At 51.2% G+C, this 60,948-nt stretch overlaps 2 protein-coding genes across 6 annotated transcripts; both read left to right on the top strand.

Moving 5' to 3' along the window:
- Window positions 1-11,946: 11,946 nt before the first annotated feature.
- TFAP4 (transcription factor AP-4) lies at window positions 11,947-23,435 on the top strand. 3 transcript variants are annotated; one of them, XM_035130876.3, is made up of 7 exons: window positions 11,951-12,271; window positions 14,842-15,007; window positions 17,240-17,338; window positions 17,638-17,808; window positions 18,439-18,582; window positions 20,709-20,870; window positions 22,079-23,435. In XM_035130876.3, the coding sequence occupies exons 1-7, from the start codon at window positions 12,183-12,185 to the stop codon at window positions 22,265-22,267; spliced, it is 1,020 nt and encodes a 339-aa protein (XP_034986767.1). In that variant the 5' UTR covers window positions 11,951-12,182; the 3' UTR covers window positions 22,268-23,435. The 3 variants fall into 3 exon arrangements, with proteins under 3 accessions (XP_034986769.1, XP_034986767.1, XP_034986768.1); XM_035130877.3 differs by having other exon boundaries at window positions 11,959-12,271; window positions 18,439-18,528; XM_035130878.3 differs by lacking the exon at window positions 18,439-18,582 and having other exon boundaries at window positions 11,947-12,271.
- Window positions 23,436-27,703: 4,268 nt separating this feature from the next.
- Window positions 27,704-56,723, top strand: SRL (sarcalumenin). 3 transcript variants are annotated; one of them, XM_035130874.2, is made up of 8 exons: window positions 27,704-27,888; window positions 39,901-41,352; window positions 45,577-45,675; window positions 47,487-47,582; window positions 48,676-48,711; window positions 49,998-50,114; window positions 51,602-51,835; window positions 53,032-56,723. In XM_035130874.2, exons 1-8 carry the CDS (start codon window positions 27,825-27,827, stop codon window positions 53,841-53,843), a joined length of 2,910 nt encoding a protein of 969 aa, XP_034986765.1. In that variant the 5' UTR covers window positions 27,704-27,824; the 3' UTR covers window positions 53,844-56,723. The 3 variants fall into 3 exon arrangements, with proteins under 3 accessions (XP_034986765.1, XP_034986766.1, XP_088513455.1); XM_035130875.2 differs by lacking the exon at window positions 48,676-48,711; XM_088657329.1 differs by lacking the exons at window positions 39,901-41,352; window positions 48,676-48,711.
- The last annotated feature ends 4,225 nt before the right edge of the window (window positions 56,724-60,948 follow it).

Here is a 60,948-nt window from a genome sequence, read left to right on the forward strand (position 1 = left end):
AATTGCAGATGCATGCAGAAGCTCCAGGTGGGAAAGGTTAATTTTATAGTTGCCCCTCCCATCTCTTCTCTTCTCTTCTCTTCCACCAGCCAATTTTTTATGTTTCCTTATCTCCCATAATTTATTCTCCTTTCGCAGGTCAGTCAAACTTTCTCTTCTCCCCACCCTACAGTTGCCTCTATTTCCCACCCCTCCTCCCTTTGCATTCACATCCTATCCTCCTCCAGCTGCTTCCTTCTCTTACTCTCCTTCCTTTCTTATTGAAAATGTGAAATCTCTCCAGTTGCCTCCAACACCACAGGCCTCAAAGGAAGGACACTCCACCCGCCACCCCTTCACCCGCCACCTTCAATCCACGCATGGGAGTTCCTGGCTTGAAACCCATCTAAATGAACAACAACAACAACAACAATAAATGAAGTCCAGAAGCATTTATCGTTTAGGGCTTCTTATGCCATAGCCAGAACCACCTCTATGAGCAGTGGCGTAGCTTGGGCAGGGGCAGTTGCCCTGGGCACAAAATTAAGGGGTGCAAAATTGCAAAAGAAAACATAAAAGACAGTAGTACATAGTGCATCCTCCCCCTCCTCACACAGAAATCTCCCAATGTTTGTGGGGGGGGGGCTGAGGGGCAGATTTGGGTGACGCCTTGTTGCTAAGGCTTTAGAAAGATTCTCACTCCCAACCAATTCCCCGTCCTGCTCTCCGCTATGCTTAACGCTCACAGGGCACCATGGCTGCCACTCGGGTAGGTGGCTGAGCTACTGCCCCTTCGTTCCAGCCTACCAGTGGGTGGTGTCCTGGGCCCTGGCAACCCATGCTATGCCACTATGTATGGGAGAGGTTGCTGGGGGCATACCACCCACTAGGGGATACACAGAGCTTTCCACAGCTCCTTGGAGGCTAAGGAGGAAACACGGTTGTGTGCTTTCCTGCCAGCTTTCTCCCTGATGTTTCAGTGCTCCTTAGGGAGCCCCGGGGCAGGGGTGTCTGACCTTGCCACCCACCATCTTCACGGCGAGGAGTCTTATCTCCCTTGCAGATGCAGGAAATGCCCTGTGCGCGTGATAAGACCCTCCAAATATGCCCCCTGGAGGTCACCCTCTGTGTGTGGGCACAGGAACTAATAATAACTGCCCGCTGCAACCGCCTCTGTGCCATCGTGAGGGGTTGAAAGAGGACCCCTCCATCTGCAAGGGGGCTTCATTGGTGGCCCTTAAAAGATGGCGCCTGAGTACAGCTCCCTCACCCCAGCAGCTGCAGGGGGAGATTGTTCAGCATGAAGCTCCTCAGATCACCCTCCAGAGACTGAGCGCTCCCGGCCCCAAGCCTGGCTTTTTGGTCCAAAGACCTCTGGGATGGTAAATGGCCTATCATTGAAAAATAAAGTGCAATGAATCAATCAAAGCAAAAGTCCCCAAATACCCACCAATCGATCCATGCAGTTCCCCAGCCTTCCCTGGGCAGGAAGCCGGGGGGCCGACTGACCCCTTCCCCAGTCTCTCGCTTAGGAACAAGCCCTTCCACAATCAATCGCCCATGCAGAAGAAAGGGTAGGTGGATTCCACGGGCCGTTTTACATATACTTTTTTAAAAAGAGTTCATTAGCGTTTAAAAAACAAAACAAATAATAAAATGGTCCCCTCTCTTCTCAGCGGCTTCCCTCTCTGCTTGCTCCTTTTTTGCAAGAGTATTCTCATTTCTTCTGTGCAGCCCTGACACCCTTGCTTTATTGCTTGTTGTTCTTATATTTGTACCATCATCGTTAGCTGCCTGCAGCACCATTTGGGTAGAAAGGGAGGGTGCAAATCTGACAGCAGCAAAAATAGGGCGGACATCCATGCAGTAAACGGCTTCCTAACCTGCCTGCCTCATCTCATGTGTACTTGGGCCTTTCTGCCAGGCAGGCTCAGGCTACCCTCTTTAATCCCTGCGACAGCCCTGTGAGGTTGGGCCAGGCTGGCCCTGAATCGCCCAGTGAGCTTCAGGCTTGAGTCAGCGGGATCTGGAGTGGGAGGGAGATGGGTGGCCGTCCTCATCCTCTGTGCATTACCCTGGATGATGATGACGACGATACTTTATTTGTGACTCGGTTGCCCTGCCACTCTGGGCGGCTTCCAACAGATATAAAAACATAATAAAACATCAGCCCTTCAAAAACAAAACTGCCTTATACTGTACAGTATCTGGAATTACCCTTGCCTGCTCTCCCTTGCCTGCTTTGGGAGGCTGCAGTGCACATTTCGGACCACAAGGGGGCAGCCAAGCTCCTGCTCACCTCCCTTGGCAAGGCGCTCTCCCGTTGCCCAGTTTTTCGCAATTGGTCAGTTCATTAACTATTTCTATTTCTTTGCTCACATCCTGGCCGATGTGGGAGATCGAGAGGCAAATGAAGACCGGAAGACCGAGCCGGAAAGTGGCAGGTGGAGAACGTGGTCCTCTTTTGCCCTAGGCACGGCACGGCACCATCCCTCGTGCCTCCTCCGGGCGAGAGGGGCGGACGCGCTGCTCCCTCTTCCCCCAGCCAAGGGGGTTGCATGGGGCCAGGCAGTTGGCTCCCCCGACCCCCGCAGCCCCCAACTGGAGGGTTTGCCTGCGCCTCTCTCGGCAACCCTCCATCCTTTGGCCACAATTCCACCTGCAGGCCGTCATTCTGGTCGTGAAGAGGCCAAGAAACCGAGTGCGCCGTGAAGGAGAGCCGCTCGAGAAGGGTCCCTCGTTCTGTGGGTCGTGCAAGAGCCACGCGTTTCACGGAGCTGACGCCCCACGAAGCCGCCCCGCCCCTCGGGAACTCAGCCCCCGAAAACCAAGCTGCCTATCTGCATAGCCCCGCCCCTTCATCTACATAGCCTCGCCCACGCCGTTCCTGGGTCACATTGGAGTGTGACGGAATGTTTGGGGAACGGGTCCCTCCATCTGTATTCAATGACAGGCGCCTTGAGAACTTTTCTGAAGTGGAAGCAAAATAGAAAAATTCCTTCAGTAGCACCTTAAAGACCAACTAAGTTTTTACTTTGGTATGAGCTTTCGTGTGCATGCACACTTCTTCAGATACCTGAAGTGGTTTAAGCTTTTCTGAAGTGGGTTAAGCTTGTCCTAACTGCAGAGGCAGCGTTGTCCGAGTTACGAACCAAGATGGGGAGAACATCTGGCCATCTTAGGATCAGAGAATTGTAAAGCTGGAAGGGACCCCTAAGGGTCATCTAGTCCCACCCCCTGCAATGCAGCAATCTCCACTAAAGCATCAATGGTAGATGACCATACAACCTCTGCTTAAAAACCTCCAAGGAAGGAGAGTCCCCCACCTCTTGTGGGAGTCTGTTCCACTGTTGAACATCTTTTACCGCCAGAAAGTTCTTCCTGATGCTGAGTCGGATTCTCCATTCTTGTAACTTGAAGCCATGGGTTCGAGTCCTGCCCTCCAGAGAAGAAGAAAACAAGCTTGCTCCCTCTTGCATGTGACAGGTGGCTCTCGTCTTGCAGCGGGAGGCTAAAAGGGCAGTGCGGCAAGCTCCTTTCTGTGCCACTTTGTGGGCAACTGAGCAGGCTCTTGCACTGATCCAGCCCTTATCGGCAGGCGTGCAGCTTCCTCCAGCACCTTGGGCTCTCACTGCAGCAGCTGTGAGATCTGCAAGGGCAGCCGAGGGACCAGCCCCCTCGTGGCAGTTGCACCAGTGCCTCCGCGAGAGTTGGGCTGGCTCGCCCAGGCCTTGGCAGAGGGCAGAAGGAACCCTGCGGGCCTGTCCCTTTCTTCCCCCTTCGGTGCTGACCCCTACCCCCTGCCAAGCAGGAAACACCATCAAAGCATTCTTGACATATGCCTGGTTACAGGTAGGTAGCCGTGTTGGTCTGGATCGAAGTAAAATAAAAAAAATTCCTTCAGTAGCACCTTAAAGACCAACTAAGTTTTTATTTTGGTATGAGCTTTTGTGTGCATGCACACTTCTTCAGATACAGTGAAATGGAAGTTTCCAGGCACTTATGTAGAGAAGGGGTGGGGAGGGGTGGGGATGGGGGATCACTCAGAAGGGTGGTGGAAATGGGTGATTGACTGACTGATAGCTGTTGATGACCGCAAACGACTGCAAATGGTTTTGCATGAAAAAGCAAGGGTTGAGATGGCTGAAGATCGCTTATCATGTATAATGAGATAAGAATCCGATATCTCTGTTCAAACCAGGTCCCTCCATGGTTTTGAGCTTGGTGATAAGTTGCAATTCAGCAACTTCTCTTTCCAGTCTATTTCTGAAATTCTTTTGTAGTAAGACAGCTACTTTGAGATCTTGTATAGAATGTCCTGGGAGATTGAAGTGTTCTCCTACTGGTTTTTCTGTCTTCTGGTTCCTGATGTCAGATTTATGTCCATTTATCCTTTGGCGTAGGGTTTGGCCTGTTTGTCCAATATAGAGAGCTGAAGGGCACTGTTGGCATTTGATGGCATACACAATGTTAGAAGATGAGCAATTAAATAGTCCTGAGATGGTATGTTGGATGTTGTTGGGGCCAGTAATGATGTTGTCCGGGTGTATGTGGCAGCAAAGTTGGCATCTGGGTTTATTGCAGGCTCTGGTACCAGTGTCCATGTTAAGTCTGGTGGTTGTATTATTGTGGGTGAGGAGTTGTTTAAGATTGGGTGGCTGTCTGTAGGCAATAAAAGGTCTTCCTCCCAGAGCTTGAGAAAGGGAGCTGTCATTGTCCAGGAGAGGCTGTAGATCTCTGATGATGCGTTGTACTGTTTTAGCTTGGGAGCTGTATGTGATGACTAGTGGTGTTCTGTTATTTTCTTTTTTGGGTCTGTCTTGCAGCAGGTTCTCTCTAGGTATCTGTCTGGCTCTGTTGATCTGTTGTTTAACTTCATCAGGTGGATATTTTAGTTCTAAAAAGGTTTGCTGTAGACAGAGAATCTCTCACCTAAGAGATCTACAGCAAACCTTTTTAGAACTAAAATATCCACCTGATGAAGTTAAACAACAGATCAACAGAGCCAGACAGATACCTAGAGAGAACCTGCTGCAAGACAGACCCAAAAAAGAAAATAACAGAACACCACTAGTCATCACATACAGCTCCCAAGCTAAAACAGTACAACGCATCATCAGAGATCTACAGCCTCTCCTGGACAATGACAGCTCCCTTTCTCAAGCTCTGGGAGGAAGACCTTTTATTGCCTACAGACAGCCACCCAATCTTAAACAACTCCTCACCCACAATAATACAACCACCAGACTTAACATGGACACTGGTACCAGAGCCTGCAATAAACCCAGATGCCAACTTTGCTGCCACATACACCCGGACAACATCATTACTGGCCCCAACAACATCCAACATACCATCTCAGGACTATTTAATTGCTCATCTTCTAACATTGTGTATGCCATCAAATGCCAACAGTGCCCTTCAGCTCTCTATATTGGACAAACAGGCCAAACCCTACGCCAAAGGATAAATGGACATAAATCTGACATCAGGAACCAGAAGACAGAAAAACCAGTAGGAGAACACTTCAATCTCCCAGGACATTCTATACAAGATCTCAAAGTAGCTGTCTTACTACAAAAGAATTTCAGAAATAGACTGGAAAGAGAAGTTGCTGAATTGCAACTTATCACCAAGCTCAAAACCATGGAGGGACCTGGTTTGAACAGAGATATCGGATTCTTATCTCATTATACATGATAAGCGATCTTCAGCCATCTCAACCCTTGCTTTTTCATGCAAAACCATTTGCAGTCGTTTGCGGTCATCAACAGCTATCAGTCAGTCAATCACCCATTTCCACCACCCTTCTGAGTGATCCCCCCTCCCCATCCCCACCCCTCCCCACCCCTTCTCTACATAAGTGCCTGGAAACTTCCATTTCACTGTATCTGAAGAAGTGTGCATGCACACGAAAGCTCATACCAAAATAAAAACTTAGTTGGTCTTTAAGGTGCTACTGAAGGAATTTTTTTATTTGACATATGCCTGTCAAGCCTCTGCTTAAAGACCTCCAAAAAAGGAGACTCCACCACACTCCTTGGTAGCAAATTCCACTGCCAAATAGCTCTTACTGTCAGGAAGTTCTTCCTAATGTTTAGGTGGAATCTTCTTTCTTGTAGTTTGAATCCATTGCTCCGTGTCCGCTTCTCTGGAGCAGCAGAAAACAACCTTTCTCCCTCCTCTATATGACATCCTTTTATATATTTGAACATGGCTATCATATGACCCCTTAACCTTCTCTTCTCCAGGCTAAACATACCCAGCTCCCTAAGCCGTTCCTCACAAGGCATCGTTTCCAGGCCTTTGACCATTTTGGTTGCCCTCTTCTGGACACGTTCCAGCTTGTCAGTATCCTTCTTGAACTGTGGTGCCCAGAACTGGACACAGTACTCCAGGTGAGGTCTGACCAGAGCAGAATACAGTGGTACTATTACTTCCCTTGATCTAGATGCTATACTCCTTTTGATGCAGCCCAGAATTGCATTGGCTTTTTTAGCTGCTGCATCACACTGCTGACTCATGTCAAGTCTGTGGTCTACCAAGACTCCTAGATCCTTTTCACATGTACTGCTCTCAAGCCAGGTGTCTCCCATGTCCCATCCTGTATTTGTGTATTCCTGTACACAAAAGCATCCCTGGCAGCGGGCGCAGCCGAGGGCAGGGGCTCCGTGGCGGTGGCTCCCCACGCAGGGAACTCTAACGAGGCAGCCAAGCAGGATTTTGTTGATGGCAGCAAGAGAGCCGCTGGGATCATCTCCTCCCAGGAAAACTGAACCGCAGCTAAGTCGGAAAGCCAGTCGGAAAGACTCAGAGCACAGAGACTGGGATGGGGGGAGAGAACAATCAAACCCCCCCCCAAACCAGGAGTTCTTATTTTATTGAGCACCAGATCCTGGCGCCTAGTGGGTGGAGGGCGCTGCTTGGAGGGTGCTGCCGCCGCTGCCTCTTTGCATAAAGCGGGGCTGCAGGGTGGAGGCAAGCAAGCCTGACTAGACAATTCCCCTCGGCTCTCTCTCTTCCTTGCAGCTGGGGTCAGGCAGCTCCTCCTCGTCAGCTGCAGAGCAGGAAACTGAAACCAACAAGACGAGAGTGCAAACAAGGCAGCGCCTGGCGTGGCAGCCGCGTTCTGCCCGCCTGGTTGGGAGAGTTTGGGCTGAAGCCTCGCCAGCCACAGAAGGGACAGCGCCCCGTGGCACCTTCGAGGCCACAAATGGGGTTAGCTTCCAGGTGCCACAAAACCCTGCGCAGAAAGAGCCGCAGCTGGAGCTCAAAAGAACCGTTCATGGGGCTCTGCTCGGCCTGCGCGCACCCCCCTCCCCTCCAGCGGCCTCCCGTGCCCTTCTTGCGACACAGACTGTCATCCACATCCGATTTCTTTGGTGGCTTTTGGAAACCGCCTCCCCCTCCTCCTCCAACGGCTCTGGAGGACGGCAAGTGAAGAAACGGAAGGGGGGGGCTCGAGAAGGCAAGCAAGTCAAGTCACAGCAAGAAGAAGCAGGGACGGAGGGGCCCCAGTCTCTCTAGGGTGCCAGCTTTCTTTCTCTTAAATATTTGGACGCTGCCTCTCTAGACCAGGCGCACCCAAGGGGGTAAAGTGTTGAAAAGACACACACAAGACACACTACACTACAGTATCATGACAAGACAGAAGTACTGTTTGGGGGGGGACAGGGGGTGGGCAGGTGTGGAGGACTCCCTGGTCCTGAATGGGGTAACTGTGTCCCTGAAGGTCCAGGTGTGCAGCCTGGGAGTCATTTTGGACTCACAGCTGTCTATGGAGGTGCAGGTCAATTCTGTGTCCAGGGAGCTGTCTACCAGCTCCATCTGGTACGCAGGCTGAGACCCTACCTGGCCGTGGACTGTCTCGCCAGAGTGGTGCATCATATGCTCTGGTTATCTCTCGCTTGGATTACTGCAATGCGCTCTATGTTGGGCTACCTTTGAAGGTGACCCAGAAACTACAACTGGGAGCAGCTGCCAGGACCATAGCACAATTCAAAGTATTGGTACTAACCTTAAAAGCCCTAAATGGCCTCGGCCCTGTATACCTGAAGGAGCGTCTCCACCCCATCGTTCTGCCCGCACACTGAGGTCCAGCTCTGAGGGCCTTCTGGCGGTTGCCTCACTGTGAGAAGTGAGGTTACAGGGAACCAGGCAGAGGGCCTTCTTAGTAGTGGCGCCCGCCCTGTGGAACGCCCTCCCATCAGATGTCAAGGAAATAAACAACTATCCGACTTTTAGAAGACATCTAAAGGCAGCTCTGTTTTGGGAAGTTTTTAATGTTTGAAGTTTTATTGTGTTTTTAATGTTCTGTTGAAAGCCGCCCAGAGTGATGATGATGTTGATGGTGATGAAATATTCACATTCAAAAGATATGCAAAAGCAGCAGCACATTAAAGTGCAATAATTCAACCAGTGAAATCGACAAAATTGCAGCATGACTAACTAGAACCAATAAAATCCATTTGAAACTGGCGAGTTATGGATGCTGCTTTAAATACTTGAGCTGAGTGGGCTTCCCTAGGGAGGGAGTTCCATAAGGTAGGTGCTGCTGGTGAGAAGGCCCTGCCCTCCTGCCCATCTACCAAACTAACCTTAAAGACAGCCAATGAGCAACCTTCAAGTGGTCCTTCAAGTGACGTAGTCACAAGCTGGTTAAAGGGCAAAACCAGCCCATTGAACTGGAAACACGTACGTCCCCAGCACAGAACTGGTTCAGAACTGGTGTTATCTGCTCTGATCATCTGACACACACACACACACACACACACACACACACACACACACACACACACACCGGTCAGCACAGAAACAGCAACATTCCACACCACTGGCATTTCCAGGTCATTTATATTTTGTTTTTATTTTATTTATTAGACGGACATGCCACCCTTCATCCTAAGATCTAAGGGCAAGTCACAAGATAAAAATGCAAAGTAAAAGCATAAATAGTTAAAACAAAAGCAACAAAGCAATCCCCCCCTCCACAAACACATTTAAAAGCCTGTAGAATATCAATCAGCCAGAGGCCTGAAGGGGAATGTCTTTGCCTGTCACCTAAATGAAGGCACCAGGCGAGCCTTCCTGGGGAGAGAATTCCACAAAAGGGGAGCCACTGCAGAAAAGGCCCTGTTCTCGTGTTGCTGCTGCCTCTGGCCACTGGCCAGAGCATGGGTAGAGTCTCTCCCTCTTCCTTCACCCTGCGCCAGGGCCTTGGGCCTGGACCAAGAGGGGTGGCGGAATGCCGGGCCTTGAGCATTCCCTGGCAGTTGGCGCCACGTCCGTTGCGGAACAGGAGGACGGGGTACCCCAAGTGCCCACCCTTCCTCTTGCCGATGCTCCTGCTGCCCTGGGGTCAGCTGCCAGCAGAGAGTGGCTGCAGCAGTAGAAGTGAACAAGTCTCTCTCCAGGCTTGGTGGAAGCTGGCTCTTCCTTGGCACTGGCTTGTTTTGGGGACGGGGCGTTGGCAGACAAGCTCAGTTAGACCCTCAGAGCTGGCTGGGAAAGTCCCTTGCCAAGGTGAGTGAGTGGCCAGGGCGGAGTTGAGCATGGCCACCTGCCAGCTGGGAGAGAGGGCAGGAGTAGCTCACAGCCCCCCCCCACTGCAGAGTTCTCTTGCCAGTAGGGTTAAAAGGGTGCAGGAAGGAGCTCTAGACCAGACCAGCCAGAGGCAAAGGATGTGCTTGTTGTCTGGGGAGCAGAAATTTGTCACCCCATCCCCAAAGGCCCCCAAAAGTCATTTCCTGCTCTGGGTTGCTGCTGCTGCTGCTGCTCCGTTGAACCCCCCCCCCCCAAAAAAAGCAAGAGGATGTAAGGCAGAAAATGCCACTTCTCCAAAATCTGCTGCTCAGAACCAGGTTTCCCTGGCACTGCCCCTCCAGTGGGTGACTTCCTGTCTGCCTCTCCCCCAGGCAGGATAGTGTGTGCCTGTGCATTTATGGTGGCAGGGAGGAGAGGGTCACTGCTCAGAACCACCTCCCCCCCACCTGATGCCGAAGGGAATTCTGGGCCAGAACATCAGAGGAGCACCAAGCTGGGGGAGGCCAAGTTAGAAAGATGAGGTTGTCCTCCCATAAGACAAGTTGTTGGTCAGATAAAGGATGCTCTGGCAGCCAGGTGCTAAAGGACAATAGTCTAAGTGCATCGGAGCCAACCCTCTCCCCAATAACATCTCTGCCTTGCAGACCCAGCCTGGCTGCAGGATGTCACCAAAACTCTTCTGCTCAGGCCCTGCACAGACCAAAGGAGACTTGAGCCAGGCCTCTGGCCTGCCTAGCCCATTCTGACCTGCCCTACCAGTGCCCCCCCCCGGGCCTCAGTGGGTAGAGGGGCCTTGACCAGCACCTGCTGCCTGGGGGGGGGGAAGGGGAGAGAAATGGCACATACACCTGCACAGCACAAGCTCCTCCCCACCCTCTTGAAAGTAGAAGGGGCAGCAGCTGCAAAGGGGCAGGGAACCCGTCAGCTAAGATGAGGAGGCAGCTAGAGAAGAGCTGGTGAGGAAAGAGCCGGCCCAACCATTAGGGAGAGGGAAAAGTCCATCTCAGGATGCGGGCTTTGCGTGTCCTGAAGGGGCCGCAAGTTGCTGTGGACTCCTAATGTATTATTATGGTATTTTTACCCCACTTGTGGGATTTTCTGCCTTCTTGGGGTACTGGGCCCCTTGGCTCTTCAGGGCAAAGGTCACTTTCTGCTCTGCCTTGGGCAGCAAATGTCTTAAATTGGGCATCCCGGTCCCACAGCAGGCGATAAAGAAGTGGAGGAAGAGGAAGGGCTCTCTATCTGGGGGATACAGCTACAAAGTTGGGGATCAGGACAGGCCTGAGGAAAGAGACCCAAGTTCCCCCTTCAACTGTGATGTTATAGAATCACAGAGTTGGAAAGGTCCCCGAGGGTCATCTACTACAACCCCCTGCAAGGAAGGATTCTCAGCACAGGTTTCCCATCCAATTTGAAAGCATCCTGGACTCTGCTTAGTTTTGCTGGCAGTCTTATTGCTGCACCAGTAGTTACAGTAATCTGGAGCCACCCCCTGTGTCACTCACAGGAGAAATTCTCTCAGTTGCCTAATTTTAAGGCATTTATTGCCAGCATGGATGTAGGGCCTTTGTAAATTTAGGCAGCCTCAGAATGGGCATGATGTTAATAACAGAATAAATAAATAGCCCTGCATTCCAACTGCAGTAGGCATGAAAGCCACAATTAAATGCCCCAGGTCCCGGCTGGGCAAAGGGTGCCTGTCCTTGCTGGCCCCGATCCAGGACGCTTTGCCTGCCGTGCGCGCTGTGCGGATTCTGGTCCAGCAGGCGAGGCCAGAGGTTCCCCAGAAGAGCCTCTGACAGTGCGAGGATCTTCCTGTGGGAAAGGCTGGGCTTCTGCGGGCGTTAACTGGCGAGCAACGAAACCGTTTATCCCCAGGAAAGGCTGCTGCGATGGAGCCTCGCGGCGCGCCTCTCCCACTCGCTCCGTTCCCTTTGCAACCAGCGCGCAGATTGGAAGCTCTTCGGGGCAGAGCTCGCGCTTGGCGGGTGTGTGTGTGTGTGTGTGTGTGTGTCCGGGCACGCGGCGACTGCCACCCGAAGGCCAAGCGGGTGGCTTCCCCTCGGAAGTTCGGGGGTGGCCCCTCGGGGGCCGCCGTCCCCGGCGCCTCTCCGCCCGCCCGTGCGCTCCTGCTGGGCTGCTCCGTGCCAAGCCGTCAGCTGATGGGCCGCATCACTCCGTAGTGGCGCAGGCAGCCGCGGGCCGGGCGGGCGGCAGGGCGGGCGGGCTCGGGGCCAGGCAAGGCGCGGGGGCTGCGGGGGCCGCGGGCGGGGCGCGCGCGGTCCGGGGTGCCCGGGGGGGCGGCGGCGGGGCGCGGGGGCCGCGGCAAATAGTCCTTTGTTTACATGGGTCGGTGGCTGGCGGAGGCGGCGCCGGCGGGGAGGGAGCGCTGCGCTCGCACCAGCTGTTTCCCGCCTTGAGGAGACGCGCACAGAGGAGCCGGAGCCGCACGGAGGAGCGAGCGAGCCGAGAAGGAGCGGCGCCGCCGGGCGGGGGACGGACACGCACGCGCCGCCGCGCACCCACACGCGCCCGCGCACCCACGCACACGCGGAGCCCCCTCGCCGCCTGCCCGCCCGCTCGCTCCCGGCCCCGATCCCCGCGGGCGCCGCTCCCCTCCCTCCCTCCCTCCCTCCGCCTCCCGCGCGCCCCGGCCGGGCATGGAGTACTTCATGGTCCCCGCGCAGAAGGTGCCGTCGCTGCAGCACTTCAGGAAATCCGAGAAGGAGGTGATCGGCGGGCTGTGCAGGTGGGTGTGCGCCCCGCCGAGCCCGGGAAACGGGCAGCCGCGCAGGGCCCATGGGGGGGGGGAGAGCGGCACCGAGCGACGGGCCGGTCGAGCGAGGGAGCCTCCGCTGCCCGGGACCCCCGTGCCAAGGGGCCGGCCGAGGCTGTGCGGGGAGGGCGGCGGGGTCTCCCTCTTCTCTCCCTCGGGACGCGCCCGGTCGCCCCCCGGAGCGGCGGGAGGGCCGCTGGCGGGAGCACGTGGGTCTGTTTGCAGGCAGAGCGGGTGCCCCGGCCATGCTGCCGCCGCCGACCTACTGCGCTCGCTGCGCCTGCCTGGCTGCCTGGCTGCGCGCCCAGCCCGAGCCCGGCGGAGGGAGCGCGGCGGCGAGGGGCTGCCGGACCGGGAGGGCGAGCGAGCGGGCGCGGCGAGGGCGAAGGCGTGCAGCTGGGCGGGCGGACGGGCGGACTAGGGAGGGAGGAGGGCACAAGGCAGCCATGCCGCCGCGGCTCCCTCGCCTTCCCCTCGGCGCGCCGCCCGCCCAGGCTGCCCGGGCGCCCTCCCCCTCGGGCGGGGGGCTTTCGGGGCTGGGCGGCCGCCCCATCGGGGCTCCCCGGGGCTCCCGTGCCGCCGCCCGGCCGCGTGGGGACTCCGGCGGCGGCGGCCGGGCCTAGCCTGGCGGTGACTGTGCAGCCTCCGAAGGGGCGGGCCTTTCCGCCGCGGGCTGCCGGGACATGTAGTGCTGCGCTCGGCCGGGCCACGCTGCCGCCGCCGCCGCTACCGCTCCGCACAAAGGCGCCCGGGCGCTCCCGGCCAGCCGCGCACGTGGCTCGGGACGCGGAGGCCGCGCGGGGAAGGCCTCGCCAGCCTGCGGTTTGCAGGGCCGCGTCTTCCGCGTGGGGCCGCCGCGCTCCTCGCCCGGCCGGCCGCCTTTGTGCCCGACGGAGCCCTGAAGCCGCCCGGGGCAGCGGGAAGGGAAGGGAGCCGAGCGGCTGCAGCCAGACAAAGGGAGCCCGGGACCCTTCGCCACGCTCTTGCCGCTCGGCTCCCGGGGCGCCCAGGGACGGGAGGGCTCCGGCGGGGACGCGGGACCCCCTGCCCCTGCTCAGTGGGGCAGCCCCGCTTCCCGCTGGTACCCCGGCGAGCTCTGCTGAGCTGCGGCCAGAGCGCGCGGCAGGGCGGGCTGGTCCGGGAAGAGAGTCCCGCGTTGCCGTGGGGGGATGATTCCGCTCCAAATTTTGGCCCTGGTCGCTGCCCATCTGCCCCCCCCTTGACTCTCTTCTCGCCACACACACCTGGCTTACCTGCCTCTTCTGCCCCCACCTGCCTTTTATTCATTGGCAAACGGTGGCTTTCAGGTGCCAACTGGAGCCCAGGAACCGTGGGATTTGAACCCACCACAAAGGGTGGTGGTGGGATTCCTCTGCACGTCCAGGTGGCCTCCCGCGACCCCTCCCTCTTGCTCCCAGGAAGCGGCCAGTTGCACATTCCTCCTTTGGGTTCTCAGCGCCAGCAAAGAGCATTTCTGGCTGGTCCAAGATCTCAGTCCCGACACAGCGGGGAGTTTTTCTAAAGAGTTGGAGGAGGTTTGAAAGAGCAGCACCTTGTGGGATGGACTTAAGTCAAACAGATTGTGCAGGCTCTTGACCCTGTGCTGGGAACCTGCTTGACCAAAGGCCCCTTGAAGGTTGGCTGTTAAATAGATATCTGCAGTCTACACACAACGCACAAAGAAAGTAATAAAGGCATGGTGTAAAAAGCGGCCCCAATTTGTCTAGCCTATCTCTCCTCCTCAGTCGTATCTTCCCGCCTGCCAAACCAGGAGGGCACCCCCTACCCCCACCCCTTACCTGGCGAGGGTCTTGTGCTGGGAGACAGTCCTGCAGCTGTGAGTTGACTTTGCATTGAATAGTTGGGCATATTTAAAAACTTTTCTGTCTTAACTCTTTGGTATGCCCCAAAGTGATTTTTATTTTATTTTAAAAAAGTCATTGCTGCATATTAGTTGGCCTGAGGCCCAGCACATCCCTGGACCAGCTCCCCATCCGGTGGGGATGATCCTGCACCGCTTGTTGGCTGCAGCCAGACAGGTTTCATCCTTTCCCTCATCCCAGCTACTTGCAGGTCCCTAGGCAATGGTCCTGAGGCTTTGGGGCATTTTGTGCCATTCAGGGCGGAGTTAGCCTGCCAGCCTGAGCTCTCTAGGGTGAGGACCTGCCTGGGACAGGATGGGTCCCCATCTCTCTGTGGGAGCACTCGAGTTCCCAGGCGGCAGGGATCTGCTTTAGAAACCAACACGGTGTTGACGCTTCATTTAAAGGCATTAAAAGAAAACTACCCCTGCTCATTTCGCAGGGGGATCTCACTCTGTGCCAAATCAGACCCTTTGTCCTCCTTGCAATGGTGTGTTCTGACTCCCCCCATCCCTGGCTGTTGGCTGTGCTGACCAGAGCAGGCGGGAACTCTAGCCCAATACCCTCTGGGCAGCCACGGCATCCCCCAGCCCTGGGGCCCACTGGCGGGCAGCCGTTCTCCAGGGGTGCAGGGCCACAGAGGGACTGAGCCTCCCTTAAAGCTGCTCGTCTCCCCCGCAGCCTGGCCAACATCCCACTGACCCCAGAGACGCAGAGGGACCAAGAGCGGCGGATACGCAGGGAGATCGCCAACAGCAATGAGCGGCGCCGCATGCAAAGCATCAATGCAGGGTTCCAGTCGCTGAAGACCCTCATCCCACACACGGATGGGGAGAAGCTCAGCAAGGTAAGGGTCAGGGGCACAAAGCCCTCTCCTCTCTGGGGTTGCCTGCTAGTCCTTGCTGGAGACTTCTGTGCTGTGCCAAGTATGACCCCCCCCCAAAAAACCCACAATTGCTGGTGATTGCGGCAGCAGATGGGCTGGGATGGGGGGCAGCTGGGCTTGGCATTTTCTATGTACCAGATGCAAGGAGCTTGGTTGGAGACTCCTCTCTCCTCGGAGTCCACTGGAGTTTAACCTTAGTAACTAAGTCTAGCTGCCGGGCGATAAGAGGAGAGGTCCTCTTGTGGAGCAGGAGGTTGGTTAGAAACTGGAAGCAGAGAGGAGGAATCCAATTGGCAGTTCTCCCAATGAAGAGTGGTAGAAAGTGGAGTCCCCCAAGGATCAGTATGGGGACTTTTTAATTTGTTCAGAAACAATCTAGTGCTCGATGTGAGCATTGAGGTGGCCAAGTCTGCCAATGGCACTAAATTGTTGAGGGTGGTTGCATAGCTGCCAAGTTATCCCTTTTTTACAGGGATTTTCCCTTATGCTGAATAGGCTTCCTCGTGAGAAAAGTGAAAACTTGGCAGCTATGGGTGGTTGAACCAGGAAGAGAAGAGCTTTGAAAGGAGCAAATGGGTGGTAAAATCGCAGATGCAGTTTAGCGTATAAACAAATGCAAAGTGATGCATGTTTGGGCAAAAAAATATATATCTTAATTTCAGATAGATTCTCCTGGGGTCTGAACTGATGGTTGTGGCAGCTGGCCCAAAGATGGTGTTGACCCAGTGTTCTGCCACTGTGAAAAAGGCAAATTCCATGCTAGGGATCTTTAGGAAAGGAATAGAAAACAAAACTGCCACTACCATAATGCCATCATTCAAATGATGAGGCTGCATTTGGAATTCTTTGTACAGTTCAGGTCAGCTCTCCTCAAAAGGGGTATTGTAGAGTTGGAAAAGGTTCAAAAAAGGGCCACCAAAATCATCAAGGGAATGGAGAGTTCCGTATGCAGAAAGGTCCAAACATTGCCTTTTTTAAAGCCCATCTCCAGGTTGGCCAAACACCAACTCTCAGCCTGAGCTTCCTCATGGAGCTGTTATGAGGATAAAATTGGGGTGGGGGGGAGAAGAGACCCTCTGTGCTGCCTTTTCTGCTCCCTAAAGCAACGGCAGGAGGAGAACGCCCTCATCTAGAGACACTCGGAAGTCTCCCCAGGAAGCCCAAGGCTGGGACACTCAGTACAGGCAAAAGGAAGGAGGACTTTTCCACGCAGCACAGAGTGAAACTGTGGAACTCGCTGTAGCGCTTAATATATTAAAATCATATCGTTAAGCAGTGTACCAAAAACTGAAGCTGCTTCGGAAAACTTAAAATATTACAAAAAGCACACAGCTACATAAAGAAATGTTCTCTTACTACTAAGTTATTGTTATTAATATGCATAAATCAGTGTCAGTTCATTCTCCTTCTGGCACACCCTCCGGGTTCTCACCCAGAGTCCAAACCAACTCTTAGCTCGCCCACAAAAGTCTCACAGTGAGAAGAGTTCCTGGAAACAACAAGCTTTGCCCTCGCCTCTCACTCCAGGCTTGATTTTTACGGGCAGCTCAAGGTGGATGGTCCTTCCTCAGGCTGCCCACAGCTGCATCCCATTCAGCTGCCCTCTTGTGGAGCTTTCTAGGGGCTGGGGAAAGAGCCCCACTCCACTCACAGTTTGCTTCCCCAGCTGCCTTGAAGGAGGGCACAAGGGGCAGCAAGTCTCTGGCCAGCTCTCTCTGCCTGCGCCCCCCAACCTAGAAATCCTTCAGTGGCTCAGGACTGCAATACCTCAAGAACTGCCTCTTTCTATATGAACCTACCTAGACCCTGAGATCATCTTCTGAGGCCCTTCTTCGTGTGCCTCCTCCACAGGAAGTCTGTAGGGTGGTAACATGAGAACAGGGCCTTTTCTGTGGTGGCTCCTCACTTGTGGAATGCTTTCCTCAGGGAGGTTCACCTGGCGCCTTCATTATACACCTATAGGTGCCAGGCAAATATGTCCCCCTCTGACTGGGCCTTGGGCTGATAGATACCTGATATTCTTTTAAATGTGTTTGTGGGAGAAGGATATAATTGTTTTAACTATTTATTTTGCACTTCCATTTTGCATTTTGATGATGATGATGATAATGATAATGTGGATAATAATAATAATACATGCTGGATTTTATGTTTGACTCTGCACCCCCTCCCCTTCCAATTGCCCCTCCCCAGGCAGCGATTCTCCAGCAGACGGCAGAGTACATCTTCTCTTTGGAACAGGAGAAGACACGTTTGCTGCAGCAGAACGCCCAGCTCAAGAGGTTCATCCAGGTATCTGCTGTGTGTGTGTGTGTGTGAGAGAGAGAGAGAGGAGAGCACATAACATTCCAGACTTGGGAGGGGGGTGCTCCTCTACGCTCAGGGGGTGGGGGGCTTCTGCATGTGCTCCTTCCTTGCTCCCAAGTCTCTCCCTGGAGCTGCCACAAGCCTGTGGCTTGCTTTGCCTGGCTGTGTGGCTGAGCCATGCCCTCTCAGTCGCCGCTTGGCTGCATTGGAGGGGGAGGGAGAGGGAGAGGGCAGGCCTCGCCCCTCCACCCCCCCTGATGCTCACGGTGCATTTGCTTGGCCAGGAGTTCAGCGGCTCCTCCCCAAAGCGGCGGAGGGCGGAGGACAAAGACGAGGGCATCGGGTCCCCAGACATTTGGGAGGACGAGAAGGCCGAGGACCTCCGCCGGGAGATGATTGAGCTGCGCCAACAGCTGGACAAGGAGCGCTCTGTCCGCCTGATGCTGGAGGAGCAGGTGAGAGAATGGGGGGCATCGCCTGGGCCGTGGGGTCTCCGTGGGCTTGGCTGTGTGGGGAGGGGAGATGGCTTGGACCGCTTTCCTGGCCCCACAGCTCAGGAGGAGCATCCTTCAGGGCTCCTGCTTGTCACTCTGGAGCAGGGGTCAGCAAACTTTTTCAGCAGGGGACCGGTCCACTGTTCCTCAGACCTTGTGGGGGGCCAGACTATATTTTGGGGGAAAAAATGAATTCCTATGCCCCACAAATAACCCAGAGATGCATTTTAAATAAAAGGACACATTCTACTCATGTAAAAACATGCTGATTCCCGAACCGTCCACGGGCCGGATTTAGAAGGCAATTGGGCCGCATCCAGCCCCCGGGCCTTAGTTTGGGGACCCCTGCTCTGGAGGGTGCTGTCAAACAAGCGAAAGCCCCGGAATGTTTCTGGAGGAACAAAGAGAGCAAAGAGTAGCAGGGTTTGGCCAAGGAATTTGGTTTCCCTTGCGAATGGGGTGCAGAACAGGATATGCCCTTTGTGCACCCGACTAGCCCACTGAGTACCTGGCCCTCTCTGTGGCCTTTGTGGGGTGTTGGCGTGCCCTCCCAGCCCATGACAGGGCCTTCTTCTCCTGGTCCCCCGGCAGGTGCGCTCCTTAGAGGCCCACATGTACCCCGAGAAGCTGAAGGTGATTGCGCAGCAGGTTCAGCTCCAGCAGCAGCAGCAGCAGGAACAGGTGAGGCTCCTGCGCCAGGAGACACCTGAGCACCAGCAGCAGGGCCGCCCCCAGGTGAGTGCGCGGCTTGCCCCCCGCCCAGCCCCCTTAGGATGCAGCTGGCGGGGCCAGCACTCTTGCCCCAGCCCCCCAGAGTCCCCTGGGAGACTCGTGGGGGCTGAAATCCAAGGGAGTTGGACAGTGCCTCCCAAAGGAGGGCTCAGCATTCACCTGGGGGCTTCCTTCCCCCCGGAGAGGGTCCTTGCACACCTGGGCAGGCAGGAGTCTCGGCTGCATCCCCAGCAAGCGACTGCCACTTGGGCAGGTGCCACACATCCGTAGCCGCGAAGCGTTTGGCAAGAGACTTTCCCTCGCAGCTCCGGCTGGAATTGGGGAGGGCAGGTGTCTTGCGGGAACTGCCCTCCCCTCCGTGGCACAGCCCCAGCCCCTGCAGCCCTGGCTGCTGCTTCTGCAGTGCTTATGTGGTGCTAGGAAATCTCTCTCTCTCTCTCTTTTTTAAAAAGACATTTTATTAAATTTTCCAGTTAAACACATTTAAACAATAACAAAACAAACAACAACAAACACAACATAAACATAATAAACACATAATTTTTCTTCTAAACATCTTATCAATTATTACAATTTTCTTTGCTCTGCCGAGCTTTGACTTCCCTCCCTCCCCCCAGTCATTTTTTTTTTTGTCCATTCCTGTCTTGCAGTTTCTTTATTCCTTCTATTTTAAGTCAGTTCGTAGGATTTATTTCAGTCCTGCAAGTGTCTTTAAACTTCTACAGTTCTTCTCCATATAGTCCACAAATTTACTCCAGTCCTTTTGGAACTTTGACTCTCCCTGGTTCCGGATCCTGCTAGTCAGTCTTGCTAATTCCGCATAGTCCATCATTTTTGTCTGCCACTCTTCAATCGTCGGTAACTCCTGAGTTTTCCATTTTTGGGCTAACAAAGTCCTAGCCGCGGTTGTCGCATAAATAATACTTGATCTTCTTTCACAATCTCCTGTCCTATAATAGAAAAGCTTCAGGTTTTTTGGGAAAGGTATATTTAATAATCTTTTTCAATTTGTTATATATCATTTCCCAAAATCTTTTATTTTTTTTCGCATGTCCACCACATATGATAAAATTCACCATCCTTCTCTTTACATTTCCAGCATTTTTTACTACTCATCCTAAACATCTTAGCCAATTTTACTGGGGTTAAATGCCATCTATACATCATCTTCAAAACATTCTCTTTCAGGGCAGTACATGCAGTAAATTTCAATGTTTGATTCCACAATTTCAACCACGCATTGTATGGTGCTGGGAAATCTCAGCTGCCTTTGGCAGCTCTCAATGGTGGGGCGAAACCATGGGGCAGGAGAATGTTCTTGTGCTCATATTCTGCTCATGAGCTTCCCCAAATGTGCGCCTGGGCGGCAGCTGTCAAGAGAGGACCCTAGATGTGCCAGGTGCAATATGCCCTTACCTTCTCATGCCCTGCTGCCTGCCCGCCTGGGTTGCCCACTTGCCACATCTTCTCGGAGGTGCCAGGGGGGCCTTGCTGTCCCCAGGTCCCTCCTGGAGGATGGGGGGCGGCGCCCCCTGTACTGAAGCCATGTAGTCATTCTCCCACCTTTCACTTCCACCCCTGGGATCTGCCTCTCCCAAGCCCTTGCTCCACGAGTTCAAGCAGCAGGGGGGGGGGCACAGCACAGGTTACCTGCCTGCAACAAAACCCAGCCCATGCTGATGCCTTTGTGCTTGGGTGGGTGGGAGAGAAGGGGTGGGTCTGGGAGGCCCAGGCTGGGGCTCCCGCTCCCCCCTCCAGACGTGGCCATGTGGGGCCTGAGTCCCCCTGGAGAAAGGGAGACACACACACACACACACCCCGGTCAGGAGCCAGGAGTGGATCATGGCTGCCCCTCTAGGCCAGAGCCGACTCCCTGCCCCAAGGTCTTATCTCAGGCACCCCCAAACTTCGGCCCTCCAGATGTTTTGGACTACAGTTCCCATCATCCCTGACCACTGGTCCTGTTAGCTAGGGATCATGGGAGTTGTAGGTCAAAACATCTGGAGGGCTGCAGTTTGGGGATGCCTGTCTTATCTCCTCCAGGCTCAGCCATTCTGCCTCCGACCACAGGACCTTCTTAGAGGCAGCCCCTGGTGACATGGCCGGTCTCTTTTTCTCTCCCCCCGCAGCTCTTGTCGGCAAACGGCCCCCCAGCCCCCACCCACCACCCGACTGTGATCGTGCCTGCGCCACTGCCACCCTCTCACCACGTCACCGTGGTAACCATGGGCCCGTCCTCCGTGATCAACACTATCTCCACATCCAGGCAGAATCTGGATACCATCGTTCAGGTGAGACGGGGAGACCCACGTTCACGAGGGGAGGGGGTCAGGGAGCGTTTGATTTGGACGCAGGAGGTCCCAGGTTCGGATCCCCAGTGGCATCCCGAGGGAGGGCGGGGAGAGAAGCGTTGCGTGGCTCGAGTGAGTGAGCCAAGCCATATCCTGGAGGCAACAGCCAATCACCCCAGGTGCTGAGGGTTCACTGTGACCTTGAGGTGCCCTGCGCCTGCCCTGGAAGACAGAGGCCCCCACAAATGCACCAAATTTTGCACCTCTGTGTCCTGTTTCCCTAGACCAGTGTTGTTTGCTGCTGTGTGACAAGCCCCCTATAATAATAATGTATTATTTCTACCCCGCCTATCTGGCTTGGTTTCCCCAGCCCCTGCCCCCCCCCATCCCATCCACATTTTCCTCAGCGCCAGGCGAGGAAAGAGATGCTGGATCCTTCTAGAGCAGTTGGGGGGGGTCTCAGGGGGGCAGCCCTCCACAGAGAACCTCTGAGCCTGGCGGAAGGTGGAGGTGTCTCATCCGGGTGCAATTTTTGGCGTGGTTTGTCTCTTGCTGTTTTTGAGACTCGTTGTTAGAAAATGACGCAGGGTCTCATGGCTCCTTTATCGTAGCAGAAAGCTTCTGTGGAAGTTGCAAAATCTTAGACCCTTTGGCGCTTTTGAGGTTTTGCTGCTCAACGGGCTCTCCTGGCGATCCCTGTGGGGTCGGGGAAAGAGAGAAGAGGGGGGAAGCTCCCTTTCCCTGGGGCTGAATCCCCAGAAACTGAATCTAGGACCTTCTGCATGCAAAGCAGGTGCTCTAACCACTGAGCCTTCCTTGACGCTGCTTGGTGACGTTTGGTCCCGGGTTTGATCCTCGGCACCTTGAGCGGAAAGGATTTGTGGGAGGTTGCTGTTGGCAGGCGTGGACCTGATTCTGACCAGTCCATGGCAGCTCAAAGGCTCTGGGGTACGAAGGGATTGGGGTAGCCCCTCTGCAACCCCCCCCCCAACCTGGGTCTGAGACCTTGCGGGGGGCCCTGATCTGGTTAGATCCCGTGGGGCCCTCAGTCTGCCAGTGGACCTAGCCAAGGACTCTTCCTGGGGGCTCTCTGATCCTAGGCAGCTCCTGGGAGATTCTTTTCCGCAGACAGAGTCTTGGGTGTGTGTTGGGGGGCTTCAGGGGGCCAGCTTGCTGTCTTACACTGGTGTCTTCCCCCCAAAAACCAGGCAATCCAGCACATCGAGGGGACACAGGAGAAGCGGCTGCTGGAGGAGGAAGAGGAGGAGGAGTGCCGTGGTGCCGTCATTGTGACCCCTGCGCGGACCGGCCTGGAGCCCTCCAACTCAGACACGGCCTCCGACTCTGAGGCGGATGACAGCGACTCCATGGAGCACAGCAAGGCCGAGATGCCCTGACCCCCACCTGGCCGCGGGGGGCGGGCAGGCGGGGCAGGGTGTGGGTGAGGGGACTTCAGAGAAACTTGCGTTGAATTCTTTTACAAAATACCATGGAATTCGGGTCTCTTTTATGACCTTTCGATACTGTAAATGGGAGCGTTAGAACCTGCAGGGGCCGAATCCTTGCCCTCTTCAAAGCCAAGGGGGAGGGGGGGCGGAGGGGAGGGGGCAGCAGTGCGGTGGTTTTCAGAGTGCCTGGCCTGCATACGACAGTATGGGCCAGGTCTGGAACTCGGAGCCCCAAATACTCAGGGGGGAACGTTCATATAATTTGCCTACGGCCACGCAGTGGCGGGTGCCCCCCCCCATCTACTGGCACCCTCCTAGGCCCTGCTGGGTTGCCTTGCCTCCCCAGTCGTCCCCCTCCCCAAATCTCTGGGATAGACTTCTCTGTTTTCTCCCTGCTAGTTGGCCTTGCAAGGACTGCCTCCCCACAGGCTGTGCCCGGGGCTCGGTTCCTCGGCATCCCCCCCAGGGGAGGCAAAAGGGCCCAAGGGGGTGATGGAAGGCCTGCCCGTAGCAGGGCCGGTACCCACGCTGCCACCCTGGGGGGCCCTGCCTGCAGCCCCCTCCTGCATCACGGGACGGCGGGCTTCCCTCCGTTCTCAGGGGGCCAGTTCAGGCTTCTGGCCTTAGTGGCAGTCTGGGTGGGGGGTGTTCCTTTTCAAAGATGACGCCGTTTCTGAGGGGTGGGCCGCAGCCTGCCACGTTGGCCACTTTGGGCCCCCACCCCCCGTGGCTTCTTTCCTCCTTTTTTTCGAAGCACTTAATCTGTTCCGTGGGTCCGACTGGGTCATGAGGGCGTGCGTGTTCTGTGATCGTTGCTTTTTGTTGCGTCCTTCCCCGTTCCCCCCCCCCCAGCTTCCCCCAATTTGGCTAGAGGCCTAGGCCAGTGTTGTTTAGGGCTGTTGGTATTTGGTAGGTTCCTCCCCAGCCGCAGCTGTTCTTCAGTTCTTTCATTTTTTATATGGTTTTTCTGTTTTGTTTTTGTTCTTTTTTTCTCTTTTTTTACAGTTTTCGGGTCTTCGTGTTCATTGAGATGCTATTATATTTTGTTAAGAAAGTGGGAAAAATGAGGCTTGTGCCTTTGTAAAGAAACAAAATAAAGTTTGTACTTTGTTTTTTAGCTGTCTTTGTCTGGGGTCTTGGTCTTTGGGCTGCATCTTCTCTAATTATTATTAGAATTCATTACTCACCTTTCGCCCTAAGCCTCAGGACAGGGTTACACCAAATTATTATTATTATTGTCTATATAAATAAAAATGTAAATGTCCGTTCGTTACCCATCTATGCGCTCCAAAAGTACTTGACGAATTGCTTTGAAATTTTCACACAATGTTGCATTCGCATAGAGGAGCGTTTTTATATACGTAGATTACATAGATGTCTCACCTGTGACCTTTTTTAGAAAAACCTTCTCGCAAAGTTAGTTGTATTACCATCTGCTGGATGTCAAAGAAGCACAGCTGAGGATCCCTTCGGCTGCTGCCATTGGCTACAGACTATCTGTGACATCACAATGACACGGCATTGCCCAGCCAGCACAGCTGAGGATGCTGCATCATAATCTCAGGCATCAGCTGCTGTCATTGGCTGAAGACTATCAGCGACATCACAAAAGAACATGGCAACCTACTGAATATAAAGGTGGGCCTTTCCAAGCAGAACACAGAAAGCAACAGCAAAATAATGCCTCCCAGAAAATCAAACTTACCGCATTTCTCCAAAAATAAGACACCGTCTTATATTTATTTTTCCTCAAAAAAAACCACGGTGGCTTATTTTCAGGGGATGTCTTTTTTATTATTATTAAGTATGGTACAGTTTAACCTACAAAGTTAAACTGCCTATCACTATGGCTTATTTTTGGGGTATGGCTTATTTTCGGAGAAACACGGTAGGTGGTCGTACTCGCGGAGCGGAAACAGTACAACGAGTCATTGCAAATCAAACTGAGGAAGAACGGGCCTCATCGAACGAACAAAAACAACAAAAAATGGCTCAAATATGTGATGAGGAAGCACCAGAGAAAGGTGCAGCCAGACTTGAGCATGCACGGTTGCAATCACAGCGATCGCGTTCTGCAGCTTCAGATCTGCTTCGTTCTCAACAGAATGAACGCGACAGGCAGAGTGGCTAAAAGACGTCAACGAGAAACAACAGATCAGCGTCAAACACGACTCCATGCTCATCAATCACGCAATTACAATCGCCTTGCATTTCGGTACAACCCAACTGATGATTATAGTTTGAGCCAGCAGGTTCTCATGGGCAGTATGACTGAAGTGTGTCCTTATTGCCAGGCTCAAAATTACAGCACAGATGATCTTTTGTTGTATGTCCAATCAAATATTCCAAAACTTAGCACGTGAGCAAAAAAGGCATTTTTAAATATTACTACGTACTACTACTACTACTACTACTACTACTACTACTTTTGCCCTGATAGGGATTCAAGGTGGCTTACAGATAAAAATAAGAACCAATAAAACATAGAAAAACAATAAAATAAAAAGAGAGAATTATATGCAGTGGTACCTCGCCAGTGTGGTGTAGTGATAACTCAAGGGTTAAAGGCAAGAAGTTGTGCAATGAACGTGCCAAACATGGCACCGTGGGAAGGGAGTCCCACAGCTCAGGGGCCAGCACAGAGAAGGCCCTCTTCCCCCTGGGCAGCCACCCCCAAGCCCCAGAGGGTGGAGGAACCAAGAGGGCCCCCTTTACCAGTCTCGGCACCTGACAGTGTAGGGAAGCAGGCAGCCTTGCAGGTATTTTGGGCCTGAGTTGTTTAGGGCTTTGAACACAAATGCAAGCATCTTGAATTGGGTCCGAAAACAAACAATGGCAGCACCTGTGCTTGGGAGGGGAGGGGGCTCTCACCTGCTCTCTGGCGCAGGACCTGCTGGGGCTCCTGCTGTTCAAAGCAGCTCACTTGCCCCGTATCTGTTTGCTACAAGAGGTCACCTCACAGTCCTGGAAGGAGGGTGCAAGGCAAGTAGTGAGAACAGTCGAGAAGCAAAAAATGCACACACAGGTAGACACCCCTACAATACCAGGCTTGCATGAATAATTCGCTCTAATTTGGTTGCGCTTGGAATTGGGTTCCTTTGTCTGCAGTTTCCGGGTTTCCCACCAGAGGGAGACATTCCAAAACACCAACCCTGTGTAGGACACAGACATTGAAAGATGTCTAGGTGACTGCTCAGCACATTTTAAATATTTTTAAGTTCTTTCACGAAACCATGGGGCGAAGGAATGCCCTCTGTCTCCTCCTGGGGACCCATGACTGCCATTTGGTCTAGTGTATGCCAGGAGGAACTAGGAAGTTTCCTTGTCTCGAGCGTCATCACACATGACTCGCCCAGGGAGTCCTAGGGTGCCTCTTCTGCTCTGCTGCTCACTAGCTCAAGGGTGGCGCAGAAGGGACTGGCCAGCGGCTGGGCAGAAAACCTTTGCCCCACAGTTCCAGAGGTCTTCATAGGATGAGAAACAAAGGTAAGGTGCAATGTGCAAATGTTCAAGTGTGCATCATGCAGTGCCGAGAGCCATTGGGGGGGGGGTTGAGGGGGCACCTGCTTCTCTCCCCACCTCCACCTGTTCTCCCACATGCTTTTACTTGAATCCTAGGAAGCAAGCCCAGAGAGCACTCCCTGTATGACATCCGAGGGGCTGTGCAGCTCATGCTCTGTGTGGAAGTGGATTTGTGCGTGGAGAGGGCGCAAACAGGCCCACCACCCTAAAAGGCAGGAGGTAAATGGGGGGGTGGCGGCAGTGGGGTGTTGCACTGGAAAAGCCCCACAGATGAGCCAAGGAAGAGGCAGACATCCAGCTGGGGATGGTGGGGAGCAGCTGCTCGCTTCCTGAAGGTTGCCCAACGTGTGCCCAGGACTAAGGAAGGCGGCCAGAGTCACTTGCTTGAACGGCCACACCTTCTCCAGGACTGTCTCTAGCTGCCTGGCCCCTTCTGCTGTTGGGTCCCAGGGTATGTCAGCACACGTGTATGTACAGTACTGTATTCCCTTGCATGTGAAGACAGGCTCTGCCAGATTGGACGGATGAGACCAAGAGTGGGTCCTGTGGCCAAGAGAGCCAGTGTGGTGTAGTGGTTAAGAGCGGTAAACTCGTAATCTGGGGAACCGGGTTCACGTCTCCGCTCCTCCCCATGCAGCTGCTGGGTGACCTTGGGCTAGCCACACTTCTCTGAAGTCTCTCAGCCTCACTCACCTCACAGAGTGTTTGTTGTGGGGGAGGAAGGGAAAGGAGAATGTGAGCCGCTTTGAGACTCCTTCGGGTAGTGATAAAGCGGGATATCAAATCCAAACTCTTCTTCTTCAAATCCAAGGCAGCTTCTGCTGTAGCGGGAAGTAAGGGGCAGATGGGGCTCACCCACCTGAGAAGGAAAACTCTAATCCCAAACCTCTGCTGCCTTGCAGGATATCTTTGGGAGAAGAAAAGACTCAGGAGGAAACCCCACACAAATCCAGAGTGGAGTCCCTAAGGCGGTTGGGTGGCCCCTTGTACTCCTCCTCCTCCTGGCAACTCCTGCAGCCAAGCAGGTGCCAAACATATTGCTCTGCTTTCCTTTGGATCCCATCAGTGCAGCCAAGAGGGGGGCTTTGTTGTCTGGGCAGCCCAAGAACCCCATATGCACTATCCAGGCTTGCGCCCCGGAGAGGTTTGGCTTCACCCTCCAAGGCGCGCTCCCTTGTCTCTTGAGAAAGATGGCTGCCAACAAGAATCTATGGAGTGGGACAACTGGCAGGTGCATCTGCTGGGGAGGTGGGCCCAGGCTTGCTGCTCCTTGTCTCGAGCACTCCTGGCTGAGGAGCCCCCTTGGCTCTCTCAGTGGCCCTGCCCCGGTTTGCTCCAAGAGCCCCTTCCCCTATCTCCTCTGCGTAGTAGCATGAGGAGAACTGGCCACTTGTTTATTAATAGACCGCCTTTTTCTCTCCCCAGAGCTCAAGGTCATGTACAGGGTTCTCACCTTCTGCATTTAATCCTCCCAGCAGCCCTGCAAGGCAGGAGAGACAGTGACTGGCCTCAAGTTACCTGGCCAGTTACTCTGGTCTCTCTGGGGTCCTCACTGAATCCCCACAACAACCCTGCGAGGCAGAGAGAGAAATGGTGACTGTTGCCGCCGCCACCCCAAATCACACCCAGTGAGCTTCTTGGCTAAGTGGGGTGGTTCAAACCCTGCTCTCCCCCAGCCCATAGCCCAGGACTCCTAGCCACTGTGCCCCACTGGTGCTGGCTCGCATGGCAATGGCCTGCGTGAGCTGCAAGGATCCGTCTGCCTGTTTTCTGCTCCTCCCCTCTCCCTACTTGGGCCTGGCTGCGCCTCCTGGGTGACTGACATGGGGGCCTGAAGTGGCCAGGCAGGGAGGGGCCTCAGGCAGTCCAGCGCCAGGCACCATCTGTGCAGGCCCCTCTGCAGCCCAGCCGGCCAGCTGCCTGCTCCACAGCCTGTGCGGCAGAGACAGAAGGGTGGAAGGAGAGGCAGCTCCAGGCCACCACCATGCATGGACTGAGGCTCTTCTGCTGCTGCGTGGCCCCAATCCTGCTCCTTGGGGCACGGGCAGGTAAGAGGCTCACCCTGCCCCCTCCCGGGTCTCCCACCTGCACCCCTGGCCTCCACTCTGCCCTCCCCTCCCTTGTCATGGGCCACGGCTTGGTGGCGCAGGGTCTCTGGGCTGTGGGTGGCCCTGGCAGCGTTAGGCAGGGGCCAGGTGGGTTGTGCAGGAGGCTGTGGGTGCCTTTCAGCCTGTCCCCCTGGGAGCCAGCCAGGTACGCCGTCTCCAGAGAGGGAGGGTTGGAGTGGCAGGGAGGGGAGGGGGGCAAAGCTGGCAGGCCTACTTCACCACCCCCACCCCCCGCCAGTGCCCAAGGAGCCACCTGAGGACAGCTGCAGTGTGAGAGGGAGGGGGGTGCAGGATCAGACCTGCTGCTGGACCACCTGGCCTCCACTGGTGGAAAGAGAAGGTGACTGGCTGGCTTCTCTCTGTACCAGAGTAGAAGGTTGGCTCTGGGGTGGGCATCCTGGTTCTGCTGTGCTGTGCCCTCGTGGTGCTTTCAGCTGCCCCCCTCTTTTGGGGACCTGCCGGTGGAGAGTGTGTGTGCCCGCCTGCCAGCGTTCCCCTTGGTTGCCCTTGAGTTAATTTGGTCTCTCAGGCTGGACGCTATATGCCCAGCTGCCACAGGATGGCTAAGTATGGAAACAGGCGTGTAACTGGACCCCCCCAAGCCCCCTCCCTGCCATGGCCAGCTCAGCTGCTGCGTCCTCGCACTGTCACGGAGGAGCCAGGGCTGCGGATTTGCCTCCTTTTAAGGACATCCTTTGTCATTCTCAAGAACAAAAGGGGTTAGTGGGGGGCTGGGGGTCCCCCTCCCCTCCCACTTTCTGTGGGGCACGGGGTGCCCTTGCTATGGCTCTGCTGGACCTGGTAGAAAACACACACACACACACACAAATACGTTGAGCCCCCGAATCCCACCTGGTTTGGAATCTGCTCTGGAGCTTGATGGTGACCCTGTCCTTGCCCCCTGGCAAGGGTTCCTTCTGTCTTGTGGGCAAAGGGGCACACAGAACTTCCTGGTGACCCTGGTGTCTGCATCTGAGCCAAGGCCTGAGCTGATGCTCACCTGCAGCTGGAGCCCAGGTGGAGCAGAGAAGCAAGGCCAGGCTTGTGGAGGGGCGATTAGACACCCGTGGGGACCAGCTCTGCCTGGGCTTTCTGTATCCCAGATTATTCTCCCCTCGGTATCTTGGGGTGTGCCATCAGGTCACACTGGCTGAGCCCATTTTGCCCTTCTCTGTGTACTGAAAACAGCTTCCAGGGCTGAGTCCCGAGTGCCCCTGGCTTGGGGGCCTGTTGAGGGGCTGGGGGCTGGCAGGAAGGCTAGCAGGGCCTCTTCCCAGGCCTGTGAGATGGTCTTGAGAGGCCCTGCCTTGCTCCCAGGAAGACCCTTTGGGGGGGGAGAGATGGCCGCCTGGGTTGGCATCCTGGCTCTGGAATGCCCTTCTGTATGGAACTGGCTTGCCCTGCACCAGGAGTGACATTTTTGGGTGCCCCACAAAGACCTCCCTGTTTGCTTTGGTGTTTTGGATAGTAGATGGATATTTGCAGAACCATGCTTATCCTGTTTTCAGCTTTCAGGGTTGGTTTTTGTCTTGCTGTATTTCGTTATGCTTAATTGTTAGCTTGAATTTGTATTTATATGCTGTATGAATTGATTTTATTCACACTTTGTTCAGAGCCCTGAATCATTTGATGAGAGGCACTTAAGGAATGTTTTCAAGGAATGAACGCCCTGTGGCCCTCCAGCTGCAGGGATGGAGGTGGGGGGGGGGCTGCCCTACCTGAGTTACCTGGCCTGTCACTTCTGCAGACAGTGGGGAGGTGAGAGGGGCTGAAATGGAGATGAAAAGGGCCAAAGCTGCCTTCTCTCCTGGTGCAATGGGGGAGGGGGCCTCCTGGGCTCCCCCCTCCAGCCAACAGGAGCCTCGCTTTCCCCAGTGAGTGCCCCAGTGGTCCTGCTCAGTGCCTGATCCCCCTGGCAGGCCAAGCAGCCTTCCTTTTAGCTTGAGTCTGATGGAGCAGAGTCCCAGGTGGGCACCGTTCTCTGTTCCCAGTTGTTGTGTTTTGAGTTTCCCTTTTGAGGAAGTGTTGTGCATCATTTGTGGAGTATTGGGAGGAGATGGGCCTGAGGTGCTCTCTCCCTTGGTTCTGGCAAAACGCTCCCTGCCTGTATTTCAGAGGCTGCCGTGACTTTCAGGTTCTTGGAGGGTCTTTGTCAGCAGTTCCTTCCTCCTCTGCCTCGCTGTATCCGCTCTCCCCGTTGACTCAAGGTCCTTTCTGGTCTTGTTTGACTTCCTATTCTGCTGGGAGGCCACATTCCTGGCCAAATCCAGCCCACCTGCGGTGGCAGTTGTTGGGCTCAGACTCCCACCAGCCCTGGCCAGAGAAGATGATGGAAGCCCAGCAGTGTCTGGAGGGATTGCCCACTCATCCCTGCCGCTGAGCTTGTTCTTTCCCACCTTCTTGCAGAAGAAGATGGCTTCTTCCATCGCCAGCCAACTTCTCTGCCCTTTTCAGCTGCTCTGTTGGGTTTTACCTTCACCCAGGTGCATGGGCATAACCAGGATTTTTGTTTGGGGGGGGAGAACCAAAGTGATTGGTCAGTTACTTTAGTATTTCTATTGTTTCCTTGATCTAAGGGGGCAGTTGCCCCCCCGCCCCTCTGGTAGGTTCAAGCCCAGGTGCTGGCTGACTCATCCAGCTGAGATCTGAAGCCCTTCCCTTCATTTCCTTCCCACCTCTTGCTTAAAACAGAAGCAGGTGGATTTACCTTTATGGAATAATCTCAGATCCTGTAGCAATGCACAAGTTAGTAAGAGTTGGGATGTTCGCTGCGTCCCCAGGCTCAGCCAGGGCCCACAACCCAGGAAAGATGGAGGTTTCTTTCTGCCTTTTGAGAAAGCCACGATGCCTCTGGGCTGCAAAGGCAGAGCCCTCCCCCATAACAGTCATGGAGCTGCTTGTATTTCTGCTGCACCTCTAATTCAAAATGCCTCTTGCAATGGAAGTGACCCTCCCTTCCCTTCTGCCTGCTCTTTGGAGAACCTTCGAGGCCTAATACCAACTTGCACTTCCGAGCATTGATATCCTTGCATACGGTAGTAACTCGGAAGCCCAATGAGGTCTCAAAAGGAAAGGGGTGAGGGGGTTTGACTGGAAGGCAGTCGGAAATTGAAGCGGGAGGTGCATTTGTGACGCAGCGCAAGTCCAGGAACCTCCTGCACTGCAGGCAGGTTTGCAGCTGGCTGCCCCCCTCACCCTCAAGCTGCAGAGAGGATGCCTGCAGGGGCCAGTCGATGGAACCTGAGCAGCTCAGCCGGCACAAGGGAGCTATATTTATCCTGCCTGGGGTTACCCAGCCACAGCCAGTAATAAGCGCTGGGGCCTTGGCATGGCTGCAAAGAAATCCAGGGCTCCCAGGTTTATTTTACTGAGGTTTAGAGGCCACACTGCAGGTGCTCAGTCAAGCCTGCGAAGTCTCCAGGAGGGAGAGCCTGTAAGGAGGATGGCAGCCAGGCAGGGCCCTAGAGAGAGCCTGGACCCTGTGTCCGCTCTCTGCTGCTGCTTGTGCAGGAGCTCTTTTTCACAGCATCTGTCATTCGTTCCCTCCCTGCCCCTCTCCCTCCCCTTTTCTTGCTGGGATGGTCCAACAGTTTCCACTTAGGAGAAACAGGAGCTGTGTGACTTCATCATGAGCACCTCGGTGTGGATTGCAGCTCCTCTTGTATGGAAACAAACGAAGCAAGTTTCTAACTTGGGTGCTTCTTCTCCATGCCCTTCCTCTTCATATTCTGAACCACAGGGAATGTAAATAGACTTGATCGTTGCAGGATTTGGGGTTTGTAAGAACTGCTTTTGGGGTGTGTGCATGGAACAAACAAAGCCCCCCCCCCAATTTGCCATTGATGTGCCCAAGCAAGGAAGGTGGGGTCTGTGTGCAAGAATTGGGGCACTATCTGGCACTACCTTTCTCTAGCAATCAGAGTACTTTTGGAGGGTGAGGCCTGTAAGGCAAAAGTCAAGAGAGCTGGACCCTACTAGTCCAACACATACTAACACAGCTGGGGAGCTGGCAATGAGAATGTGTGAACATCAGCCAGTGATCAAAGCCAGCAGCTGTGATCCCAAAGTCCCAGGGGAACAGGAGGCAGAATTTCCGCCAGGTGCCTCCTGCTTCCCCATTCTGCATGCATCTCTTTTGCATGGGGAAGCTACTGGCCGGTGGCATCCTGGCCACCAGCGTGCTCGCAGTGTTCTTATCTACAAGGAAAACTAAACAGGATACCCCCGAGTTTCACTTCAAGCGATGGTTCTGCCATTGTCCACCAGCCAGCAGGCTGCATCTGGCAAAGCTGAGCTGGCTTTCCTGTGTTTCATCTGGGCTGAGCTGAAATGGATTTGGAGAGGAAAGTGCCATTCCCCAAACTGCAACTTGCACTGAAATATCCCCCTTTATTTCCTCGTAACACGTGAGTATTTTACACTGCTCCCAAGCAAGGAACGTTGCTGGATTTGGAGGTTCCACCTGTGGCAGCCACCAAGAGTGCTTGGGGGAGGGTGAGGTCATCCTTCCAGACATTTGGCCCATTTCCCTCACTTCCAGAGTCAGGGAGACAAAGGCTCAGCCTCCTGGAGGAACTGAACTTTGCCCTTTCCTGTATGCCTGTGTCTCTTCCATCCCCAGCAACAGCTACACGGCAGAATCACACAACCCAAGGTCACCACCAGCTTCACTAGAGCCTAAGAACACTTCTTTTTAATTTGTAGACCTATATGCCAATGCAATAAGTGGTACTTTCAACCTTTCTCTTCTACAGCATGTAAGAGTCTACTTTTTTTAGGGGCCATTGCCTCTTCTCCTCTGCCTCCCTTACAAACTGTAGACATTCATATGATTGGGACACTCGTTCCTTTCTTGCAGCAATACTCCAGCTGAGATAGTCACATGGCATTTCCTTCTTGCATTGGCTTACAAATCACCCAGCAGGCCCTTTTCCTGCATATTTTCATTTTAAAATTGCCTACAGTGAGCATAGAAAAGTGGGCATCATAGAAGTAATCACTAATAGGCTTTTTGGGGATTTTTTTTTTTTGGCATTTTTTCACAAGGTCCCTAAATTTGCACACACCACCTGCAACGCAAACCTCTCCGTTTAGTGGAGGAGCTATGCGACTTCATTTACTTTTGGAATATGAGACCATTGTGAGAACTTCATGAAAGGTGTCCTTCATTGCACTAATAGGGCCTACTGTGTTCTATTCTACAGATATACTGTGTTTCCCTGAAAATAAGACACTGTCTTGTATTTATTTTTCCTCAAGAAGACACACTATGGCTTATTTTCAGGGAATGTCTTATATTGCACAAATGCTTAGAAATCCTGCTATGGCATATTTTATGGGTATGTCTTATTTTCAGGAAAACATGGTATCCACAATGTGCAGTCCTCTTTCTCTCTCTCTGTATGTGTCTCTCTCTCTCCTCATCCTCTCTCTGCACCTTCTCTTAAATCTTTCACCCAAAATCTCCAGTATTTAGCAGCCTACAGCAGCAAGGCCATCAAACAGTTATTAAAAAGGTGTGGTACCTCTTAAAATAATTAAATCACAGAATTGTTGAGTTGGAAGGGACCCTGAGGATCATGTAGTCCAACCCCCTGCAAAGTAGGAATATGCAGTTGTCCAATACGGGGATTGAACCTGTGACCTTGGCGTACCCAAGTGAGCTATCTTGGATTTCAAAACAACCTCACATTTTGCCTGTGCCAAGGGGTAAGCCTTGGTGACCTGCCTGCCCCTTTGGAGGCCTAACTGTTCACGGAAGGATGTGCCAGCAGCGCAGCCGCAGCACAGAGGAGGGGTGTATGCCGTGTGTGTTTTCTCCTGGTAACTTTCTCCAGGCAAGCAAAACGCCTTTCTTGCTTGGGCAACCAGCTGGGCATTTAACCAGGTGTGCAGTCCATCCACTCTTCAAAGCGGCAGCCATTCTGGAGGACTGAAGAAAAGAGGAGCAGTGCCAGGTTTAGAGCTGGGCTATTTTCAGAGGCTAGGAGGAACAAGGGTGGGAGCTGGTAATCTTTTCTCTTTGCCAGGCAGCAGTGCAGATCTATGCTGCTCAAAAGTTTGCACCTTTAATTCGGGACTTGCGGAATCCGGCATTGCATTCCTCGGCCTCCCGCCACTCTGCATTTGGCCACTAGAGGGTGCGTCTCGGCTGCCGCAGTTTCACAGAAGTCAACAGACCGGGTAGGGGTCTTCTTTTCAACCCGGGACATTGCGCTACGTGCGAATGCTGAAAGGGAAAGCAAAAGCATGTGCATCCTAGGCAGGTTTACACTTTCTGGTTCACTCTTGTTCTGAACAAGTCCAGCTATTCCCACTCCCGGCCGTCGCCTCGCAGTAAAGGACCATGAGGTGCTGAGAGCCATCTTTAAATATCTTGTCCCGTGAAAGATGGAGCAAACGTGCTTTCTGCTGCTCCAGACACAAGTAGATGGATTCGACTTGCAAGGAAGGGCATTCTGAGTAAATATCAGGAAGAGCTTTATGAGGGGAAGAAGTGTTGGACAATGGAGTAGATTTCCTCAGAAGGTTGTGGGCTCTCTTTCCTTGGACGTATTTAAGCAGAGGTTGGATGGCCATCTGATATGGATGCTTTAGCTGAGCTTCCTAAATTGCAGGGGGTTGGACTAGATGACCACTGGGGTCCCTTCTGACTCTACAAGTCTATGACTTTATTATCTTGGAGAGGGGAAAAAGGGGGCTTGCAATGGCTGGCTGGTGGGCACCGAGTGCAGAGCAGAGTCCTGGCTCTTCAGCTCTCTGCAAGTGCCTCTGGGGTCGCTCTGTCCTGTTGTCCAAACCAAAACAGGAGGGTGGGAGTCTCCTGACCCAGAGGCTGAGTAGCTGCAGGCATTGCCATGTTGGGACCCCCAACCAGCCAGCAACTCCAGGTGAAGGACCCCTGGGCTCCTGGTTGCTCCTGGGGTGGTGGCTAGTGTCCCTCTTCTTGTGTGGCAGCTGGCTTCTCATCAGGGTGGATGACACTGGCCAAAGTGGACCAAAGCTCTGGGTTCCAGCACCCATTTCAAGTTGGCCTAGAACTTGTCAGACTTGCATGGTGAATATTGCAGAGCAAAGCAGAGCTCTCTGCCAGCCAACCATGCTCCACATGCCCAGCGGCCTCACCACTTCTCTGGAGGGACGGGGCTTCCAGCATTCCCAGGGCTGCAGACAGCAATCAGGGCCTCTTGCCAGAGGCACGGTGGGAAGAGGGCCAGGGGTTTGGCTCAGAGCCTGTCAGGTGCTGGGAGTGCCCAGAAGGCAAGGGATTGTCACCTCTGCAGCCATGGAGGGAGTCTGGGGGCTCTGAGAAAATGGAGGAGGAGGAGGAGGAGGAGGAGGAGGAGGAGGAAGGCTACCAGCCAGGCCCAGCAGGCAGGCATCACACAGGGAAGAGCAGACACAACTTTGTGGGGCTGTCAAAACAGCAACAGGGACAGGTGGGAAACACTCTTTTGCTTCCCCATCACAGGTGGGCATTTGACCTTGTGAGGGTGATGAGCTGACTGCAGAGGGAGCACTGCGGACCCCCAGGGACCCTCCCAGGGGCCAGGTTGGCTGCTGGCCCTGACAGAAGGGGAGCAGTGGCCAGAGCAGAGTTACCCAGAAGCACCACAGAGGGCAGCTGGTGGTTGGGGGAGTAGAGGACCTCCTGGAGGGGCAGTTGCAGGTGGGACAAGAGCTATGGCCATCCTGCTCTATTATGGGGCAAACATCACACATCATTTCTAGCTTGCTGTGGAGGACTGGTGTCCTCTTCTCTGCCTTCTTCGTTCATCATAGTCCTGACTTGTGTGGGCATCAGGTGGGCACCCCGTTTCCTCTCCCACCACAGCTCTGTTGGGGATAGTGGGTTACAACGCCTGGAAAAAGTTTGCTGTGTAGGCTGAGCCACTGTTTCATTAGTTTTTAGGTGTGTGCTGTCCTGACAAAGAGGGCCAGGATAATGCCATCATGTCAGAGAGAGCCTGTGGAGGGCTGTGGCTTGCTCTTGGGGGGTTCTGTTTGGGCAAACCCTGAAGTCGTGTGCCTGAGGCCAAAATCTTTGCATGGGGCGTCTAGATAGCTGCCTGCCGGCTGACAGGACATCACTCTCTGGTTCACCTGGCTGCTGCTCTGCCTGCTGCCATTTGGTGGGATTGGTACGTATGTCTGAGGCTTGACCCTGGACTGCGGACATCCTTCACTTCCGAGGCCACAGGGACATTTTGTTGCTCACAACTTCGCCACCACTTCCTCCTGCAGGGTCCTGGGCTGGAATCTGCCCTGCCATGGCAGACTTGGCATTCTTGACGTGCTTTCGGTGGCTCTCTGCGTCCTCGGCTCCCTTGGTGTGGCACGCATACAGTACTGTACAGCGTGTCCAAGAGGCATCCCAGGGTGTCAACTTACCACAGGCTTGTGCAATGCGTTGGAGGGGCTCCTGCCCCCACCTGCCCCTGCCTCTGCCCCTCACCCACAGGGAAAGGAATGAGACCTCTCTCCTACATACAAGGTCCTGCTGGGCTCCTCTCCATGGAGACACTTCCAAGACCTTTCTGTGTGTGTGTGCGTTTGTGTTGTGGGGGCAACGGGGAGGCAGGGGCAGGAACCATGAAGGGAGTTTCTGTGGTTTGTAGCAGCAGCAGCGGCAGCACCCCCCACCCACTTGCTGGTGGTATTTTTAGCCAATGAGGGAGACTGCTTGGGTGTTAAGCCCATAACCTTCAGCCCGTTTTGCTGCAGAGCAAACATCCCTTAACTATCTGCAGGTCAGCAGAATTCAGAGCTCGATATAGTTGGAGGCCTCCAGTTTGGGGCCAGCGAGGGCAAGGAGGGCTCTTTATATAAGGCCGTGAAGGTCACAGGAAGTGAGGGGCCAGGAGCTCCCACCTGAGTCCAGCCCCCCAAGGGAGCTCCTCAGGTCTTTCACCACTGAGGTCTCCACAGGGAACCAACCACTGAGGTTCTGCCCTTAGTTCCAAAGCACCCCAGCCCACCTGCCTCTGAGCAAATGCCCCAGGTCTCTCCATGTACAGGTCAGAGCCCCATGGCTCCCCCTGCAACCATCCCCACAGCCTCTTCCCGGGCAAAGCTTTGGGGGGGGGAGGAGAAGGAGGAACCCCAGGCCAAGGGACACTTCCTGGGAAGAACCATTGACCTATGATGGTCAGAGGGCATCCCTTTCGGATTTGGGCGCACTCTGAAGCAGCCAAGGTCTCTCTTTCTAATGAGCAAAAGCAAAGCATAGTCATTATGTTGACATTGTGGTGCTGTGCCTTTTATATTCTAATACAGTATAAGACAGCCAGGCTTCTCCAAGGCAGGCAGGGAGGCAGCCTTCTTGCCTTGGAGGTTTTGAAGCAGAGGTTGGATGGCCATCTGCCATGGGTACTTTAGTTGAGATTCCTGCATTGTAGGGGGTTGAACTTGGGGTCCCTTCCACTTTTCCATTCAATGATTCGATGATCCTAAAGCCTTTCAAAGAGGCTGGCCAATGCTTGGGGCCTGGGGCCTTCCCCCAGGTGGCAGGGGTGGATGGCCTTCAGCTACCTACCCTGCACAAAGGAAAAGTTTTGCATGGGCAGATGGGACCTGCCCCTTGGCATCAGATGTGGAGTTGCTGCGGTTTTCAACGGAGGTCTGCTGAATTCCAGGCATCAATTTCAGGCCAATAAGAAATGGTGGTGGGTGGGAGGCTCAGGAAGAGCACAAGTGACCCCTTCTCTCCTGGGATACTGGCCAGATTCAGTCACCATTTTCCCTGGTGCAGGGGCCCTGACTTGGAGCAGAGGGAAATAGACCCAGACAAAGCAGCTGGATAGTTGAGGCCTGGTGTGGATGGCGTAAGGGCTGCATTCCGAATTCGGCTCATGTTTTTCTACAATGACAACCGGGACACAAGGAAATGATTGGCTAACTTGAACTACTGGTTCACATTGCTTACTAGGGAGGCCGCCCCAGTGTCTGGGAGCAACTGCCATTAGGAGCATAGGAAACTGCCCTGTACTGACCCCACTTTGGTCCACACTGATTCCCTGGCTGTGGCTCACGGTCACCAGGATGTCCACCAGGCCAGCTAAAGATGCTGGGGATAGAAACTGGAGCAGGTGACTCCCTTGTTGCAGCAGCTCCACTGGCTCCTGGTCTCTTTCCTGGCACAAGCTAACAAGGGTGGTTATGCGGCTTAAGTCCAGGTTACCTCAAATGACCCTGCCTGGGCTCTTAGATCTTCAGGAGGGTACTCTTCTCTTGCTCCTGCTAACCTCCCAGGCACACTCAGTGGGGAAGCGGGAGATGGCCTTCTCGGGGGTAGCTGCTCCCAAGCAACTTTTGAACTCCCTCCCTGGAGAAGCCAGGCTGGCTCCCTCATTGATGTCCTTCCATTGGCAACAGGTTTTTGGGAACTGACTAAGGTTGTTATTTTTTTAAGGAAAGGGCTTTTAATAGTGCTGTGCTGTTTTTACTACCTGCATTTTAATAGATTTCCTTTCTATATTATTTTAATTCTATTTGAGTTTAATTACTTTTAACAATTATCTTTTACATGTTTTTAGCTTTTTGCATTTTGTTGGTGCTGTTTTAATTGGTGTAAGCTGTCTTGAGTCCTGGATCTGGGGGAAATGAATAATAATAATAATAATAATAATAATAATAATAATAGGACTCTTCTGTATTTGGGGTGTGCTCTATGCAGTAGGAGTGAGAAGGAAGATACAATACCAATAAAGAAGAACTTTCATTGCCAGCATTTGCATCCAGACATGTGAAACATCCCACAAGGCTCGGGAGATTTTATGAGTCAGTTCCCGTTTTCAGCTCTGCCTGCGCTGTTTGGAGAGAGCCCTGCCTCTCTCATGCACCCCTGCCAGCATATTCAAACAATAGAGACTGATCTAGGTTCACACAGAGAGAGGCAGGTGGGTTTGGACTCCTTAACTGTAAACTAGCTACAGTGGTACCTCAGTTTATGAACACAATTGGTTCCGGAAGTCTGTAAAATAAACTGAAGCGTTCATAAACTGAAGCGAACTTTCCCATTGAAAGTAATGGAAAGTGGATTAATCCGTTCCAGATGGGTCCGCAGAGTATTCAACCTGAAGCGTACTTAACCCAAAGCATGGGTGTAATTTGTTCCGGAAGTCTGTTCATAAACTGAAGCGTTCATAAACTGAAGCGAACTTTCCCATTGAAAGTAATGGAAAGTGAATTAATCCGTACCAGATGGGTCCGCGGCGTTCGTAAACCGAAAATTCATAAACCGAGGTGTTCATAAACTGAGGTTCCACTGTACTTTGGAAGGATCCGTGCCATCACATCAACGCAAACGTGAGGTTGGCGAAGGAGGCAACTGACCCCCATGGCCTCTGTCTCCTTTTCTGTCCAGCTTTCCTTAGTCCCCAACAGAAGGAAAAGTAGAGCAGGAAATTTCTGGATGCACAGAAGATGAACTTTGAGAGGAAACAAAAAGTGTTTGGTGATTCCTACCCTTACATGGTACTTTGGGATATGCTAAAACCTTTAAAAAGTATTTAAAGGCAGCTGCTTTCTCCCTCCCAAGCTGCTCCTCTCCTTCCTTGGCTTTTCTCTTTCTGTACTTGTAACCTAGGAAGGCAGGAAGCCCAGCAGAGAGAGAGGGCCAGCCAGCCGGCGCTTAGGCTTGCTCAGGGTTTGCCTGTGTGTAATCCAAGCTATATTCCCTCCAACCAGCATCAGTTTGCACACAGTTTATTGATAGGAGCAAGAAAAGCAAGCTGGATTCCAAGCCTGGTAGTTGGGACAGGGTTAAGAATATCTTTATAAAAGCCTCCTCAAACTGCGCATCAGTTTCAACATCCCTTTAATAGGAAAGGGAACAGCCTGCAAAGGGAACGTATGCAAATCGTGTGCCCCAAGTGAAGCACGCAGGCCGTTTTGAGGAGGGAGGCAGGCTGAGCGTAGATCAAACTGACTGACCATGTTCTGACTATTTAGAACTGCAAGTTTCTGCCCCGGATGGCACAGAAGACTCTGCCACCTTTGCCGAAGGAGGCTTGTTGCCCGGAGACCCAAGCCTGGCAGAGAAGGAGAAGCTGCTCTATGGAGACTCTGCTGCTGCTGCTGCTGCCACCGCTGCCACCCCACCTGGGACAGGAATTCCCTTCCGACCCTTAGACAGCCAGGAGGAAGCTAGCACAGGTGTGGAAGTAAGCCCTCGTGCTGATGGCTCCACTGAGGCAGCTGCTGAACTGGACACCAGCTCCTTGGAAGCTGAGGGTCTGGAAGAAAAGGAAGCTCTTGTTGCTGAACCACAGAATGCCCCCGACAAAGGGCATGACATGGATGGGCAAAGGGAAGCACCTGAGCCATATCTTGCAGTCAACAAGAAGGAGGTTTTGGCTGGAGAGGAGGCTGAAGAGAGTGAGCAGGCCCAGTCAGAGGGAGTTGCCAAAGATGCTGCCCCCTCCCAGAGCCTCCTTGTGCCCCCTGTCAAGACCAGAGAGGACAACATCACTGCTGACTTGGGCAGAGAAGATGGAGCTACCTCTGTGGAAAGACGCTTTAGTGATGGCTCCCCTGCAGTGAGCACCTTGGGGGCACCAGGCAAGGCGCCACAGGAGCCCCATCTGTTAGACGGGCAAGAAGAGTCTGAGGAAGCAGAGGGGGGAGGAGACACCAGCCCCCATGAGGAAGAAGCAGAGGAGGAGACAGCGGGTGTTCCTGGGCAGCTTGATGCAGAGGATTCGGAGGAGGAGGGAGAAGAAGGGGCTACAGTGGCCAGGGAGGGGGATACTAGCCTACAAGAAGGAGAAGGTTCTGATGAAGATGAGTCTGGGGGGAAAAATGATTCTGAGGAAGATGAGGCTGAGGAAGAAGACAATTCTGAGGAAGATGCGGCTGAGGAAGAAGACAGTTCTGAGGAAGATGAGGCTGAGGAAGGAGACAATTCTGAGGAAGATGCGGCTGAGGAAGAAGACAGTTCTGAGGAAGAGGAGGTTGAGGAAGGAGACAATTCTCAGGAAGATGAGGCTGAGGAAGAAGACCCTCAGCCACAGGAAGATGACAGCACAGTGGAAGCCGCAGAAGAGGGTGCGACTGCCTTGGCAGGAGAAGAAGCCATGGTCCATGGAATAGGAGGAGAAGAAGAGGGTCCTGCCCCATCAGAGAGAGAGGGGAGAGCAGAGGAGGGGGAAGAGGGGACTTCCCCAGGGAAAGGTGTGGGTGAAGTGGAGCCAGGAGATCCCAGCCTGACATCTGACCCTGAGGCTGACACCCACCTCCAGCATCAAGAGGGAGGCCCCAGTGAAGCAGAAGCAATGCCCACTCCTCCCAGCAATGAAGACACCCTCAGTGGTCATGAAGAGGCATCCTCTGAGCAAGCCCACCCAGTCCCGCCTGCCGCTAGCCCAGCACCTCACAGCAACCCTCCAGCTACTTCCACCGCTGGTCAGTTCACCTGGAGAGGTTCCAGCCCCCTTCATGCCATATTGAAGGGCTAAATAAAACAGCTCCCACACACAATATTCCCAACAGACCTATCCTGGCTGTCAAGCCCCCCTCCCCTGCCCCCTACCCCATTGCCTTTGCTCATCAGCGCAGGACAGTGAAGGGGTAGGAGTGAGGAGAGAAGCAGAGGCCCAAGAAGCTTTGGAGAAGAGTTTGGGTCAAAAGGCATTTTGCATTTTTTAGTGCAGATCTAAACAAAGCAAGGGTGGTGGGCCTCTCTCCCTCTAGGTGTTCTCACTGTTTTGCTATGTGCTTCTACATTTCCTCCCCTTCTGTTGGATGCAAAATCTGCAGTGCCCTTTTTGCCAGTTTAAAGCCTCAGCTATATGGGGAAGGTTACCAAGTGGTCCTGTATGGGTTGTGGTCTAGAGGCAACCAGTTCAGCATTTCTGCAGAAAATACTGTATTTTTCTGTGTATAAAACTATATCCCCCCTAAATTTTTAAAGTTTAAAATTGGGGATTGTCTTATACATGGAATGTTTAAAATATTAATTTCTTATTTTTGGGAAAATATGGTAATACAAAACCTGAACCAACAAAAGCAGTTCAAGTTTGTTATAATGAGGCAAAAATCCAAGATCTCTATTATGTCAAATGGTCTGTGGGTTTTTTTTAATACAGCAAAGCGGGAACATGAATAATATTTTTTGCATAACAACAATAATAAAATGAAACATGCAAACAAGCTGCATGTTTCCTTGAAGTCTAAGGATAATTTTAATTCTCTGGCATGTTGCCTGAAGGCCTGTCGCTTGGAGGGATTTTCTCCAGCGTTTTGACAAATGAGCTAAATAAATTCACCACGTTGTTTTTAAATCCACACAATGTCCCCCCCCCCCAACTGCACAAAGAAAACCCCAGCCCACCCCCCGCAGCTTCGACCAGTAAGGTTCTGAAAAACCCTCTAGAGGCAATTAATTGCTGCCATGACTGTCAGGAGGGGGTGTTGCTTGGAATAAATTCCATGCCAGGAATGTTCATCTGATCACCTGCCATTGAGGGATGGGGCAGGAAGCAAGGAGGAGCTTCCCTTTGTTAATGCTGCTCTTGAACACACAGCTGATGCCAAAGTGTAACCAGAGCTGTATCCAGTGGCTATTTGGGGAACAGGAAAGTCTTCTCTGCAGCTATCGACTGCCTTGTGGGGTAGCCTGGGCTCAGCTCCCAGCTGGCACCACAGACCTGTGCCACCACGGGGCCTATTCAGTCAGGCTCAGCAACGAGGCAGGGCTCCAGTGACTCCCAGGGACATGGGAAGGAATTAGTTCAGGAGCGGTGGAGGAACTGGGACAGGCATTTTGGACCACAGAGACAAAAGGGAATCTAGTCTGCAGTCACACAACTGGGTGGCAAACATTGTGGGCTGATATTAAATGCTGTATTGTTTTAATATTCAATTGGGAGCTGCCCAGAGTGGCTGGGGAGACTCAGCCAGATGGGCGGGGCGGGGTATAAGTAGCAAATTATTTATTTATTTATTTATTTATTTACACGTGACGGGGTGCATTATTATACTTTATGAAATTTATATTCCACCTAGCATCTGAAAATTAATTGCCTGACCATGTGGCCAAACACACTTTGTCAGGGTGGCAACAGGAAGGACCCCTTCAAGAAGCCTCTCACTGTCTGGGGGAGCAGCTGGTCCCCCTGCCCCTCCTGAGGGGGAATGTGAATTGCATCAGAGAAAGAGCATGGGCTTCCTGCCATGTAGCTGTATTTTTCTTCATATACTGTACTGTATATAGCTTTTTCATAATACATTACAGTACAATAAAAAACAAGCCAATCTAAATGAAAACACAAACATAAAAAGGAGGAGAAAATACAAAGTCCTTCCCCAAAAGTAGAGCTTAACCCAGTGCTCTTTTTCTAGAAAAAGAGGTGCCGGAACTCACCCTGAACTCCTCCTTTGTTCTCTTATAATGTCAATGGCACGAACATGAGTTTGACCAAACTGCTGGAGGCAGTGGAAGACAGGAGTGCCTGGCGTGCTATGGTCCATGGGGTCACGACTAAACGACTAAACAACAAATGTCAATGGCGCCCACCTTAGAGGGGCCGGAACTGAGTTCCAGTGAGTTCCAGCTGGAAAAAAGCCCTGGCTTAACTCTTGTCTTTCACCGAAAGGGATGGACCCTCCCAGTTCTTACCTGGGAGCATCCCTTTCTTCTCCAGTCTCTCACCCTGGGAGATCTTCCCTTCTCTGATTCTCACACAGGGTCCTTCACCAACCAACTATCACCTTCATGTGTGTATAATCCCAATAGTGGCCCAGAGTAGAGGACACACACACACACACACACACAGAGAGAGAGAGAGAGAGAGAGAGAGAGAGAGAGAGAGAGAGAGAGAGAGAGAGAGAGAGAGAGAAGTAAAATAAAATAATAATAGAAGATAATAATGATAATAGACTAGAATAATAAGAAAAAAGGAATAAAAAGGACATCCAGCTATTCTTCCTTCTGCAGCTAAGCAATATTTGTCTCAAATTCATTCATTTTCCTTTCCACACTAAAAGTGGTTCTCTAATTAGTTATCTTTGTTTACACAAGAGTCTCTCCACTGTGGTCATATGTTAAAATAATATTTTTTAGTTATTTATTTATTGTATATTCATTCACACCCAGTTCCATATCTTATAATTCTATTTGCCGTTATTTTACTTCCCAATTGAAACAAAAACCTTCCATTTCCACTTCTTTCATTTCCCCCCCAAGAGAAGCGCCAGAGGCTTGGAAGCTTTTTACTCTGAATTCACTCCAAATTGCACACACAATCCTTTCTCTCTCAATTCTATCTCTGCCAGCTCAGGGTGTCTCTTGATCTCTTCATCCATGGCTTCATTCCACTCCTCCAACACCATAACTTTGTCATTTGGCTGTTTCATTCCTCTAGACACCTGTGTGAAGGATTTATCCATTTCATAATCTGCTGCCTCCAACTTTACCATTTCCCTCTCCTGTTCTGGCTATCCTTTATCAATACCATTGACCAAAGCTTCTGTGTCTTCTTTAATTCCATTTTCCATGTCTTCCTTCTCTGGTCCATTTTCATTCACCATTTCAAAAACCTCAGCTCTGATCTCTTTTAATTGCTCATCCAATAATGGTTGTAAGATGCCAACAGTCAACAGAGTTGATGCATTGCCATCCTGAATATTCTTGGTCTTCTTAATAGCTCAGTCTTAACCTTAAGAGGTCCAGTACCGAGGGCCTTCTGGTGGTTCCCTCGTTGCGAGAAGCCAAGTTGCAGGGAACCAGGCAGAGGGCCTTCTTGGTGGTGGCGCCCGCCCTGTGGAACGCCCTCCCATCAGATGTCAAAGAGAAAAACAGCTACCAGATTTTTAGAAGACATCTGAAGGCAGCCCTGTTTAGGGAGGCTTTTAATGTTTAAAAAATTATTTTATTTCATTTTTCTGTTGGAAGCCGCCCAGAGTGGCTGGGGAGGCCCAGCCAGATGGGTGGGATATAAATAATAAATAATAATAATTATTATTAGATCTTCACTGTCTCTACCTTCAGTCTCCTATCTTCACAGTATTCCTTATTGAGCTGCATTCTTTTCCCACAGTGGCATGGAAAATTTATTTTTAATTTGAAGTCAGCACTTTCATTGAGAAAACAAGGGACATGCTTAGAGGTGTGGCCCAGGTGCTAAGTGATAGGTGGGAGGCCTGCTATGCCATCTTCTGAAATTCCCTGTTAGGCTTGCAAGTGATGAAGTTATTTTGCATTTTATAATATAAAACCTCAATCGACAGGAGTGTCGACTTGGTTTTAAAATGGTCTCTGCTCTGGTGTATGAACAAGTTCATTTGGAAAAGCCCCGAAAGTGTTGCATGGCATACTGTAAGAGGTTATTCCTGTCATGAGAGACCCCCCCCCTCGCCTTGCCCATCATTGTGAAGTCAGGATGCAGCAGCATCTAAATTTAGAAGATTGCCCTCCGGCAGCTGCCAGCCCCTTAGCTCCGCTTGGGAGGCAAGGTTGGGGGTGGGGAAGGAATGCCTGCACAAGGGAAACCTCACTGCGTGCCAAAGGCCTGGATGAGCACCATGGAAAGCCTCTTCCTTTCCCCTTTGGGAGCTGGGACTGAGCCCTCCCCCTCCTCCTGGATACCTTCCCTGCAGGCTGTGATTCTGTCTCTGCTCTTTCTGCAGAAGAGGCAGAGGATGCCGGGGAGTCTGTCCGGAGGGACCGCACCCACATTGAAAGCACCTTGAAGCTGAAGGAAGAGAAGCCTGCAGATGACTATTCAGGTAGCAGTGGAAGGGGACAGGTTGGTGGTGGGGAGGGGGAGGATGCAAAGATGTCCTGGGAGAGATGGGCACATACTATACCCTGTGTGTAGCCCATGCTGCCTGACAGGGCCCCAAGCTCCTTCTCCAGAGAGGGCCCTGAGGCCCAGTCCATTCTGTTTTCCTACAGCACCCTCTCACATTGCATAGGACCACATATCTGTGCCTCCAGGATCTCATCACTGACCATCAGGCGTCTACTTCCCCTGAGCCTTATTCCTGGGCTTGCTCCCTACTCAGAAGCTCTTGTGGCATCACCAGCTCTCAAACTTTCCCTCTTCCAGCTTATTGAAGGGGCCTGAGACCTCTTCTAGTGCCCTCTGGAAGAAGGACTAGCAGGCCATAGCAAGGGATGATGGTACCGTACAGACGCACTTATGGAGGCTGCCTTCTACTGAGTCAGGCACATCAGGCTCCATAATGTCATCTCTGACTAGCAGCAGCTCTCAAGGTTTTCAGATGAGGGGACAGAAGGATCACCTTAGGTCCTCTTGGTTTTTCATTTTTCCAGCAATTTTTCCAGCAATTTTTAAATTAAAGTTTGTCAGATTTTTAGTACAAATTTATCCCAATGAACCCATTTTTGTATGCAGTTTTTACTGTGCACCTTTTTGCAAGCAGCCTCTCCTAATATATGCTTCTGTGTGTGTCATTTTTCACTAATACCTTCATCCTCATGCACACTTTCCCCGTATATAATGCATTTTTGTAAACATTGCCTGATTGGAGAACCTCATCAAAAAATTTGGGTAAGTGTAAATTTTGAAGAACAGCTGTGTTTCGGTTTGCACATGGTTTCAGAAAGTGTTTATCTGATAGATCTGCTTTTAAGTGCAAACTGAAACAAATTTATCTTCCATTCCTAACCTGGATATAGCAGGGACTGAACATTCGCAGTCTTCCACAACAATCCTTCTCCAAGTGCACAAACATAGAAAAAAAACACACACACACACACACACGGAAGAAACTGATTGATTGCCTCCTTCTGGCAGGTGCAGGAGAATGGGAGCTGGTGGCCCTCCATTCATGGTTTCTCTGGCTCTCCTGCCCTTGCTACTCTTCACCACTGGGTGTCCTCCTCTGCAAGCAAAGCCCTCCTGGCTGGATCAGCAGTGCCATCCCCATCAGAGGAGAGCGGGGGAAGGAGCCCTGGGCTGGAGGCTCCTCTTTAAACCCCACTGCATGATGTGGGTCAGCCTTTCTTTCTGAGGCTGGAGCATCTTGCATGCGTGGACTGCAGAGATCAGATTCCTTGGAGGCATGTACCCAGCCTCCCAAAGAGAAACCCCAAACTGGAGAGCCGCAGAGATGTCCGTGTGTGTTCTCTTGTTTCTCCGAAGATGAATGCAGGTGCCCCTCTGCAGAGTGAGGAAACTGCCCCGTAGGATCTGGGAAGCCACTGGAGGGAGGGAAAAGGAGGTGGAGATGGGGGAAGAAGAGCAAAGGTGTTGCCAAGTGGCATCGCTTGTTCCTCCTGCCAGAAGCACCATCCCAACAGCCCTGCACAACAAAAGGGCAGCCTCTTCCTATTTCAAGAAAACGTAAAATCCTCTTGCATCTCCTTTGCAATGTTGTTGGTAAAACATGTGTGTGTAACAGGGGAAAGGCCAACTGGGAGAGCCGCCTGCCTCATATGCCTGCACATTTAGCTTCCGACTGCCACTGGCCACTTCACTGACCCGGCACTGGGTGCAAGGGGCTGTGGTGGTGGACAGGCTGGTCTGGTTTCTGCTTTGATATGTTCCTCTTGGCCTCCTTTCTCATTGCAGGCACACTGCAGCGGCTGAGGAAGATCTACCACACTTCTATCAAGCCCTTGGAGCAGTCTTACAAGTATAACGAACTACGGCAGCATGAAATCACAGGTGAGGGTTGGGTTCAGGGCACCACTTTTATGTTTTGATGGGCTGCCATGTTTTGTGGCCAATCTTGTGGGGTAGGAGGGAAGTGGAGAGTCAGAACATTCAGCCCAAAGGGGCCTCATCTCACACTGCAGTATTTTAGAAGGCCCTGGTGCTGCTGGAATCAGAAGTAGAAACTTACTAGCAGGACCTACAACAAAATGTTGCAGTGTGGAATGCCCCTGTTCTGGATATGCCCCCCTTCTGGATACTTCATTCTATTCCCCCTTCCACAGCATTCTGTGACCACTGAGCACCTTCTCAGTGGGGTGTTCCCCCACCATTTAGTGTCTGTTCCCCCTAAAATTCATTTCTCCTTCTGCCAGCCTCTGTTTCTCCAGTACAGCCGATACACCCCTGGTCCGTGGACTGTGCTGGTCTTTCCACTCTCAATGTCCTTTAAGCCCATGTGAAAAAGGCTAAGGAGAGCAGATGCCCTTTCAAAATCTCCTTTCTTGTAACCCGGACCAACAGATTCAAGTTACAAGAATGGAGATTTCAGCTAAACACTAGGAAGAACTTTCCGGCAGTAAGAGCTGTTCAGCAGTAGAACAGACTCCCTGTGAAGGTGGGATCTCCTTCCTTGAATGCTTTTAAGTAGAGGTTGGGTGACCATCTGCCAGGGATATTTTAATTGTGATTCCTGCATTGTGAGAGGTTGGACTAGATGACCCTTGGGGTTACTTTCCAGCTCTACAATTCTATGTCTCTGTAAAATCCATCAGACTGCAGAGGGGCTGAGTATGCAAAGAAGCCCCTAGCTCATGATCCTCCCAACTAAATTGGGATGGGATTTGCATGCTAATCCCTGTGGAAAAGAGGTATTTGATGCATGAGCTCCTTGTGTTACTGAATGGATCATGGATCATGATTCCGGCCTCTTTCATAGGGCGGGGGGGAAAGATCCGTTGGCCCTGCATCCTTCCTCAGAGAATGCCAATGCCCACCTTCCGTTCTTGATTGATACCAGCCTAACCAAGCATCCCTTTTCCTTGAGCCTTTCCCTACTCACGTTGCCTTTTCTCTCCCCTTGGCCCTGTCCTCTCCTGCCTAACAGCTTACCCTGGACGCACCTTGGGCTCCTCAGCCACAGGTGGGTATGGCTTCCTGTCACTTGCATGTGAGCACGGCTCCTCTCAGGCAGCCTCTCTCTGCTGAGCAAGGAAGTGTCACAAGACATCTCCCCCACCTCCTTGCTGCACCTAGCAGCCCCTCTTGCTGGACCAGAAGGAAAACGCACCCCTTGTGCCTCTTTGGTTGCCTAAGCTGGCTTCTGCACCATCACCAGTAGGCCTCCTACGTGCCTGGCTGAGCTAACCAGGCTATTGTTAAATAACAAACAACAGCAGCAACAACAACTTATTACTATTATTAAATCTGCACATACAGAAACAAACCAAGTAAATACCAATGCAAACATAATATGAAATATTCATACTTTTGTTTAGACAGAAAAAAGGAGAGATACAAGGGGAGATGGAAAGGAGTACACAATCTTATCACAGTGTTTCTAGTGATATTTGTAGCTCAGCATCCTCCTACATTTTGTTGCATCACTGCATAATGAAAGGGCGCTCTCTCTCATGTATGTATGTATGTATGTATGTATGTATGTATGTATGTATGTATGTATATGTGTATATGTATATATATTGCCTTCCCTCTTACAAGGTCCATCAGCTTTACAATTAAAACATTCTTTTGTAATCCAATTATTCAGTGTCTGTGGGGTGGTTGTGTTTATTTTTCTCCAATGATAACTGTCAGATCAGAAATACGTTACCAATTCTCTATGACATGATCTCTTTTATATCCCAGAAGCCTCCTGTAATGCTCTCAATGGTACTTAATACAACTGCCCAGAATGATTTTATCCTCCAGCATGGCCAAAATATGTGCATAAGAGCAGCATGTGCAGCTTTACATCTCCAGCACATGTAGACCTGATTTAATCTGTCCAGAGTAAGTTACCAACTGATAATGTTCATTTAAAAAATCTTAATGTAACTGAAGGGCCCTTCCCTGGTCCCAGCAGGGGCTTGGGCAACCCTGGAGAGGACTCGCATGGCTAAGAGTTCCCATCTGCTTGGACTGCTCCTGCTTTTGGAGACTGTGGAGGGTGATGGCGGTGAGCAGCTTGTGTGTGCACTGTCATGATTCACTCTACCCACTCTGTGTAGGTTGTGATGCCTTCATCCCTGGCTTGCACTGATTGCCCCAAGGAATGGCTGTTTAGGCTGGACAATGTTCCTGCGAGCTTAGGGGCATGGGTCCAGTTAGTTATTTAAGAGGCGAGTGGAAAATTTTCAAGGGCACACCTGAGCTTTTCCTGCTTAAGGGAAAAAATCACCCTGTGGTATTATTGCTTTCCCTTTGCAGATGGAGAGATCACTTCCAAGCCGATGGTGCTATTCCTGGGACCATGGAGTGTTGGCAAATCCACCATGATAAACTACCTCCTGGGGCTGGATAACACTCCCTACCAGCTCTACACAGGTAGCATCTCTGCAGTCTTAGGCACCTGTATAACCTGCCCCTTTCTGCTAGGGTTGAAAGGAGCTGTCCAATTCAGTTCTCTCAGTTTCTAATTTTTCCAGTCTTGAATCCAGTTCTCTACATTTTGCAGGAATATGGGAATTTCTTCTTGAAAATTCATCAACATTTTAGTGCAAATTTCTCCTAATTAACACATTTTATATGCAGTTTTGACAAATGTTCACATTTTTACAAGCAATTTCCCCTGCTCTAATGCATTTTTGTATGTCATTTTCACTAAAGTTGTCTTTGTTATGCACTTTCTCACATATAATGTGTTCTTATAGACATGATTTGGTTGGAGAGGTGAATCACAAAGCTTGGATAAGTGCACATTTCAAAGGATAGCTGTATTTGTTATCATATTGTTTCGTAAAATGTGAATTTTATAGATTTGGCTTTAAACATGTACTGAATTGGATTTCTCCTCCACCCTACAGCATAGAGGCTGTTAAAATCTCTGTAGGTGGTGTCAGAACAGACCTTTTTGTGGTCAGGGTCCAGCAGTGAGCTCCCTGGTGTGCCCAGGCCTCATATGCAGAAAAAAGTCTCTGCATTGGCCAAGCCAGGTATAAGAGGGAGAGAGGGAGGGAGGGAGGGAGAGAGGGAGAGAGGGAGGGAGGGAGCGGGAGCAGCAGCAGCAGCAGCAGCAACAACAACAACAACAACAACAACAACAACAACAACAACAACAACAACAACAACAACAGTTTCTGGTAGCTGTGCTACAAGCTCCAGCTTTTCCAGCCTCTCTGGAGTGCACCCTGCTTAGCAGGTCAGGCTACGCCAGGAGACTCCCCATCGGGCTGGCTTCCCTCCTCAGGTGGTTGCCTGACTGCAAGAACCACAGTTGGCAAGCACAAGGGACTTGCAATTTTCTGCCTTCCCTGCATGGAGCCAATTAGGTTGAGCAGGAGTGACCTTTTCAATGTTCTCCCCTCCCCACCTCCTACCACCCTCCGGGACTTCCTTTCTCTCTGATTCCCAATGAGCAAAGCTTTCTATTTAAATGAAATTTCTAAGCAAGATGAAACAAGCTCTGCAGTTTGGGGGTTCCTTTTCTGCATAAGATGCTGCGCAGCTTGTACCTGGTGGCAAAATGCTTCTAAGCACAGCTCTAGAAACTGCAGCAAAAATGTGGTCTCCAGAGTAGAGACGGTTGTCTGAGCTGTACAATCTCCCCTTGCGTAGTGCTATAGCTACCCAGGTTTCTGCCAAACAGAGCAGGGAATTGCCCTCTTCTCTTGAGCGTGGTAGAAGTTGGGACAATGAATGCTGATTTAATAATCATTTAACATCTTCAAGAAGCTATTTGTTTTAAGCCATCGGGGATGTATTCTGAAGTCACAGTCATCAGACAGGAGCAAGGGCTTTGAGGGAGCTGAGATTTTAACTGCTTTTTGCCAAATGTGTGAGTGTGGCCTTTGTTTTGCTTTCTCCTTGAACAGGAGCTGAACCCACCACCTCAGAGTTCACCGTCATCATGCATGGGCCCAAACTCAAGACCATTGAAGGCATTGTGATGGCTGCGGACAGCACACGCTCTTTCTCACCTCTTGAGAAATTTGGTCAGAACTTTCTGGAGAAGCTGATAGGGATCGAGGTCCCTCATAAGCTCTTGGAAAGGGTTACCTTTGTGGATACGCCGGGGATCATTGAAAACCGGAAGCAGCAGGAACGAGGTAAAGCCCTATGCCTTAATGTTCAGAGGGTCTTGAGGTGCTTCAATTTGAGTTTTTGGTCAATCACAAAATTAGAATCATAGAATCATAGAGTTGGAAGAGACCACAAGGGCCATCCAGTCCAACCCCCTGCCAAGCAGGAAACACCATCAAAGCATTCTTGACATATGGCTGTCAAGCCTCTGCTTAAAGACCTCCAAAGAAGGAGACTCCACCACACTCATTGGTAGCAAATTCCACTGCCGAACAGCTCTTACTGTCAGGAAGTTCTTCCTAATGTTTAGGTGGAATCTTCTTTCTTGAAGTTTGAATCCATTGCTCCGTGTCCGCTTCTCTGGAGCAGCAGAAAACAATCTTTCTCCCTCCTCCATATGACAAGCACATCCATAGCTGCCAAGTTATCCCTTTTTTAAAGGGATTTTCCATTATGCTGAATAGGCTTCCTCGCGAGAAAAGCGAAAACTTGGCAGCTATGAGCACATCATCCAAGTCATTGATAAAGATGTTGAATAAGACTGGGCCCAAGACAGAACCCTGTGGCACCCCACTAGTCACTACTCTCCAGGATGAGGAGGAGCCATTGATGAGCACCCTTTGGGTTCGGTCAGTCAGCCAGTTACAAATCCACTGAATGGTAGCATTGTCTAGCCCGCATTTTACCAGCTTCTTTACAAGAATATCATGGGGCACCTTGTCAAAGGCCTTGCTGAAATCAAGATATGCTACATCCACAGCGTTCCCTGTTCCCTATTCATATAGCATTGTCAATAGTCAAATGAGATATCAATATTTTTCACGTTTTTAGCATTTGTTGCAATATGTACGGTACATCAGTTCGACTTCACAGTTTGGCCAAGCTTTTGAATTGCATCCCCCCCTTTTGAACTTTGCTTTCTCCATTGCGATCTAACCATCCACTCAAGGGATAACAGCAAATAGGATGGGGTCCTTCATGCAGGGCAGCTACACCTGCAGTCTTCCAGATGTTTCTGGACTACAGCTCCCATCATCCCTGACCACTGGTCACCCCAGGTGCTGGGGTTGGTGGGAGCTGGAGCCCAGGAACATCCCTGCCTTAGTGAAGCATGGATTTCCAAAGATGTATCACTAAGGGTTCTGGGCAATCATTGTCATGTACCAGATGTCAGAAGGTTCCTGGGCTCTAACTTGATGTTCCTCTTCCCCTTCTCTTACAGGCTACCCTTTCAATGATGTCTGCCAGTGGTTCATTGACAGAGCTGACCTCATCTTTGTAGTGTTTGACCCCACAAAGCTAGATGTGGGGCTGGAGCTGGAGATGCTTTTCCGCCAGCTAAAGGGACGGGAATCTCAGATTAGGATAATTCTGAACAAAGCTGACAGCCTGGCTACGCAAGAGCTCATGCGAGTCTACGGAGCCTTGTTCTGGAGCCTGGCTCCACTGATCAACGTCACTGAGCCCCCCAGAGTCTATGTCAGCTCCTTCTGGCCCCTGGATTACGAGCCCGACACCCACAGAGAACTCTTCTTGAAAGAGGAGATTTCACTCCTAGAAGACCTGAACCAAGTGATTGAAAACAGGCTGGAGAACAAGATTGCTTTTATCCGCCAACATGCCATCCGCGTCCGCATCCATGCACTCTTAGTTGATCGCTACTTGCAGACCTACAAGGACAAAATGACCTTCTTCAGCGATGGAGAGCTTGTGTTCAAGGACATTGTGGAGGATCCAGACAAGTTTTACATCTTTAAAACAATCCTGGCCAAGACCAATGTCAGCAAGTTTGACCTCCCTAATCGTGAAGCTTACAAGGACTTCTTTGGGATCAACCCAATCAACTCCTTTAAGCTTCTTGCTCAGCAGTGTTCCTACATGGGAGGCTGTTTCCTGGAGAAGATTGAGAGGGCTATAACCCATGAGCTGCCAGAGCTCTTGGGGAGTATTGGCCTGGGAAAGAAACCCAGCGTCCTCTCCTGCGACACAACTGGCTGTGGTGAGACTCCAAAGAACCGTTACAAGAAACATTAGTAATCTGTTCAGTGTAACCACTCCTGTGTTCCTGTTGGTGAATGAGCTTATGTCTTATCTGTCCAAGAAGCCAAGGTCTGTTAACCCTTTGAGTGCCACACCGGCAAGAGCTAATATGCAATGAGGACTGGAGTCACTAGCATCAGTGGCAGGGAAGTTGGGTGAGCCTACAGAAGAGAATAAAACACTGTGAATTTCTGATGTTTATTATCTAACCTGTTATTCTAAGTAGGAGGCCATGTATCGAGCTGAAAGTCCAATGGAGGGGCCATTTCTTCTGAGGCAGTCATAGGCCCTTGCATGTACTGAACAAGCAGGGAGGAGGAAGGAAAGATGAGAGTGCTGAGGGCGAAAAGAGGCTGGTCTCCTGACATTAGGAGAAGCACAGGCATGGCCCTCCCTTGCACACAATCTGTATGTAGTTTTTCCAGCTCCCTCTGCTGCACTTGGGATTGAGGACCACAGAATTCATCACCACATGTATAACCAGCATTCTGCTTGAGACTCACAACAGGCCACCATCACTAACTCTTCATCAGCAATCCCCACTTCGCCTGCATCTGAGCATTCCCCCTGTAGTGCATTCAGTGCCCCTACTGCCCCATAACTGAAATTACAGACTGCTGTTCCTCTGGATTCTGCCTGGTCCGAAAGAAGGCAGCTTCCTACTCTCTTGGAAACCTGGTTCAGAAACAGAAATCCTCCAGCACACATCAGAATCCAAGCAGCTCCTGCAGAGGCCATTTGAAGCCTAGCCTTTGGGGAGTCTCATTTTCAGTGGAGGCTACTTTGTATGTGTGTACATGGACACAGAAACCTGCTGCTACAAGCATAAAATTGTGAGTCTTAGCACTTCACTTGCTAGGACTTGGCATGGTGATGGGGCTGGTATCTGAGATCCAAGATTGCCAGGCATCTCCTGCCCCTTTAGCGTCCTCTTGCTGCCGCTACTGCTGCCGCCCTTGCCCTTCCAGGTTTCTCACTGTGGGTTAAAAACTGGCTAGTCTTTGCCTGTCTTTTCTCTTTTATAGCTTCCCAGTTGTTCATTCCCTGCACCTCAGCATCAAATTTTTGTGGTTAATTGCAAATGGTTATTTCTTAAGTTAGAACAAAACTCAGCTTTCTTGAAGGTGAAATAGGAGAAGCAGTCCTTTAGGTAGCACAGCTGATGGCAGTGCTGAGCGCAAACTGGAGGTTAGTGAGTGGTAGGCAGAGATGTCCAGGCCTTGCACCCTGATGATAATGTTCTCTGAGTAAGGGAGCCTGGAGCAATTATGACATCCATGCTGGTATGCCTTATTAATCTTGCAAGGGAGGTTCAAGAAAGGTATAATTAAGCAACCTGAGAAAGACAGAAGTGAAGAAGAAAAGGTGAAGCAGATGAAGATAGCATGATGGATTGGTTTGCTTGCTTTCCCACCCAAATAAAGTATTTGAAATTTGAAAGTTTTGAGGAAATGGACAGCAGGTGAAAATGCAGCTCAGCACCAGATAACAGCTAGGGAAAGAGTCAGTGCAGAGCGAAGCCCCCCATCCCCCAATATCTAGGAATTGCTGCTGCAGCTGCAACTTCCTCCTTCATTCTTCTCTTGTATATTAGCTTCCTACCCTTCTCATGTCACCAACTGCTTCCCACCCTGCAGTGCTTTTTCCAAATCAGATGCTCTGTTCTTGTAAATGGTCCTGCATCTGTCTCTACAACTGGTGGAACAGAAAAAAAGAAGTATGCTGCAACTGGCTCCCCAAAGTGAAAATTGCCTTGCTCTCTGAGGAAGCAGTGACCCCAACAGATGGGCCCCACCGCCTCCATTGCCTTTCTCGTCCTCATGTGTTGTGTTTCCCCTCTTCTCCTCTTCTGCCACTTGACTTTCTTGTTCTCATTCATCTTTCTTGCCCCCTTTCTTCTTATGCATCAATGTACTACAGGTCATGTCCAATGAGATGAGGTTGTTTCCTGCAAGATGCACTTAGCAACTTGTTCCGTGTGGGGTGCAAGTCTCAAGTGACAATTTGGATGCAATGGCCACCCCCATGGTCTATAACCCACAGGCACAGGTGTCTTGTCCGCTGGCATGACTTTGAGGGCTGCTGAGGAGCAGTAGGATCTGGGATGACACCAGAAACCCAATACAGCAGAAATTGCAATTCACTGGTAGTGCTGAAAGAAAAGGGAGTCAAGGTGTGCAGCTGCCTGCTGCTTGCTGGAATGAGATGCTGGGAGGTGGGGAGAAATGCTGAGCGACAATCTTGCTAACTTGTGCTGAAAGGTGGCGATTCAGCCCAATGCACTGAATAAAACCTCCTGGTTCCTTGGGACTGCAACATCCCAGGGCTCCCCAGGTCCCGCCTTGCACTCCTTCCCTTCCCCCACCCTCAAATCCACACTCAGGGTCTCTTTTGAGTGGTGCCCACTTCACAATAAAATGTTCTGTTGGCACTTGACAATCACGTGGTGTTTCAAGAGCAGTGGAAACTCCAGCACCGAAAACTAAGTAGGTGATTTCTCTGGGGAATTTTAGCCATTGACAGCATGGCTGAAATAGTTTGGCATCCACCTAAACTGGCACTGTCTGAGGATCAGCCAGAACAGATGGTTCCTAGCATTACCAGTCTGTCTCTTCTCAGTCCTGAGAATATACAACTTTGTGGGCCACTGATGGGGGGGGCAGGGGAGCCTGTGTACTTCTCCAGTTGGTTAAATTACCAAAACCAAATCAAATTCACTGTTGTGTGCTTCTTTTGAACAGGAATTTGGACAGATACATTTAAAGGAATTACATAGCTGTAATATATTTCCAGTTAGTGGTTCACAATAATAATCTGTATTTGGAGAGACCATGTACATCAGCCATTCTAATAAATTCTGATCTTTTCCAATCACATTCCTTGATGCTTTGTTCTGTTGTAGAGAAGACATATTTGAGCTGGTAGATAAAATAATTTGGGGTCTAGCAAACTGGTGAAAGGATGCTCTCAGATGCACAAACATGGTTAGTTGCCTTATTTACAAAAGATGAGCCAAGACCTGACTTTGAGCCAACTCTTTACTTAATGATGACATTGTAAGCACTCTTCTCATCAAACCTGCAGGCCTGAACTTTAAAAACCCAAGGAAAGTGCTTTCCTGTTATACTGCTCTCCCCTGCTTTTTGGCCATTTCAGTACTATCCTATCAAGTCTACCAAAATATCTGGATTAATCCTTTTGACTCCATTAAGTGGCTGCACCCACCTATTTCCACTATGTTCTGTCCTGGTTTTTTCAATAATGGGTGATAGTTGTCATACATTGGGAAAATAAATAATCTATTAGAAACACAAATCTCTTATTAGCTGTATTTTGTTTCACTAGATTATAATTGTGGTCTGAGTTTTGGTGAGGTTACTGAAAGGGTTTCCCCTCTACAGTGAGGAAGGAGGAAGTCGTTAGGGGAAGGCTTCAAGCTGTAATCAGGAAGTGGCTAAACCACAATAGGGTGCTGCAGAGATTCTTTCCTTTCACTCTGTATAGCTCATATGCTCAGCTTTAATGCCGATTCTCTGTTGCTGTCAATGATCGGGATTCCCAAAATCCATCACTCTGCTTCCTAATATTTTGAAGGCCTAGATTTAGTATGCTTTAGAAAACGGAAGGATGTCTGCAGAAGTGTCAGATTGGATTGTCACTCACATCTCCATCATGCTTCATCCTCACAAGTAATTCCATTCTCTGATCCCTTGCAGGATCAGACTTGCTACAGACAAAACTAACCCAGCACCTCATGAGTGTTTGTGCAAAACCACCAGGATCATGGTATATTGTGAACTGCATCAAAAACATTTCCATATAATTAGAAATTGTATAACATGTTCATTTTTTACATTTTATACCTTTTATACAAATCCAAGCAGCTCATATAAAAACAATAAAAATACAACATTCAATACAGTTTTATAAAAATCAGATAAAACCAAAATGCAAATGAAAATTTGCAGTTTATGAAAATATACAAGTTGTATATCACACACCGATAAAGTGAGCAGTACAGACGTTTCCCCACTTATGCAAGGGTTACGTTTCCAGGTACCGCACGTATACGTGAAATCACATATAGTGGGGAATACCATCTAAAAAGCCTTCTAAATCTCTGGAAAACTTTGCAAAATCCTTTAAAAAACCAGAAGCACTTACCAGACTGGCATGAATTGTGGCAATGGTGGCTCTTAGTCTTCTTCATCACTGGAGGATGACGTGGAAACAACAAGAGCAGAGAGACTGGTACCCCGAAGAGGTTGGCTGTGTGTCAGATTCACTTGCTGTTGCTGGTATCTTTTTGGGTCATTTTTGGGCCATTTGCAGTTTAAATTGATTTCTTTCCCAGCGTCACACGTATACACAGTCATGTGCAAGTTGAATGTGCGTAAGTGGGGAGGAGACACCTGTATACAAAGCAAAAATATTAGAAAGTTAAGAGCCAGAGTTGATGAAAGCTTGCATAAACTTTTAAGATGCATTTAAAGGTCATTACTATCTCTACCCGTACAAAGATTACCATAATAAAGGACAAAAGTGGTAAGGACCTAACAGAAGCAGAAGACATCAAGAAGAGGTGGCAAGAATACACAGAGGAATTATACCAGAAAGATATGGAGGTCTCGTATACCCCAGGTAGTGTGGTTGCTGACCTTGAGCCAGACATCCTGGAGAGTGAAGTCAAATGGGCCTTAGAAAGCACTGCTAATAACAAGGCCAGTGGAAGTGATGATATTCCAGCTGAACTATTTAAAATTTTAAAATATGATGTTGTTAAGGTGCTACACTCAATATGCCAGCAAGTTTGGAAAACTCAGCAGTGGCCAGAGGATTGGAGAAGATCAGTCTACATCCCAATCCCAAAGAAGGGCAATGCCAAAGAATGTTCCAACTGCCGCACAATTGCGCTCATTTCACACGCTAGCAAGGTTATGCTTAAAATTCTACAAGGCAGGCTTAGGCAGTATGTGGATCGAGAACTCCCAGAAGTGCAAGCTGGATTTCGAAGGGGCAGAGGAACCAGAGACCAAATAGCAAACATGCGCTGGATTATGGAGAAAGCTAGAGAGTTCCAGAAAAACATCTACTTCTGCTTCATTGACTATGCGAAAGCCTTTGACTGTGTCGACCACAGCAAACTATGGCAAGTTCTTAAAGAAATGAGAGTGCCTGATCACCTCATCTGTCTCCTGAGAAATCTCTATGTGGGACAAGAAGCTACAGTTAGAACTGGATATGGAACAACTGATTGGTTCAAAATTGGGAAAGGAGTAGAATCATAGAATCATACAGTTGGAAGAGACCACAAGGGCCATCCAGTCCAACCCCCTGCCAAGCAGGAAACACCATCAAAGCATTCTTGACATATGCCTGTCAAGCCTCTGCTTAAATACCTCCAAAGAAGGAGACTCCACCACACTCTTTGGTAGCAAATTTCACTGCCAAACAGCTCTTACTGTCAGGAAGTTCTTCCTAATGTTTAGGTGGAATCGTCTTTCTTGTAGTTTGAAATTGCTCCATGTCCACTTCTCTGGAGCAGCAGAAAACAACCTTTCTCCCTCCTCTATATGACATGTTGTTGTTGTTGTTTAGTCGTTTAGTCGTGTCCGACTCTTCGTGACCCCATGGACCATAGCACGCCAGGCACTCCTGTCTTGCACTGCCTCCCGCAGTTTGGTCAAACTCATGTTGGTAGCTTCGAGAACACTGTCCAACCATCTCGTCCTCTGTCGTCCCCTTCTCCTAGTGCCCTCAATCTTTCCCAACATCAGGGTCTTTTCCAAGGATTCTTCTCTTCTCATGAAGAGCCTCAGCTTCATGATCTGTCCTTCCAGTGAGCCTATATGACATCCTTTTATATATTTGGGTTATATATCCTTTATATCCTTTTATATATAACCTTCTCTTCTCCAGGCTAAACATACCCAGCTCCCTAAGCCGTTCCTCATAAGGCATCGTTTCCAGGCCTTTGACCATTTTGGTCGCCCTCTTCTGGGGCAGTATCCTTCTTGAAGTGTGGTGCCCAGAACTGGACACAGTACGACAAGGTTGTATATTGTCTCCCTGCTCATTTAACTTATATGCAGAATTCATCATGTGAAAGGCTGGACTAGATGAATCTCACGCCGGAATTAAGATTGGAGGAAGAAATATCAACAACCTCAGATATGCAGATGACACAACCTTGATGGCAGAAAGTGAAGAGGAATTAAAGAACCTTTTAATGAGGGTGAAAGAGGAGAGCGCAAAATATGGTCTGAAGCTCAACATCAAAAAAACCAAGATCATGGCCACTGGTCCCATCACCTCCTGGCAAATAGAAGGGGAAGAAATGGAGGCAGTGAGAGATTTTACTTTCTTGGGCTCCTTGATCACTGCAGATGGTGACAGCAGTCACGAAATGAAAAGACGCCTGCTTCTTGGGAGAAAAGCAATGACAAACCTAGACAGCATCTTAAAACAACAGAGACATCACCTTGCCGACAAAGGTCTGTATAGTTAAAGCTATGGTTTTCCCAGTAGTGATGTATGGAAGTGAGAGCAGGACCATAAAGAAGGCTGATCGCTGAAGAATTCATGCTTTTGAATTCTGGTGCTGGAGGAGACTCTTGAGAGTCCCATGGACTGCAAGAAGATCAAACCTATCCATTCTTAAGGAAATCAGCCCTGAGTGCTCACTGGAAGGACAGATCCTGAAGCTGAGGCTCCAAAACTTTGGCCACCTCATGAGAAGAGAAGGCAAAGATTGAGGGCACTAGGAGAAGGGGACGACAGAGGATGAGATGGTTGGACAGTGTTCTTGAAGCTACAAACGTGAGTTTGACCAAACTGCAGGAGGCAGTGGAAGACAGGAGTGCCTGGCGTGCTATGGTCCATGGGGTCATGAAGAGTCGGACACGACTAAACAACTAAACAACAACTATCTCTACCACACTAATACCTGACAGAGAACATTCCAAAGGATGGGTACTATCACCAAGAAAGCCTGCTTACAAATTGTCACACACATTTTATTCTATAACCATTGGAGATGGAACACTTGTTTTCAGTCCTCAAATAATCTAGATCTATTGCATATATATTTTGCCCCTGA

The sequence above is a fragment of the Zootoca vivipara genome, chromosome 13 (assembly GCF_965207765.1).
Source record: "Zootoca vivipara chromosome 13, rZooViv2.hap1.1, whole genome shotgun sequence".
NCBI lineage: Eukaryota > Metazoa > Chordata > Lepidosauria > Squamata > Lacertidae > Zootoca > Zootoca vivipara.

Excerpts from the sequence above, each read along its gene's own strand:
- SRL (XM_035130874.2), top strand. The coding sequence starts at position 27,825 with ATGCATGGACTGAGGCTCTTCTGCTGCTGCGTGGCCCCAATCCTGCTC. Across the intron at positions 47,583-48,675 it reads ACGGCAGCATGAAATCACAG|CTTACCCTGGACGCACCTTG; the intron begins GTGAGGGTTGGG and ends CCTGCCTAACAG. Across the intron at positions 50,115-51,601 it reads TCCCTACCAGCTCTACACAG|GAGCTGAACCCACCACCTCA; the intron begins GTAGCATCTCTG and ends CTCCTTGAACAG.
- TFAP4 (XM_035130876.3), top strand. The coding sequence starts at position 12,183 with ATGGAGTACTTCATGGTCCCCGCGCAGAAGGTGCCGTCGCTGCAGCAC. Across the intron at positions 17,809-18,438 it reads GCCTGATGCTGGAGGAGCAG|GTGCGCTCCTTAGAGGCCCA; the intron begins GTGAGAGAATGG and ends GTCCCCCGGCAG. Across the intron at positions 20,871-22,078 it reads ATCTGGATACCATCGTTCAG|GCAATCCAGCACATCGAGGG; the intron begins GTGAGACGGGGA and ends CCCAAAAACCAG.